Raw genomic sequence first — 72089 nt, 5'->3', positions numbered from 1 at the left:
AACTTCGTGTCAAACTACAAAACCAAATGTTAGCTTAATTTTGTGTTAGTTTTAGGTCTTCAATGGCTGGGTAATTCTTAGCTTAATTTTTAAAATCCATGTTTAAATTTATATTTGTAACTATTGCTTATAGTTAACGATTATATATTTATGTTTTGTTTACTGAATTTTGTTTATGCAGATCTAATTTAATTAGAGAATTAAATTGGAGCAAAAATGATTGAAAAATCAAAATACGAGTTTCTCGCTCGCCTAATTGACATGCTTACCTTTCGCAAACAAGATAGGTTAATAAGTTTGGATATGGTCCTATTGAATGATGAGGTATTACATATTTATAAATTGTTTACATTTATTAATTTTACCTTTTTAGTTTTTATTAATTAATTTTATGATTAAAAAAAAAATTTTGAGATTGAGGTAGCTTAATTAAGTCATTCAATTAACATTTTTAATTTTTAATTACAGGGTGATTACTATACATTCATGCCTCGATTAAAGCCAACTCTGTTCAACACTTTCATCCAAAATTTATTAAACGAAAAGTTTACTCCTTAAAAAAACTTTCAATACATAGATTTGATTTTGTACAATTACAATTTTTAGATCAATTTTGCAACAATATAATTTTTCACTTCTGGGTAAATATATTGATTTATTTTATAAAATTGTAAAGATTAATTGTATATCAATTTTATTTTTGCTAACATTTCTTCGTTCAATTTATCCACTTTTATTAGATGGAGTAGGTATGGTTGTGAATGAAATTGGTGATTCAATCAAAATAGAAGATAAATAATGGAATACATATTTTTATTATTTTTTAATAATGATTCTTATCTATATTTATGTGTATCTAATATTTTTTGTTATTTTTTTAATGTTCTTATCAAAATATTTATTATGGGGAATAAATTACATAAATTAATAAAAAAAAATTATCCTTAACAAACAATAGCAAATTAATCAAAATGTTATGAGTATGATCTAATTACAATTTTTTTTTTGTGTGATTTTAATATTTTATGTATAAAAAATTATGTCGTCACCTAGATAAAAGTAACGAATTAGATTTGATATATCTAAAATTTTAATGTCACGTAGATTATAATCCACGAATTAAAGTATTTTAATGAAAAAAATAAAGTAAAAATATAGGAAAAGATAAATTTATTAATTCAATACTACGAGTATAAGAAATCCAAAAACAAAAAAATACTAAGAAATATTTAAATGATAAACGCTTATAATAAAGTTTGATACCTATCATTATAAAATATATTTTGAGATATTATTTATGATAAGAAATACAAATTGTTCTTTAATTATAATTAAATTAAAATTTGTGATACCTACCATTATAAATTGACACATCATACGACGACACAAACAAAATTTCGTATCAATATAAAATCCCTATCAAGGGAATATTGTGTTAGTAATTATGTGTTAATTTTTGGTCTTCAATGGACGGGTAATTTTTAGCTTAATTTTTAAAATCCTATGTTTAAATTAGTAATTCTAATTATTACTTACATTGTATTAATTTGGGACACTCAACGATTATATGTTTATGTTTTATTTACTAAATGTTTTTTTACATGCAGATCTAACACATCATAAGACACAAATAAAAACTTCGTATCAAACCCCATCAAGCGAATTTTGTGTTAGTTTTAGGTCATCAATGTCCGGGTAATTTTTAAAATCTTATGTTAAATTTATATTTGTAATTATTAGTTACATTGTATTTATTTAGGATACTTAACGATTATTTGTTTATGTAATGGCGTACGATTAGATGTTGTATAATTAATATATGGATGGCTTTGGTTATTTTTAATTTGGAGATGATGAAAAAATTTCAATGCATAGATTTGATTTTATATCGCAACAATTTTTCATTTATTCTCGCAAAATTATTTCATTTATTGGTAAATATATTGATTTATTTTATATAAATGTAAAGATTTAATTTATATCAATTTCAATTTACGGCTAACATTTCACGGTTCAATTTATCCATTGATATAGTAGGTTGGTTGTGGACGAGGTTGGTGATTCTATCGAAATAAAAGATATGTTAAAACAATTAATAATGATTTAGAATTTAAATTATTAAAAATTTATCATTTCACATTAAAGATTTTATATAACGGAAAAAATATCATATTTACAATTTATTTATATTTAATAAATTCATTATAAATTATAGTAAAAAAAATATATATTAAACTTTTGTAATTTTGTCTGAAATTATTAAATACAATAAATCAAATAATTAAAAATCTTAGATGAAAAAACCGTGCATCGCACGGGCTTCCATCTAGTAAATAAATAAATTGGAGCTAAATGCAAAAGGCCCATGCATGTGATTTATACTATCTAATCATTAAAATATGATCACGTATTAAATATTTATGTATCTTAATTATTTAATCGAAAAAAATAAGAAATAGTTGTCATATGTTCATGTCTAAATATAAATATCTAATAGTAGGTTTTTTTTTTTTTTTTTAATTTTTTATTCACATGATTTTGTAGGGTGATACATTCTTGTTAGAGATTGTGATTAATCTGATTACTAATGTAAAATTTTGTGTTCTTTTAATTTTCCATTTTTCTTGTTTATTTTTTTTTTTAAAAAAACTGATTTTTTTTTTCCAATCAAAGTATTATTCATTTTTTTAATTGATTGCTTGAATATTAATTAGAATTTTTTTTTCTTTTCAATTTTCCTAATGTAACTTGATCGAAATCTTTAATAGAAATATGACATAAATTAACAATATTTAATTTAATGGCAATTTAGGTAGTTTAAAATTAAGACACTAACTTTAATTTTCACACTCTCCCCCTTAACTTACATAACAGAGATTGTAATTTGTAATGGTGTAATTATTATACTTCAATTCTCCGTTTTATTTATGATGCATCATTATCTGAATAAGAAAGTTTCAAATTATATGCATCATTTTTCAATTTTGTTAATGAATAATTTCTATCTTTCACATATCACATATGTTTTCTTTCTTTCAATCTCTCTTATCTCCAAAATTAGTCAGCTAGCTTAGATAGCATCCGTGTTTTTAAAAATGATGTATCTAAAGCAAAATGGATTATATAACTAAAAATATACCATGTACTCTCTATATCTATCTTCTATATATACTAAAACAAGGTACACTAGCTCCAAAGCTGACACGCGTCCCTGTTTAGTGGTTTTTTTTTTTTTTGGTAAAATGTATAATTATCAATGATCCTATTATTAAGTATACTCCAAGATTTATAATATCCTTGACTTGCTTAATATTATTTCTCAATCAATATTATTCTTGGATATTCCGCATATATTTAGTCAAATCATTTGACTTTAAATTGCTTAATCAAGGAGAGTATATTCTCTTATTTTGTATAGTATATTTTTCATGTACATCTATTGCATATGCTCTAGACTTATAATTTAAATGGATGTGATTCTTTATGAATGATACAATCAATCTTAACTCTTTCAAAAGATAAACTATATATAATTCAATTTTTGCTTTTTGTTACAAAACTCCTAAACCTAAAATCTCTGAAATATTATAACAAGTTTTTAAACTTTTGCTGCACCTATAATCAAACCATTTATTCAAAAACTAAAGTCACAAATTAATTTCACAACACACTCATGCATTCATAAAATATATATATATATACAAGTATATTAGATGTGGGTATTGTTTGTAAGCTCGTTAGTTCATTGAGTGAAGGGATACTATTAGTATTTATACTACATATTTATTATGAATTTATGAGTGATGAGTGTGCATAAGAATTAATTTATTTATTTACCTTTTACAAATTTGCATGATATATATAATATGACTAGGGGCATGTATGTGAACCACCCTATAAGATAAACTATAATTCCTTCTCATTTTTAAATACAGAGTTCGTCACTAAATTTTATTCCATTCGTCCCATTATAAATGACACATAGACTTTTTTTCACCCTACCTTTAAGACTTTTTGGCAGTATGGGAAGGAGCTCGTTATGTCAGAGCTTGTCTTGCAACTTCTTTGTATACTGGATAAAAGTGGCTTCCTATACTGGACCAAAGCTCCAATAATAGTGTTATGTTTTGGGTTCAATTTTTTTGTTTTTGACATGCTCATAAGCAAATTGATTTTTGAGATAAATGTTTTACTTAATCAATTGTTTTGGAATGGGTTTGGTTTAAGCATATATATGGTCAAACAGTTTTTAGGCTATGTTATCCTTGTTATGTATTTGTTTAATAATGATTGTACTCAATTTTGTGGTTAGGAAATTCCCAAGTGATTCTCTCTCATATTCAATCTTATTTTTCTTTCATAATTTTTAGATTCTGAAAGCTCTCAACTTTCTCTTTTGGGTTTTTTTCCCCTTCATAGGTATTGGGTTTTAGTTTATTAGGGTATGAAGTATGGTGATGTTTCAAAAGTAGCTAATTGGGTACACTCTTTGATCATTAAATTGTTGATCCTATTAATACAACTTTGTGAATTAGGCGGTGTTTTGTTCTCCTTTGCGGTTTAAATTTCTCTTTCTACAACTGAATAAGGGTTAATTTTGCTAATTAATAGGTTAGTTCCGTTCTATACACGGTAATTTTTAATAATCATTATAATTAGTTATTTAAAACCAATAAAAATTATAAAAATATAGCTTACAATTTTTATTTATTTATTTTTTTTAATCAAAAGAAAGGGTTGCGATAGACAGTTTAGATATACAATGATGTAGTAAATGATCAAAATATTTATTTTATAGCTATATAAATATTTGTGTTAATTAAAGATATGTCAATTTTTTTTTAGTAATTATATTGTATAAGGTTAAGGAATTATTTTTGTATATAAGATTTGTTTCTTTAATAGAATTTTATTCACCAAAAAAAAACACTAAGAATACACTAGGAGATGACACGCGTCATTGTTGGTGTGTCTTTTAGTATATAGTTATTATTGATTTATTCTGAAGACACCCGCAAAACTATCTTAGTATTATTTCACGAATTTATGACTTGCTATTGTCGAAGATATGTGAAGTTCAGGTGCTCTACAATGCATTATATAGTTACAAACTTACAATTTTCCTTGGTCAAATGGTTTGAAAATCTCAGGTAATGTCACACAAAGGTTATGCAGGAACTACTTTGTTGTTTCTTAGGCGGTATGAATTCCTTGATACTGTATACTTCAGATATTGAATACGAGATTTGAAGTATGGAAGAAAGACATCTAAAATCCATCTACATTGTATATGTTATTTAAAATAATTTCTAGACACCAAACAAATTACTTTAAAATGAAAGAGGGAATAGATAAGACTTTTACACTATTTTCAATCTTTTAAAAATGGGAGTTTGTTGTGCTTATGACTAGAGATTTTTTGCTTTCCAACTTGATTAAATAGTGATATACTTCGTAGATGTAAACTGAAAAAAAATTGATATAATATTCACATTCATGCAAAATTATTGTATCACATACATATATTGCCAACACAAATTAGAATTAAACTTATCTAATTATAATCAAGCTACTTAAATTAAATCAACTTTATCATATTTTTTTTACAAAACTTTATCATTAATTGAATAATTGCAATAAAGAAATTACGATAATTTAGGATAGCGCGCGCGCAACTAGTATTATTTAAATATATGTAAATAATATGTATTTTGCAGAAAAACTATCAAATTAATTAATATATACTTCCCCCGTTCTTTTTTTATTGCACCATAGGGGTTTTGGAGGCAAAATTTGGTAGTGGGAAAAACTAAGAGAGAGAAATGTAAAAATACAAAATTGTCCATGTAATGTAAAGATAAAATAAAAAGTAAGTGTGTAAAAGTAAGGGTATGTTGGTATTTGCAGCGTGAACATATATATTTTTTTGTCTTAAAATGAAAATGATGCAATATTTGTGAAACTTTTCTAAAAGTCAAGTGACGCGATATTAAAAGAACGGAGGAAGTATAATTAAATACTATGTAGCTTCTTCTATCTCATTATAAAGGAAAAGTGTTTAAAGGATGAAAGACAACTACTAATGGTTTATTATTAAAATGATAATCATATATAAATTGTGACTTGATCAAATGAATATAGTAAAAAAGAACAAGAAATTTAAAGTCAAAGCAATCAAAGTATTAATCGGATTGGCATCATTCTTGGCTTTCTAGCAACATACATAAAATGTCAACACAATAAAATGGTAGTCTTATTTAAATGTATATACTATAATATACTTAATTTGCTGAAAAACTATCAAATTAACATATATAATTAAATACTTATATACTAATAACACACATTAACACACAGTGGCGACATAGTAGAACTTATCGTTGAATAAAATACATAAACAAACTAATAGAAAGCTCCTATAAATAGCACGAAACATAACTAGGAAACTCACAAATAAAAGAAACCTTCCATTGTATACTACTAGAGTACATCACAAAAAATAGTTGTGAAAAGTAAAGTTACAAAAATACCAAAAATGGAAAACAAGGCTTCCTCCAAAAGAATCATGCTAGCTACCTTGGCCGTTTTTGCATTAGGTTTGTTTTGAAATCCTGCATTCTATACTTTTACTGTTGTTTTCAATAATCATGCATGTTTTTGAATCAACCATTATATATAATTGTGTTTAGACATAGATAAATATGCATGACTACTAATTCAAGTCTTCCATTTTATGTTATAGTGATGATGCTGCAAATCCACATTGGAGAAAGCGCGTGTCCGGCAGCATATGATGATCCATGTACCACTCCTAACACATTATGCTGCCCTACTGATCCAACCTTGCATTGCGTTGAAGTTGCGGACATGGTGTACAAATGTAAAGATGATCCCATATGTGAGGATCACGCAGGACATGAGTGTTATCCTGGTTATTTCGATTGTTGCCCTGGCCTAACTTGCGCAACTAACCAGGGTGGTGGTCTCACTTGCCAGTAGTGAATGCAATCACAATATAATGTCTATAAACTCTATCTAAAGTGCACGCGACGCCGGCTATGGAGCTCATACTTGTTGTGTGCTATGTGTACTGCATGTGTAGCTTTTGTTACACATTCTATTTCAATTTCCTTGTGTTTGTTGTTTGAGATCCACTTTATTTTGCTTTGTCTTCTCTCCTTTCTTGCTTGTATTTTCTATATATGATATGGCTTGGATTGTATTTTTCAACTTTAAACGATGGAGTCTTGCCTCAATTGGTTTGTTGTGTTTTTTCTCTTTTTGAACTATAACTATATTATCTATAGCTTGGACTTCACTTTCCCAAAATACAGGAGACAACGCACATAATATTTCTTTGGAAAAATGGAAACTAATTTAATAATCCCACTTTTGCTATTTCTTCTCAAAGCAATCCCACCTTTTCGAAATCTGGAAATATATAATCCCATCACTAGTAGAAAAAATGAAATAGGCACCCCCCCCCTTTAGCACCGGTTTTTGATAACCGGTGCCAAAAAAAATGGGCGGGATTGAAAATCAATATATAATCCCATCTTTGCGCCCCATCTACTCAAAACAATCCATTTACCGGATTATTAAGTTGGTAACCTATTAGAGAAGGCTACTTGCCATGTGTCTTTTTATGATTGGTTTTTTTTTTTTTTCCAAAAAATCAGTGGGTTCAATGAACCCACTTGAACCCAACGTGGATCTGTCACTAGTTGTCATGGTGGGTTTGCCATGGAAGAAGATGGTGAGGTGGGAAGAGAATAAAGAATAAAATTATTAAAAAATAAAAATTTACCGGTTCAATAGGTTTTAGGTAAAAAGGCTTGTTTTGAGAAGATGGAATTAAAAGATGGAATTGTTTTCAGATTTCGAAAAAGTTGGATTGTTTTGTGCAGGAATGGTAAAGGTGGGATTATTAGTTTCCATTTTTCCTATTTCCTTTTATTTTTAGTAAGTTTTTTTAGGACAATTTTGCAATAGCAATGGTGACAATTATTTTGTTCTCACTTTAACTTTATAATCCTGACCATGCATATATTTTTAATAGGAAATTTATACGTAGTCATATCAGCTTGTTAAATTCGTTTCAACGTATATAAATTACGAGACACTTGAATTTAAAATCTCAAACCTTATATGTTGATTTTGCTTATGTGGTGATTCATTTTATTTGTTCAAAAATAAATTACAAATTTCATTTTTCATTGGATAAAAATAATTAGCTTCCTAAGTAAATTCTAAAAATCTCTGGGAAAAATATCTCTCTCTTTATCTATCTATCTATCTATCTATCTATCTATCTATCTATCTATCTATCTATCTATCTATCTATCTATATATATATATATATATATATATATATATATATATAGAACTGAGATCATGTGAGAACTTAGGTGAATAATGAGAACTAGGAACCAATCTCAGCCTTTAATCTTGCTCTATCTGACATCTCACGTTTCACCCGCTTTCATTAATGGCATTTTCGTAATTTCGTAGCTTTTCAAATTTTTCCCAGTTTTTTTTTTTTTTTTTTTTTTTTTTTTTTTTTTTTTTTTTTTTTACTTTTAAGGCAATTTCATTTACTTTATGACTGATTTCATTTACTTTTACTAACTTTTCATTTACTATTTAGAAATGAAACTGAAAATTACTTTATAAAGTTGAAATATTACGAAAATGCCATTAATGACACGGGAAGCATGTGGTCCATGTGATCCATCCGATAACACTGTCTAAGGGCCTAGATTAGTGTCTAGTTCTTATTATAGCCTGAGTTCTTATATATATATATATATATATATATATATATATATATATATATATATATATATACACAGAGAGAGAGAGAGAGAGAGAGAGAGAGAGAGAGAGAGAGAGAGAGAGAGAGAGAGAGGAAGGCTCATATAAGAACCCTCCTCTACGTAAGAATTTAATCTTATATAAGAACCTATCTCAGTCGTTTATTAGTTTTGATCTAACTGTCCAAAATGATGCTCTCCTAATGGTATTTTTGTAACTTGGAGGAGTTTATTCAAATTTCTTTTCCACTTTCTTCATCTCGTTATTTTATGTTTCTCAATTCTCGGCTTTCTCTCTCTAAAATTCTTAGCTTTCTCTCTCTCCTAGTTCAACAGATTGGCGAAAGTTCATCAAATTCATCACTATATTTTCACAGATTTTGGATTAATTATTGTAAGTTTATTAATTGTATAATCAGATTTGTTTTAAATTTAATGATTTTTCATGTGATTTTGCTGCGATTAATTTCATGCGGTTTTGGTGAAATTTTACGATTACAACTACGATTGTGGATTATTATTGCCCTTTAGATGAAAATTTTCGATTATTTCTGCATGTTCTTATCCATTTCTTTAATGGCTTTTTGCGACAACTTCAATTGAAGAATTTTCGATTATATTTGTTGAATATCTATCCTAAGTTTGATTATTTTCGATATTTAAATTTTTGCTTGCTTTTTGTTTTTTTTTTTTTTTTTTTTTTTTTTGTGTCATTTTACAAGTTTTTTCGTTAATTTTTGGATTTTGTACGTCATTTTTGCAGTTTTTTTTATTTATTTTTCAATTATTTCGCTACCTCGGTGTTCGAGTATTTTTTTTTTTTTTTTGAATAATCTGTGTTCGATTATATGCTAACCTTTTTTGCTTCTAAATGAATAAAAATGACTTATGTGAATTGTAAATTAGTTTAACATGTTCTAAATTATAATTTTGTAGTTATAATTAACACATGTTCTAAAGTCTTTTTAAGCATGTTCTAAATTAGTGAAACCCACTTGTTGTGTTCTTAATTGTTAGTGATTGTTTCTTTGTTTTCGTGGATCTATTGGGTGGATGGTTGGTGCTACTCCTGATTATACTCAAGCTGTTCCCAATAAGAGGGTCCTTAATTGCTTTCATAGGTGATGGGAGTTTCCAATTATTTTGATAAATGAAGTTTTTCCTTGTGTGTTATCCTAGCTAAATTTGGTGGTGAAGCAGAATATATATGTATGATATTTTTGAAATATAATTGATCATGTTCTAAATATTTGTGCACATTCTCGTATGCTATGAAGTCTAAACTATGATGTGTATCTTCTAGATGATGTTTACATCGCTGTAGACACATATTAGTTCAGATATATTCAAGTTCAATTCTGTCAAATGATTATATGATGAAATTATTATTCTTAATAAGAGTTGGCTTTTAGATTGTGTTATATATACATGCTCTAACTTGGTAAAGCTGTTATTGATTTTGACTGTATGCATTTGAGTATCTTGCTTCAGAAGAACTTATTAATGTTCGCATGAGTGTGTATGGGGAGCTCTCAAAGACAAAATTGTGCTGCTTTTAACCCATCAAGTTGACATCTTGTACAATGCAGATCATATATTTGTAAGCTTTATGCACGGTTATAGTGCTTTCAGATAAGTTCTCATGTTGTATTTGTAAGATGTATGCATTATCATTATATTTATATGCATGGCTATAGTGTAAATGTTTCCCATGCTTCATGAAAGCTTAGTAACCACTAATTGCATGGATTATTTTAGAAGTATTGCAACACCTTTTGTTTTATTTACTCACACATTAGCCAAACTCTTATAGCCTTATATGCATAATACAAATCGCAGTGTTACTTTTACTTTAGCTTGATAATTCTCCTTCACAAAATCAACACCGGTTTTAAACAGGTGCCCATTTACACTTTTCTACTAGTGAAAGTTATCCTTTTATGTATTAAAGTTTTTCTATATGTTCTAAATTTTACTCTTTATGCTCTAAAGTTTACCTTATATTTTATAAAGTTTCCCTTTATGTTCTAAAGTTTAGCATATATGTTCTAAAGTTTATCCTTTTAAGTTTTAATGTTTTCTTTTATGTTCTAAAGTTTTCTCTTTATGTTCTAAAGTTTATTCTATATATTCTAAAGTTTATTCTATGTTTTATATGTTTTAAAGTTTAAGCCAAGCTTTCTCGGAAAAGTAGTGTAAACCGCCTTATATCTAAGAGAAAAAATTAAAGGGGCCCTTATGTTTGTAGCCATTGGCATAGAATCACTATTATCATATCCACTTAGAACTTATTACTTTGATGTTGCTGGTTGTAACTTGTAAGTTGATATGATGGATAAGAACATTATACTTCAAGAGAGTAGTGCACATGGAAATTGGTTGGTTTGATTAGGCAAAGTATAATTCAAGTGGTGCTATAATAATTAGTGATTAGGTTCTATGTAACTAGGGATTGAGGCGAATGTAATTTTGAATAAGTTTTATTCTTCAATTGTGTTGATGAGGTAGTTTAGTGTAGTGTAAGTAAAGGTTTGGGTTCAAATGTTTATTTACATTAGCCTACTAGTTCAATGGGTAGAGCATTGTGCAAAAGCACAAAAGATGTGGGTTTGAATCCCACGTAGGTTCATTTGTAGAACTAAGAAAGATTTAGAACGTAGGAAAAAAATTTAGAAAATAAGCAGAAAAAATTTAGAACATAGAGAATAATTTAGAACATAAGCAGAAAAAATTTAGAACATAAGATGAAAAAACATTTAGAACATAGAGAATAATTTAGAACATAAGTAGACTAATTTTAGAACATAAGATGAAAAAAAAATTTAGAACATAGTTAATAATTCAGACAATCATTATAAAAATTTAAGAACATAAGCAAAAAAATTTACAACATAAGATGGAAAAAAATTTAGAACATAGGGAATAATTTAGGACATAAGTAAAAACAAATTAGATCATAAGCACGAAAAATTAGAACATTAGGAAAAAATTTAGAACATAAACATAAAAGAATTTAAAACATAGGAAAAAAAACTTAGAACATAGAGTGTTCTTACATAAAAAGTGTTCTCACGTAAAGAAGTATTCTTTCCTAAGTTCTAAATCTATGTTCAAAGCCTATGTTCTAATTTTTCTCCATATATTCTACAATTATTTTCTATGTTCTAAATTATTACATTATTTTCTAAATCAGTCTATAATGAGAAATAATTAGGTTTATTTTTGAAGTTTTTTTTAGTTATTTATAAAGATAGCCTATGTAGGATTTGAACCTACAAGCTCTATGCATTTGCATAGTGCTCTACCACTTGAGCTAATAGGCTTTAGCCGTTTGTTATTGGTCACCACCCCTCCCATACGAAAGAAAACAATCACATGTAGAAACTCTAATGCCCCCATTACTACTACAACACATAACTCTCGAATACCCAAAACATTATACATGCTCACAAATTAGTGAAATTACCCAACACAACAACTACTAAGAAGTATGCACGAGTAGTACATGATTACATCAGTCAAAAGGAGGAAAATATAGTTGGCTGTTTATCCATTCCTATAAACTAAGATGCAAATTTATCTAATACAAAAGTTCTAACCTAATTTCTTACCATTATACTCTTATTTTTACATGAACGGACCTAAATGGCTAAATTTGCAAAACTGACAGTAAATTCTTCCATATTATTTGCAATCTTATATGAACTCTAACAACGAAATATCCAAACCAAACATTCCATTATATTTTTCAAAGGTAAATTAATAAGAATATAATGAAAAAATCAAAAATTCCTCAGAAAGTTACACTACAAAATCGAAGAAAATTGCTGTACAAAATCAAATAACATTGCAAGGCAAAAATGCTTGAAATTCGGAAAAAAAAAAACAGACAAATTGAAGTTGAAAATTTGAACTACAAATTCGAAAAAAATACTAAAAAAATCAGTCAAAATACGAGCCCTAAAATAGATGAAATTAAACTGTTGATGCAATTTCGAACAATCAAACATAATTAATGCGATTTCGTAACAAATTCCTTAAAATTTCGGAAAATAAAAATATCTAAAGCGCTGAAAATGAATTGCTTGAACAAGCATTCCTTAATTTACCGAATTGCGAGAGAATTGACTGAAATCGCTGAAAAGTCTTTCAAATTGCTATAATAATGGAGGATTTTGAGAGTTTGAGGAGAGATAAAATGATGATAAAGAAAATAACGATAACTTTTTATTGTGAGAGGAGAGAGAAAATTAGGGTTTATATGGAGTATTTTCTTATTTCTTGATTCCTTTAATCTTGACCGTTTGATTCAATCTAATCCGTAATCTAATCCTACGGATCAGATTTGTTCTTATGTATACTAGTGTTCTAATATAAGGAAGGATTCTTACCGGATCCCTCCCCAGTATATATATATATATATATATATATATGTATATATATGTATATATATAATTAAATACTTATATACTAATAACACACACATTAACACACAGTGGCGACATAGTAGAACTTATCGTTGAATAAAATACATAAACAAACTAATAGAAAGCTCCTATAAATAGCACGAAACATAACTAGGAAACTCACAAATAAAAGAAACCTTCCATTGTATACTACTAGAGTACATCACAAAAAATAGTTGTGAAAAGTAAAGTTACAAAAATACCAAAAATGGAAAACAAGGCTTCCTCCAAAAGAATCATGCTAGCTACCTTGGCCGTTTTTGCATTAGGTTTGTTTTGAAATCCTGCATTCTATACTTTTACTGTTGTTTTCAATAATCATGCATGTTTTTGAATCAACCATTATATATAATTGTGTTTAGACATAGATAAATATGCATGACTACTAATTCAAGTCTTCCATTTTATGTTATAGTGATGATGCTGCAAATCCACATTGGAGAAAGCGCGTGTCCGGCAGCATATGATGATCCATGTACCACTCCTAACACATTATGCTGCCCTACTGATCCAACCTTGCATTGCGTTGAAGTTGCGGACATGGTGTACAAATGTAAAGATGATCCCATATGTGAGGATCACGCAGGACATGAGTGTTATCCTGGTTATTTCGATTGTTGCCCTGGCCTAACTTGCGCAACTAACCAGGGTGGTGGTCTCACTTGCCAGTAGTGAATGCAATCACAATATAATGTCTATAAACTCTATCTAAAGTGCACGCGACGCCGGCTATGGAGCTCATACTTGTTGTGTGCTATGTGTACTGCATGTGTAGCTTTTGTTACACATTCTATTTCAATTTCCTTGTGTTTGTTGTTTGAGATCCACTTTATTTTGCTTTGTCTTCTCTCCTTTCTTGCTTGTATTTTCTATATATGATATGGCTTGGATTGTATTTTTCAACTTTAAACGATGGTTAATAAAATTCTCAAAGTCTTGCCTCAATTGGTTTGTTGTGTTTTTTCTCTTTTTGAACTATAACTATATTATCTATAGCTTGGACTTCACTTTCCCCAAAATATAGGAGACAACGTACATAATATTTCTTTGGAAAAATGGATACTAATTTAATAATCCCACTTTTGCTATTTCTTCTCAAAGCAATCCCACCTTTTCGAAATCTGGAAATAATCCCATCTTTGTGCCCCATCTGCTCAAAACAATCCATTTACCGGATTATTAAGTTGGTAACCTATTAGAGAAGGTTACTTGCCATGTGTCTTTTTATGATTGGTTTTTCTTTTATAAAAAAAATAACAATCTCCTTCCTCGATCCCCACCAAAACAGCAGTCAGCAGCAGCATCCTCCCCAGCCAAGCGACCCCCTTCAATTCCCCGCCGTCCACTGAACATTTGTCCCTATTCCCTTTCCCACAAATTATATGCACGGTGGAGGTGGGTTTCTCCTTCAAGGAAGTGTGTCTACTCTTACCTTAATCAGATTCTATTTCAATTTCCTTGTTTTTGTTGTTTGAGATCCACTTTTTTTGGCTTTGTCTTCTTCCTTTCTTACTTGCTTGTATGATATGAGATCCACCATATGATATGGCTTGGAGTGTATTTTTCAACTTTAAACGATGGTGCGTTAATAAAATTCTCAATGCCTTGCCTTAATTGGTTAGTGTTTGTTGTGAGGATCACCACGACCATGAGTGTTATACGGAGATTTTTGATTTAAATCTAAAAACACGGATTTCACAGAACACCCCCCCTAATTCTCTTTCCTTTCCTATTCTCTCTCCACGCCACTCTTCTTCTTCTCTTTCCTCTCACCTCTATCTTCTCTTCTTTCTCTTTCTTTCCCTCTGCTCTGCATGTCCGCCTGTTCTTCTTCTTCTTTCCCTTTAATTTCTTAGCTCTCCTTCTTCTCTTCTCATCCCTCCTTTTTCCCCCTTTCTCTTTCTTCTGATCTCCTTATCACTCCTCTTTGCAACACCACCACCACTGCAACAACCACCGTTCGTAACAACCACCAAGAAGAACACCACCGCAACAACCACCGGCTACATCAAGGCCGTGCAAGAACACCACCACCGCAACAACCTTCGACAACACCAACACCGAATTCAGATCTACATTTAATTTTGGTTATAATTAGATCTTGGTTTATTTTGTTCAAATTTTCAATGTATAACTTTTTGTTTTTGAAATAATTGTATATTTAAGCTAAATTTCAAATTGTTAAATTTCAATGTATATTTTTGTTAAATTTCGAATTGTGTTGATTTTAGATCTATTTATTTAATTTTTAATTTCTGTTTTTTATTTTATGTTATGAATTTTGTTTCATTTTTGTTTCACGGGTTAGGGGTTTTTTTGGTGGGTGGTGAGGTGGGTTCGGGTTGGTGGGTTACGGTGGGGTAAGCCGGGTTATTTGCGGTGGTGGATTAAGGGTGTGGTTAGACGTGGGTGGTTAGGGTGTGGTTAGGCGTGGTGGTTAGGCGGTGATGGGTTAAGGGTGTGGTTAGACATGGTGGTTAAGGCGGTGGTGGGTTAAGGGTGTGGTTAGGCGTGGTGGGTTAGGGTTTGGGTTAGAAGGTTTTGGTGGGTAAAGGTGTGGTGGGTTACGATTATGGGTTAAGGTGGTGGATCGGGTGGGTTAGGGTTAGGTGGGTTAAGGTGGTGGTTTACGGTGGTGGGCCTGGTGGGTGAGGGTGGTAGGTTTTTTCCTTCTTCATTTTTATTTTTATTCTGGCAGGTCTCGACGGAAAATCCGTCGGAAGTTTTTCGACGGACTATTCCATCGGAAGGTAAAGTATAACAACGGAAACAGTTATGTCGGAACTTTGCGACGGAATTCCCAATTAAGTCAAACTTGACTCCGACAACCATAAATCCGTCGGAATGGACCCTTCCGACGGAATTTCCCTCAAAATATAGCGAAATTCCTACAAAATGTAATGCGACGGTGCTTTCCGACGGAATTTCAGGATATTCCGAGGGATTATTTCCGTCGTTGATTAGGTGTTTTCTAGAAGTGTGGGGTAAGTTGGTTTAGAATTTTTGGGTAGTGATTAGGCCATGGTTATAGAGGGGTATGTATGATGGTCACACACACACACTATATATATATATATATATATATGTATTTATATATATATGTATATATGTATGTATGTATAACTGAGATCATGTGAGAACTACCTTATGGCAATTGTAAACACCATAGCTCTTACAACAACACTTCTATTTAATTATGTTTTTTCAAATTTGACTTTTAATTACCCTCTTAATATATTACTCTCACTCCAAGCATGCCATAAGAGTGTCTTTTATACTATTGGAAGTATACTACCGGGATTGTATTTTTCATCATTAATGAATCCAAATATATGAAAACAATCTGTTTCTTGGAGCAGGACTATTCTTTGCATCGAAAAAATCAACGTCTATCTTCTTGCAATATCATACCCTAATCTATTTAAAAGTAAAAAAATAAAAAATAAAAAAAATTGTTTTCCACAAAGGGGTCAATATCTTGATGAGTCAATGTAGTATAGCCAAGCGAGACATAGGAAGCATATAATTTGTTGCTTGTTTTCCTTCATGATAGATATGTCGGGATGTAAAAGTCATAAAAGTCTCTGAAATTGTCTTCATATATATGATAAAAGCAGATGCAAGTTCCAAGCTAAAAAAAATAGCTAAAAAAAATATGCACGTTTTGAACACAAAATATGCACACTTAGTTAAAAATATATGTAGATTTAGCTAAAAATATGATTATTGCACATTTGTTTTAAATAATATGCGCATTTAGTTGAAAATTTATGCACTTTTACTTGAAAATTTATGCACATGTAGCTTTAAATTATGCAAATTTTATTTATGTTTCCCCCTCGTTATAATATAGATCTTTCGTAATAAAAACATAGGAGATCGGTTGTCAGTTTCACCAATCTCATAAGTTATACGAATAAGACATCTATTAACACTCTGTCTAGTTTATAAAATCAAAGTTAGTAAGGTGGAAGGTAAATGAAAGGTGGAAGGTAAAAATAAAATAATAAAAGTAAATGGAAAAAAAAATGTAATATATATAAATAAAGTAGGCATTTTATAAGAGCATTCGGAGCGCCGCATAAGTAATCTAATTATTTCGACCAATGGTAAAAGAGATTTATATTTTATTTTTGAATTAAAAAAATATATCGCCACCTAGGTAAAAGTAACGAATTAAATTTGATATATATCTAAAATTTTAGTGCCACGTAGATTAAAAACCAAGAATAAAATTATTTTATAAATTAGTGGTAAAAAAAATGTAGGAATATAACAAATCATTACTACGAGTATAACAAATCCAAAAAAAATATATAAAAAGATAAAGCTCAAAAAAGATATTTATTAATTAACTAAAATCATATCAGAAATAATATTAGATTTTAAAGATAAAAGACTACAATAAAGTTTGATACCTATCATTATAAGATAAATTTTGATAGTGTTTATGATAATAAAGTAAAATTTGTTCCTTAATTATAATGAAATTAAAATTTGTGTTACTGCCATTATAAATTGACGCATCATATGACACCAACAAAACTTCGTGTCAAACTACAAAACCAAATGTTAGCTTAATTTTGTGTTAGTAATTTTGTGTTAGTTTTAGGTCTTCAATGGCTGGGTAATTCTTAGCTTAATTTTTAAAATCCATGTTTAAATTTATATTTGTAACTATTGCTTATAGTTAACGATTATATATTTATGTTTTGTTTACTGAATTTTGTTTATGCAGATCTAATTTAATTAGAGAATTAAATTGGAGCAAAAATGATTGAAAAATCAAAATACGAGTTTCTCGCTCGCCTATTTGACATGCTTACCTTTCGCAAACAAGATAGGTTAATAAGTTTGGATATGGTCCTATTGAATGATGAGGTATTACATATTTATAAATTGTTTACATTTATTAATTTTACCTTTTTAGTTTTTATTAATTAATTTTATGATTAAAAAAAAAAATTTGAGATTGAGGTAGCTTAATTAAGTCATTCAATTAACATTTTTAATTTTTAATTACAGGGTGATTACTATACATTCATGCCTCGATTAAAGCCAACTCTGTTCAACACTTTCGTCCAAAATTTATTAAACGAAAAGTTTACTCCTTAAAAAAACTTTCAATACATAGATTTGATTTTGTACAATTACAATTTTTAGATCAATTTTGCAACAATATAATTTTTCACTTCTGGGTAAATATATTGATTTATTTTATAAAATTGTAAAGATTAATTGTATATCAATTTTATTTTTGCTAACATTTCTTCGTTCAATTTATCCACTTTTATCAGATGGAGTAGGTATGGTTGTGAATGAAATTGGTGATTCAATCAAAATAGAAGATAAATAATGGAATACATATTTTTATTATTTTTTAATAATGATTCTTATCTATATTTATGTGTATCTAATATTTTTTGTTATTTTTTTTAATGTTTTAATCAAAATATTTATTATGGGGAATAAATTACATAAATTAATAAAAAAAAAATTATCCTTAACAAACAATAGCAAATTAATCAAAATGTTATGAGTATGATCTAATTACAATTTTTTTTTGTGTGATTTTAATATTTTATGTATAAAAAATTATGTCGTCACCTAGATAAAAGTAACAAATTAGATTTGATATATCTAAAATTTTAATGTCACGTAGATTATAATCCACGAATTAAATTATTTTAATGAAAAAAATAAAGTAAAAATATAGGAAAAGATAAATTTATTAATTCAATACTACGAGTATAAGAAATCCAAAAACAAAAAAATACTAAGAAATATTTAAATGATAAACGCTTATAATAAAGTTTGATACCTATCATTATAAGATAAATTTTGAGATAGTATTTATGATAAGAAATACAAATTGTTCTTTAATTATAATTAAATTAAAATTTGTGATACCTACCATTATAAATTGACACATCATACGACGACACAAACGAAATTTCGTATCAATATAAAATCCCTATCAAGGGAATATTGTGTTAGTAATTATGTGTTAATTTTTGGTCTTCAATGGACGGGTAATTTTTAGCTTAATTTTTAAAATCCTATGTTTAAATTAGTAATTCTAATTATTACTTACATTGTATTAATTTGGGACACTTAACGATTATATGTTTATGTTTTATTTACTAAATGTTTTTTTACATGCAGATCTAACACATCATAAGACACAAATAAAAACTTTGTATCAAACCCCATCAAGCGAATTTTGTGTTAGTTTTAGGTCATCAATGTCCGGGTAATTTTTAAAATCTTATGTTAAATTTATATTTGTAATTATTAGTTACATTGTATTTATTTAGGATACTTAACGATTATTTGTTTATGTAATGGCGTACGATTAGATGTTGTATAATTAATATATGGATGGCTTTGGTTATTTTTAATTTGGAGATGATGAAAAAATTTCAATGCATAGATTTGATTTTATATCGCAACAATTTTTCATTTATTCTCGCAAATTTTTTTCATTTATTGGTAAATATATTGATTTATTTTACATAAATGTAAAGATTTAATTTATATCAATTTCAATTTGGCTAACATTTCACGGTTCAATTTATCCATTGATGTAGTAGGTTGGTTGTGGACGAGGTTGGTGATTCTATCGAAATAAAAGATATGTTAAAACAATGAATAATGATTTAGGATTTAAATTATTAAAAATTTATCATTTCACATTAAAGATTTTATATAACGGAAAAAATATCATATTTACAATTTATTTATATTTAATAAATTCATTATAAATTATAGTAAAAAAATATATATTAAACTTTTGTAATTTTGTCTGAAATTATTAAATACAATAAATCAAATAATTAAAAATCTTAGATGAAAAAACCGTGCATCGCACGGGCTTCCATCTAGTAAATAAATAAATTGGAGCTAAATGCAAAAGGTCCATGCATGTGATTTATACTATCTAATCATTAAAAGATGATCACGTATTAAATATTTATGTATCTTAATTATTTAATCGAAAAAATAAGAAATAGTTGTCATATGTTCATGTCTAAATATAAATATCTAATAGTAGGTTTTTTTTTTTTTCACATGATTTTGTAGGGTGATACATTCTTGTTAGAGATTGGGATTAATCTGATTACTAATGTAAAATTTTGTGTTCTTTTAATTTTCCATTTTTCTTGTTTATTTTTTTTAAAAAAAAAAAACTGAATTTTTTTTTCCAATCAAAGTATTATTCATTTTTTTAATTGATTGATTGAATATTAATTAGAATTTTTTTTTCTTTTCAATTTTCCTAATGTAACTTGATCGAAATCTTTAATAGAAATATGACATTAATTAACAATATTTAACTTTAATGGCAATTTAGGTAGTTTAAAATTAAGACACTAACTTTAATTTTCACACTCTCCCCCTTAACTTACATAACAGAGATTGTAATTTGTAATGGTGTAATTATTATACTTCAATTCTCCGTTTTATTTATGATGCATCATTATCTGAATAAGAAAGTTTCATATTATATGCATCATTTTTCAATTTTGTTAATGAATAATTTCTATCTTTCACATATCACATATGTTTTCTTTCTTTCAATCTCTCTTATCTCCAAAATTAGTCAGCTAGCTTAGATAGCATCCGTGTTTTTAAAAATGATGTATCTAAAGCAAAATGGATTATATAACTAAAAATATACCATGTACTCTCTATATCTATCTTCTATATATACCAAAACAAGGTACACTAGCTCCAAAGCTGACACGCGTCCCTGTTTAGTGGTTTTTTTTTTTTTTGGTAAAATGTATAATTATCAATGATCCTATTATTAAGTATACTCCAAGATTTATAATATCCTTGACTTGCTTAATATTATTTCTCAATCAATATTATTCTTGGATATTCAGCATAGATAAATGTTTTACTTACTCAATTGTTTTGGAATGGGTTTGGTTTAAGCATATATATGGTCAAACAGTTTTTAGGCTATGTTATCCTTGTTATGTATTTGTTTAATAATGATTGTACTCAATTTTGTGGTTAGGAAATTCCCAGGTGATTCTCTCTCATATTCAATATTATTTTTCTTTCATAATTTTTAGATTCTGAAAGCTCTCAACTTTCTCTTTTGGGTTTTTTTTTCCCCTTCATAGGTATTGGGTTTTAGTTTATTAGGGTATGAAGTATGGTGATCTTTCAAAAGTAGCTAATTGGGTACACTCTTTGATCATTAAATTGTTGATCCTATTAATACAACTTTGTGAATTAGGCGGTGTTTTGTTCTCCTTTGCGGCTTAAGTTTCTCTTTCTACAACTGAATAAGGGTTAATTTTGATAATTAATAGGTTAGTTCCGTTCCATACACGGTAATTTTTAATAATCATTATAATTAGTTATTTAAAACCAATAAAAATTATAAAAATATAGCTTACAATTTTTATTTATTTATTTATTTTAATCAAAAGAAAGGGTTGCGATAGACAGTTTAGATATACAATGATGTAGTAAATGATCAAAATATTTATTTTATAGCTATATAAATATTTGTGTTAATTAAAGATATGTCAATTTTTTTTTTAGTAATTATTGTATAAGGTTAAGGAATTATTTTTGTATATAAGATTTGTTTCTTTAATAGAATTTTATTCACAAAAAAAAAACACTAAGAATACAATAGGAGATGACACGCGTCATTGTTGGTGTGTCTTTTAGTATATAGTTATTATTGATTTATTCTGAAGACACCCGCAAAACTTTCTTAGTATTATTTCACGAATGTATGACTTGCTATTGTCGAAGATATGTGAAGTTCAGGTACTCTACAATGCATTATATAGTTACAAACTTACAATTTTCCTTGGTCAAATGGTTTGAAAATCTCAGGTAATGTCACACAAAGGTTATGCAGGAACTACTTTGTTGTTTCTTAGGCGGTATGAATTCCTTGATACTGTATACTTCAGATATTGAATACGAGATTTGAAGTATGGAAGAAAGACATCTAAAATCCATCTACATTGTATATGTTATTTAAAATAATTTCTAGACACCAAACAAATTACTTTAAAATGAAAGAAGGAATAGATAAGACTTTTACACTATTTTCAATCTTTCAAAAATGGGAGTTTGTTGTGCTTATGACTAGAGATTTTTTGCTTTCCAACTTGATTAAATAGTGATATACTTCGTAGATGTAAACTGAAAAAAAATTGATACAAATATTCACATTCATGCAAAATTATTGTATCACATACATATATTGCCAACACAAATTAGAATTAAACTTATCTAATTATAATCAAGCTACTTAAATTAAATCAACTTTATCATTTTTTTTTTTACAAAACTTTATCATTAATTGAATAATTGCAATAAAGAAATTAATATAATTTAGGATAGCGCGCGCGCAACTGGTATTATTTAAATATATGTAAATAATATGTATTTTGCAGAAAAACTATCAAATTAATTAATATATACTTCCCCCGTTCTTTTTTTATTGCACCATAGGGGTTTTGGAGGCAAAATTTGGTAGTGGGAAAACTAAGAGAGAGAAATGTAAAAATACAAAATTGTCCATGTAATGTAAAGATAAAATAAAAATTAAGTGTGTAAAAGTAAGGGTATGTTTGGTATTTGCAGTGTGAACATATATAGTTTTTTGTCTTAAAATGAAAGTGATGCAATATTTGTGAAACTTCCCTAAAAGTCAAGTGACGCGATATTAAAAAAACGGAGAAAGTATAATTAAATACTACGTAGCTTCTTCTATCTCATTATAAAGGAAAAGTGTTTAAAGGATGAAAGACAACTACTAATGGTTTATTATTAAAATGATAATCATATATAAATTGTGACTTGATCAAATGAATATAGTAAAAAAGAACAAGAAATTTAAAGTCAAAGCAATCAAAGTATTAATCGGATTGGCATCATTCTTGGCTTTCTAGCAACATACATAAAATGTCAACACAATAAAATGGTAGTCTTATTTAAATGTATATACTATAATATACTTAATTTGCTGAAAAACTATCAAATTAACATATATAATTAAATACTTATATACTAATAACACACACATTAACACACCGTGGCGACATAGTAGAACTTATCGTTGAATAAAATACATAAACAAACTAATAGAAAGCTCCTATAAATAGCAGGAAACATAACTAGGAAACTCACAAATAAAAGAAACCTTCCATTGTATACTACTAGAGTACATCACAAAAAATAGTTGTGAAAAGTAAAGTTACAAAAATACCAAAAATGGAAAACAAGGCTTCCTCCAAAAGAATCATGCTAGCTACCTTGGTCGTTTTTGCATTAGGTTTGTTTTGAAATCCTGCATTCTATACTTTTACTGTTGTTTTCAATAATCATGCATGTTTTTGAATCAACCATTATATATAATTGTGTTTAGACATAGATAAATATGCATGACTACTAATTCAAGTCTTCCATTTTATGTTATAGTGATGATGCTGCAAATCCACATTGGAGAAAGCGCGTGTCCGGCAGCATATGATGATCTATGTACCACTCCTAACACATTATGCTGCCCTACTGATCCAACCTTGCATTGCGTTGAAGTTGCGGACATGGTGTACAAATGTAAAGATGATCCCATATGTGAGGATCACGCAGGACATGAGTGTTATCCTGGTTATTTCGATTGTTGCCCTGGCCTAACTTGCGCAACTAGCCAGGGTGGTGGTCTCACTTGCCAGTAGTGAATGCAATCACAATATAATGTCTATAAACTCGATCTAAAGTGCACGCGACGCCGGCTATGGAGCTCATACTTGTTGTGTGCTATGTGTACTGCATGTGTAGCTTTTGTTACACATTCTATTTCAATTTCCTTGTGTTTGTTGTTTGAGATCCACTTTATTTTGCTTTGTCTTCTCTCCTTTCTTGCTTGTATTTTCTATATATGATATGGCTTGGATTGTATTTTTCAACTTTAACCGATGGTTAATAAAATTCTCAAAGTCTTGCCTCAATTGGTTTGTTGTGTTATTTCTCTTTTTGAACTATAACTATATTATCTATAGCTTGGACTTCACTTTCCCAAAATACAGGAGACAACGCACATAATATTTCTTTGGAAAAATGGAAACTAATTTTATAATCCCACTTTTGCTATTTCTTCTCAAAGCAATCCCACCTTTTCAAAATCTGGAAATATATAATCCCATCACTAGTAGAAAAAATGAAATAGGCACCCCCCCCCCTAGCACCGGTTCTTTATAACCGGTGCCAAAAAATAATGGGCGGGATTGAAAATTCGGTTTTGGCACCGGTTCGCCTTAAACCGGTGCCAACTATGGTAATTAGCACCAGTTCAAATTGGTGCCAATTAAAAAAGGAAAAAAAAAATCGAGGTATGCGTTACTCTGCTTCTTCATTCTCTTTCCTGTTCTTTTTCCATTTCCATTCTCTCTCTTCTCTCTCTTCATATGCTCTCCTCTCTCACCTCAACCATACCTTCAGCCGCAACCGCAACCACCATGCACCGCTCACAGATTCTCTCTCCCCTTTTCTTTTCGTGCTCTCTCCTCTAGCCTCCTTTTACCCTATCAATCGTTTTCTAGGGTTTATCGCCCTTGTTATACCTCTAAATCTCAATCTCATATCCAATCACCTCTCTCTAATTTCTAGGGTTTCGAATTACACTAATGTTGCAATAATTGGAGGCTGGAGTTGGTGGTGATTAAATTGATGTTGTTGAACACAAAGAGGCAAACTAATATCAGCAGGCTACACTTCTTCTTTCTCGAGGTTTCTTCATCTTGCTCGATCTTTCACTCTATGTTACTCTCCTAATTAAAGTACTTATCGATTTTTTAATTTCTGTAATTTCGATCAACTTCTGTCGTTTTTTAAGATATTAGGGTTTATTACTCTTATCTGGGTTTTCATTTCATTTTTTATCGGCCAATTTCTGAAGCATGCATATCATTTTATTTGTTATTCATATCATTTTTGATAATCTTGAAGCTGATTGATGGAAATGATTGATCTGGGTGTTTGTAATTCTTGTTAATTTTGTGTTTTTCTAGTGTTACTTTGATAATTATGAAGATCTGTCGTGATCATTTTTGTGGGTTTTTTTTTATTGAATTAGTTTTGTGACCGATTTGAATTAGAGATCTATTCAATTAGTTATTTTATTTAAGTTCATTGATTACTGGGGCTCTTTGTTTGTGCTTATGAATTAGAGAATTACTAAATTAATTTTGTGGGGTTGTTGAATTTGATAATTTACTGATAAATTTAGGTGTATTAATTTGATGCTTTATCAGGTTAAAGTTAGAATTTAATTTGCTGAAATTATTACAGTTGAGGCAGTGTTTTTATGCTTATTGTGTTACCTTGAATTTACAGATTAAAAGTTGTTGCTGCATTTTAGTTAGATTTGTAGATTTGAGGGATTGAAGTGGGTTATCAAAGAGGTTGAGCATTGGATGAATGGGTTGGAAGATACATATTGATGAACTGCCCAGGTGTAAAGATCTGGGCTGAAGTTTCCTTTGTTTTCGTGTTCGTTTTTCTGCTGCATTTTGCCTATGGGTCAACAAATCCCAGTGATGGTAAGTGTTATCCTAGCAATTTAGTTCATCTATCAATTTCAATGGTTTTCTTAAAGTTGATAGAGGATGTGCAAAATACTTCTAAACAATCTGTCTTGTGGATAGCTTATTAGGGGATAAGTTGCAGCTCTGTGTTATTGTTTTTGCATTCAGGTTGCTTAAAGTCTTAAGTTCTATCTGTTGTTAGGTGACTAATTGGTGCTTTAGACTTCTAGAGTATACTTAATGTGTACTCAAGTGATGCATCCCTGACTTGTTGCTGTTTTACTTATGGTTAATTTGTAACACAATTCCTTATTTGGATTTATTTAATTGATGGCTTAGATTGGTCTGTGTTGTTTAGTTAATCCGATTGATTAGCTTTGTAGTTTTCGAATCTTTTTGATACACACATAACATATTAGCTTCATGATGTTTGCTTAGATCAAACAGGAGCTTTATAATTGGACCGTTTTACCTCTCTTACCCATGTCAATATTTATTGTGAATTATGACGAGTTTCACTGGCTGATTAATTTGTGTCTGTAGGACATTTGATGAGTCATGTGTAGTAAGATTGTTGAATTTTGATGCTTGTAGTTCTCTTACCCGATTATGGAAGATGGATCGATTATTCTAACTGGATTTACTTAGTATTTTTATAGTTTTTGCTTTTTCCTTCTATCTTTAGGGTTAGGATGAAGTTAGCCAGCAACATCTTATATTAATTTACTTGGTAGCCCATACTTGTAGCCTTGTAGGTGTTGGATCTGTTTTATAATAGTGTCATTGCTGGACAATTGGACATTGTTCATTGTTCTCTTTTTTCCTTGGAGTTTAGAGGAATTACATGTCGTCATTTGATGCATCTCTTGGTGCATTTAGTGACGGAATCTTAGTGCTTGTCATTTTCTTTTCTTCATTTTTTTCTTGATTTGGTTGTGTAAGTCAAGCAGGGACCTTATTTGAAATTAACTTTGTGGAAAGAGTGTACTTACAAATAGTTATAATTCGTATGTTTTCTTTTTCCCCGATAAACAGCTGATAAAATTATACTTCGTATTTATTCCCAATTACAAACAAGAGCCCAGAATCACTTCCATGCCCATTTCCTGCCAACAAAATATCACTGTGAGGTGTGCTGTTGTTGAAGTAAGTGAGATGATGGGTTAAGGTGAGTGACTGAGTTTGACTAGAGACTACATGATGGAGTTTTAGTACAACAAAGGGAGCCACACATCATACAGGCTATAAGCCTATGATTATACGATGTAATCATACAAGAATGATAATCACTTTGTCCCCTTTCTTAAAGTATTTCATTCTTTTAATTTTTATTATCTCTAGGGCAAGATAGAGTATTTCATTCTTTTAATTTTTATTATTTATGTGTAAAGGCTCTATGAGAAGTTGCCACTCCTGGTGAAGGGTTATGTTAGAATTAGGAACCAATGGCCTAATGTTTAATGATTTGTGATGCTACATTAGCATACTAAAACCATTAGGAGTGAAATTGATAACTAGTACTCCGTCTGAACTCAAACTCCATTACTTTATTATTGCAATATCTAAAGGGTGTGTGGAGTTTAAGGAACTCACCTGATGAGGAGAGATAGAAAGAAATAAAAGGAGGGACCCATGTGACAGGAAAGAGATAGTGAGAAATCATATGCAAATAAAGAAAAGTTGCATCAATAAGATGCTTCCATAAAAAACAGTGTTGCAATGGAATGAGTATTTGCGACATAGAGGTATGGCTCAAATTAATAAGGAGAACTTTGAGAGTTTAATAAACTAACTTAAGGGGCAGTATGGGTAGTCTAGTATCATCAGGTTATTAGTCTTAGTTTTAGTGTAAATAGAGAGGGATGGGAAAGGAAAAGGTAGGCAGATTTTGGGAGCGAATCCTTCACTATTTGAAGAGTTGTGAGCTAAATACTCTGTGGAGCTTGATAGGCTAAACCTATCGATTGTGTAAATTGTTGTTCTATTAATTAAAGCCTCAATTTTTCTTCTCTATTTTACTGTTCTATTGCATTTCTCTGTTTTTGTCCATGCTTGGCTTGAATCTATTACAGTGAGGTAAAGAGAGATAATGAGGATATGGAAAGGTCCATGTGATGGAAAGAGAGAATGATAGAAATCTTTATCATTTAATCATTAACTATGTATGCATAGATTTTTCCTATGAATTGATGAAAAAGGGTTGGAAGGAGAGTGTTGAGCTGAGCACATTCGATAGCTGATCATTTTGATTGGGTTTTAGACAACTCAGCAGTCAGCAGGGCTGTGACCTGTTCTTTTATTGATGTATATATGTTTCAGCCCTTTCAGGAGTGGATGGACGATGAAGGGATGAGGTTTTATGTTCTTTTATTCCCTGTGAATTTATGTGTTTCATCTGATCTTGCTTTCAGGATGGAAAGATTCGTGATGTGCTTTTTGAAATTCTTGAGAATGAAGACGATGTTGTTAAAAAGCATGGTGCACAGTCTAGAGAGAGTTGACGTGCAGCTACACAAGGAATGCACACATCAAGATTCTGCTTGCATCCTGCTGGCAATACTCCATCCGCTTGTCGTCTCTTTGATGCCATTGTAAGCCTGTGCATTCCAGTTATAATCAGTGACCATATTGAATTGCCTTTTGAAGATGTCATAGACTACAAGAAAATCGCAATATTTGTAGATACCAACTCATCAGTGAAGCATGGCTTTCTAGTCAAATTACTCCGGACTGTTACTGAACCTAAAATTTTGGAATACCAGCAGGAGATGAAGAAGGTATTTAACAGATACCCAGCCAGCCTGAACAGGACAGAGGCACAGCAGCACAGCAAACAGCAGAGCAGCAGGTCAGCCTGAACATACAACAACACATCAGCCAGCAGAGCAGCCACCAGCACAAGACAGCCTGAACGGAAGCAAAACCAATCACCCAGCCAGCTTGAACAGAGCAGAAACACAGCCACAGAAGCAGAACAGCCACAACCATCAGAGCAGAAACATAGCCACATCCATCAGAGCAAAAACACAGAGATAAATCTGGATTATTTAATGAGATGCAAGAAAGGTACTCAGAGATAAGTCTGGATTATTTAATTTTTTTTGGACGAAAATTGTAATATTACAGCCTTTTTTAATGAAAATATGTAACTTTATATATATATGTTAATGTTTCTATATCAGTTGAAGTGAAAAAAATGCAAAAAAAAAAATATTTTTTATTTTTTTGGGGTATTTTTGGCACCGGTTTGGACCAGAACCGGTGTCAAAAGTTTTTTAAATTTTTTTATTGAGACTTTTGGCTCCGGTTCAAAGCAAGAACCGGTGCCTAAAGTTGGGTTTTTCGCACCGGTTCTTGCTTTGAATCGGTGCAAATAGTATTGAAAAAAAAATAAAAAAATTGCACCATGGTAGTTGGCACCGGTTAGCCGGTGCCAAATCATGTAGTTAGCAACGGTTTTGAACCAGTGCCAAATTTTCATGGATTTGGCATCCCTCAAATCCCTAACGGTTCAAAACCGGTGCCAAAGGAGGGGTTTGAACCGGTGCCTTTTTACCTTTTTCATCTAGTGCATCTTTGCGCCCCATCTACTCAAAACAATCCATTTACCGGATTATTCAGTTGGTAATCTATTGGAGAAGGTTACTTTCCACGTGTCTTTTTATGATTGGTTTTTTTTTTTATAAAAAAAATAACAATCTTATTCCCCGATCTCCACCAAAACAGCAGTCAGCAGCAGCACCCTCCCTAGCCAAGCAACTCCCTTCATTCCCCGTCGTCCTCTGAACATCAGTCCCTATTCCCTTTCTCGCAAATTATATGCACGGTGGAGGTGGGTTTCTCCTTCAAGGAAGTGTGTCTACTATTACCTTAATCAGATAGATTATGCAGTTTTAGTTGTTACCCAGATGAAATCCCCAAATGTTTATTTATTAATGTATAATTCATTGATAAGAGGTGTAATTGATTGGGAAAACTGGTAAATAAGGGTCTGAGTTGTATCCACAAATCAAGAGAGAAAGTTCACTTTACAAGAACAAAGGAGGTTCCATCCCAAAACCATATGGCAATAGGAGCTTTGTTAAGTCTGCACACATTCTATCAATATGGTATGATGTCATTTTTTTGACATAAAATGTTGCTATAATGAGGATAACACCATCAAATAGATTGCTTTGACTTTCTATTTTTTATAAATTCCTTTATCCAAGCTGCAACAGATGAGGACAATATACAGATGGACGTATAATAATACCTTAGCTTTTTTCTTTGTGTGTATACCTTTTCTTTTCTTTGGCCGGAATGTAGGTTAACGCCGGAGTTTGGTCAAAGGACCCTTCTCACAACTCAATTGCCATAAAAGAATCTTTTGTGGTACTTTTTCATAAAAAGGACCTTCCTCACAAGATCAATCACTTAAAAGGACCTTCCTCGCAATTTTTCCTAAAATTACATATTATCTTCCCTCATTTGCATTAAAAGTTAGATCATCTTCCTTAGCGAGACGAGATACTCTGTTTTTAAATGCAGTTCGTAGAACTTGTAATTTCTACTTTAGGACTATTTACTAATTTAGTTTATGGTTTTGTCTTTATATATGAGGAAGATGATGGTTCATTTACTAGTTTTGATGAGAAAATAGTAGATCATAAATATTCCTATGTTAATTATTAATAACACAACAATCAACATTCAGACTTATGACTGCGTAGTGCATACTAGTTTCTTCAATTTCAAGGCTTAAACTTCAAAAACAATGGAGATTCGATTGTAACAAGCAGGTTTATTTTTTTATTATTATTATTTTTTTAATATAACTCCAAACAGTTTTTTTTTCCTTGTTTATCTTATACGAGTATTTAAATAATTTTCAAAGTCAATTGAATGGATGGACAATATTAGTCTTTACAAATAAAGGGTCTAAATTGAAATTAATTACAATTGAAAAGTCTTCCCTATTCTATGTATCTTTCCATCTTCAATTTCCTATCAAATTTTATCTTTATTTAAATCCTCAAATTATTTCAAGTTTGTTTCTATCTGTTGGATTTCAGGAAAACACCACAATGTGGAGTGTGTATCATTGATCAATGTATGTAGAATGTTACAAGACTCATAATCCTAGTACGATAAGGATACAGAATAAAAACAAATATTTTCTTTAATCTGCGACAAATATTAACATAACTATAATATCTATCACACACCCGCAGTCATAGCAGGAGGAGGTCGTACGCTAAGACTGGATCTAAAATCCAAAAATAAGTCTTGTGGTAGGCCTTTTGTGAAAATGTCCGCAAACTGACATCTAGAAGGAACATATAGAACCAGAACTTGTCCCATGACAACCTTTTCTCGAACAAATTAAAATGAATATCCATCTCGACATGCTTGGTGTGTTGGTGTTGTACCGGGTTGCCAGAAAGGTAGATAGCACTAACATTATCACAATATACATTAGTAGCCTGTCGAAGAGGACAATGTAGCTCAAGTAAAGATTGCGAAGCCAATTCAATTAACATGCCTCAGAGACAAAATTTGCGACGCCTCGATGTTCTTTTTCTGCGTGCACTCGATTTAGATATAGTATGTTGACGCTTAGATGATCAAGAAACGAGGTTATCCCTAAGAAAGCAGGAATAACCCGATGTGGAACGACTGGTATCGAGACAACCTCCCCAGTCAGCGTCAGTGTAAGTAATCAAACGATGAGAAGCAGATGTATATAAATGTAAGCTATGATCAATGGTACCCTAAACATAACGCAAAATGCTTTTCAATGCATCATTAATGAGACTCTCAAGGATCATGCATAAAAAGACACAACCTGTTGTACCACATAGGCAATATCAGGCTAAGTGAAAGTGAGATACCGAAGAGCACCTGCTAAACTGCGATACAAAGTAGGATCCCGAAAAGGTGGACTTGCATCTGCACTAAGTTTAGACTTAGTGTCAATTGGAGTAGCTGCAGGTTTACAAGGGCCCAAACCTGCACGCTCTAAGACCTCCCGTGCATACTTCTCCTGTGAAACTAGCAAATAAGAAGGAGTATGGGTCACCGTAATCCCTAAAAAGTAGCTCAGATGACCCAAATTGGTCATAGGGAACTTAGTTTGCAATTGAGATATGATCCCTGCACGCAACTTGTGAGATGAGGTAGCTAATATAATATCATCAACATATAGGAGCAAATATGCCATATCATCACCTTGCCGGAAAGTAATTAAAAAGAGAGTTGTCACTTTTAGCAATGACAAAGCCCAATCCGACCAAATAATTCGCAAAGCGCTGGTACCAAGCTCGAGGAGCTTGCTTCAACCCATAGAGAGCCTTACGAAATCGACAAACATAGGAGGGTGCTCTCTAATCAACACTACTAGAAAATAGGCCATTTCCGACGGGAAAATTCCGTCGGAAACACCCTGAAATCCGTCGGAAAACCCGTTTTCGACGGAAATTCCGTCGGAACAGGTTGTCGTAAAACAATTTGTAGGAAAAATTTGTCGTAAAACAGGTTTTTGTCGGAAGAGGAGCTCCGGCCACTTGAAAAGTCCGTCGAAAATTTTCGACGGGGTAAAAATCCGCCAGAAACTTCCGACGGAAATTCCGTCGGAAACAGCATAAAAAAAATTAAAAAAAAAATCCAGCACCACCACCTACAGCCACCCAAAAACCCTTTTCAACACCACCATCCCAAACCACCTTAACTCGCTACCACCACGTCCAACCCCTTTTCTCACCAAACCCCTTTTCCAACCATACCCCCTGCCCCCACCCAGCACCCTCACCCTAACCCGAAAAACCCACCCACCACCCTAATTATAACCCGAAAAACCCAACCACCACCCTAACCCTAACCAAATTCGTAGAAAAAATCAAACAAAAAAATCAACCAAAAAAAGGGGCGAGGAAGGAGAATTAGTACAAAAAATCGACAAAAAAATCAACCTAAATTCGTACAAAAAATCAACAAAAAAATCAAACCAAATTCGTACAAAAAATCAAACAAAAAAAAATTAATAACACAAAAACGTACCTTAAAACCCGAATTGAACTCGAATTTGGTTTATTAAGGCCAAATTTGACCATGCAAAATTCTAGTTCTAGACTTTTTCATGGTAAAATTTAACCAAAAAACCCATTCATACCGTCACACCACTCACCGTCACACCATCCGCCAGAAAACGCCGTCACAAAATACTTTATAGAGGAAGGTGAAGGGGCGTGTAGAGGAAGGAGAAAGGGGCGACAAAGGAGAAAGGGCGAGGAAGGAGAAAGAGAAGGAAGGAGAAGAGAGATAAAGGGGCGAGGAAGGAGAAAGAGAAGGAAGGAGAAGAGAGAGAAAAGGGCGAGGAAGGAGAAGGGGCGAGGAAGGAGAAAGAGAAGAGAGGCGGAGAGGAGAGGAGAGAGAAAATAGAAATGTTAAGGGAGGGGAAACCGGGTTTTCTAGGGTTTTTAGGTTTGTTTTTTTTATTATTATTTAATTATATTCCGACGGAATATTCCGACGTAATATTCTGACGGAATATTCTGTCGGAAATTTCCGACGGATATTTTTTCCGTCGGAAACATAACGTTTCGACGGATTTCATTTCCGTCAGAAGATTAAGTTTCCGACGGAATATTCCGTCGGAAAGCCCATAAATTCCAACGGATTTGTATTCCGTAGGAAATCTGTCGTAAATTTCCGACCGAATTAAAATCCGTCGGATTTGAATTTACGACGGAAAAACATGTCCGTCGGAACTGGTCCGTCTTAAATCGGCCTATTTCTAGTAGTGCAACAAAGCCCGGAGGTTGATGCATATATACAGTTTCCTGCAAATCACCATGTAGAAAGGCATTTTTGGCATCTAATTGATGAATCGACCACTTTTTAGCCAAAGCTAAGCTGAGAATAATACAAATAGTGGCCGGTTTAACTACCGGACTGAAAGTCTCATCACAATCTACACCAACTTCTTGTGACCAGCCATCACAAACAAGACGAGCTTTGTGCAATTCCCTTGTTGTTTGTGGTTGGGGAAGCTAATGCATTAGGTTTGACAGCAAACAAATTGTTCTTTCTTCGGCGTATAAGTACTGATGATGCATGTACACATAATCTTTAGACATAATCAGCTAATTCAAATGTTAATTAAGTTGTTGATCATTACGTCATTTGTCATTGAAATTAATAATTCTTAGTTTTACAACATAATTAATGGTACATGTCCAACATGATCATAAGAAGGCTTAGGAGGAGGATTTTGAAGACAGGGTGTCGATATTATGACCACAAAAGTAAAATAAATTAAACTCGTTCTTCTAATGGTGTTTAGGCTTACATTTTCCAATTTCCGAGAAATCTTCTTTAACTTCACATTTAAGTCCCTTGCAACATTTAACACCCGTGAAGTCACCACAAAGTTGGTCCTTTTTCTTACACAATTTTCCTGTCTTACAAACTCCACCAGCATGCGGAAAATCACCTAGCAGTATGCAATGTATTCCTTTGCAACACTTGTTTCCGGCAAGGCCTCCACAAAACTCGCTCTTCTTCAATTCTTACACTTTGGGTTTTTTGGTATACATTTTCCAATCGCGTTTTTGAAATTATCTGTACGAACAAACTTCAATTTTCTGCAACATTTTGCTTCTGTAATGCCTCCTCAAAAGTCGTACGCCTTCTTACATTTTGTACTTTTCGATATACATTTTCCAATTTCATCCGGAGAACATCTTTAGTAATGCACTTGAGTCCTTTGCAACATTTTTTCCCGGTATCACCTCCACATAAGTCGTATGCTTGCTTACATTTCTTTAATTTAGCGGCAACTATAAGAGTTAAGTTGAATAAGAAAGAGATTGAACTAGTCAAACATAAAGTTTGTGAAATATTAATCACTTGAAAAAACTATGTTTAAATATCAAATTTCTACATTAGATAATGAAAGGTCAAATGATAATGCAATTCATTTGAAATATGAAGCAAAATCCTTATTGATGTACAACATGAATAAGAGTATTAATTTTTAAAAATATTGGACAACAGAGAATAATTATTTCAAGAAAGAAACATACTACCTGTGTAATTTTTTGTTCTATTCACTTTTAAGTTAATACATAGATAAATATGTATGACTACTAATTTGAAAGGAAATATACTCAAAATTATTACTCTGTATATATCAGACATTTTTAGATGGAGGGGTTGTTCATTTAATGAATGTTATATAGCTGTTTATGCTTTGGGGCTTTTGATGAATATTGGGTTTTGTCTATGATGTGGCTTTGAACCAATTCTTTGTTCTGAGTTTCAAAGTTGACTTAACTTGAAAACGTTATTGCCCACATACATAATTTTTCGATATTCACTCAATTGATGATAGTTACATAATCCCATGTCGATTGAAAACGTTATTGACTACTACATAATTTTTCAATATTCACTCAATTGAAAACGTTATTGACTACTACCCGTTTTATACCAATTTGGTCAATTGGACACCTAGATCCTTATACGAACTACACACAAAGAAAGAAGACGTTATATGTCCAATAAGTGCTCATTATCCTTCTTATTTATTGCAACTTGGATTAAATAATGAATTAAAAAAAAAAAGCCAAAGCAATTACCAATTTATTTATTTGTGGCATTATATATCATTATTGTAGCAACATTTTATGTCAACAAAATCAAACGACACACATTTATACATTGATATAATATAATAATAGATCAGAGTATATCCATAAATGTAAAATATATATCCTATAGAAATAAGTAAATGAAATAAAGTAAAGAAATATGAATAACACATAGTGGCGGCATAGTATGAACTTTTCGTGGAGTATGAGCAAAAAAAAAAATGAATGAATAATAATAGAAAGTTCCTATATATATAAATAGCAGGAAACATATCTCGGAAACTCACAAAACAAGAATTCTCTCCTTAGCTTGTATAGTATTGGAGTACATCACAAAAAACAGTTTTGATAATATAATCAAAGTTACTTACCAAAAATGGAGAACAAGGCTTCCTCGAAAACAATCATGCTAGTTACCCTTGCCACTTTCGCATTAGGTATTTCTTCACTTCATTCATTCAATACGTTATGTACTTGTACTATTATGTAGTAATTGTGTTTGTTAGAAAATTTTGTATGACGACTACTAATTCATACATGTCTATCATTTTTATGCTATTAGTGTTGATGTTGCAAATTCATACGGGAGAAGGCGCGTGTCCGGCAGCATATGATGATCCATGTACCATTCCTAACACATTATGCTGCCCTACTGATCCAACCTTGCATTGCGTTGAAGTTGCGGACATGGTGTACAAATGTAAAGATGATCCCATATGTGAGGATCACGCAGGACATGAGTGTTATCCTGGTTATTTCGATTGTTGCCCTGGCCTAACTTGCGCAACTAACCAGGGTGGTGGTCTCACTTGTCAGTAGTGAATGCAATCACAATATAATGTCTATAAACTCGATCTAAAGTGCACGCGACGCCGGCTATGGAGCTCATACTTGTTGTGTGCTATGTGTACTGCATGTGTAGCTTTTGTTACACATTCTATTTCAATTTCCTTGTGTTTGTTGTTTGAGATCCACTTTATTTTGCTTTGTCTTCTCTCCTTTCTTGCTTGTATTTTCTATATATGATATGGCTTGGATTGTATTTTTCAACTTTAAACGACGGTTAATAAAATTCTCAAAGTCTTGCCTCGATTGGTTTGTTGTGTTTTTTCTCTTTTTGAACTATAACTATGTTATATATAGCTTGGACTTCACTTTCCCAAAATACAGGAGACAACGTACATAATATTTCTTTGGAAAAATGGAAACTAATTTAATGATCCCACTTTTGCTATTTCTTCTCAAAGCAATCCCACCTTTTCGAAATATGAAAATAATCCCATCTTTGCGCCCCATCTGCTCAAAACAATCCATTTACCGGATTATTAAGTTGGTAACCATTAGAGAAGGTTACTTGCCACGTGTCTTTTTATGATTGGTTTTTTTTGTGATTAAAAAAAATAACAATCTCCTTCGATTGTTATTCCCCGATCCCCACCAAAATAGCAGTCAGCAGCAACACCCTCCCCAGCCAAGCAACCCCCTTCAATTCCCCGTCGTCCACCGAACATCAGTCTCTATTCCCTTTCCCGCAAATTATATGCACGGTGGAGGTGGGTTTCTCCTTCGAGGAAGTGTGTCTATTCTTACCTTAATCATATAGATTATGTAATTTTAGCTGTTACCCAGATGATATCCCCAGATTTTTTTTTTTTTTTTTTTTTTTTTTTGTTTTTATGTATAATTCATTGCTTAGAGGTGTAATTGATTGGGAAAACTATTAAATACTGGTCAAGGCCGTACCCCCAAACCAAGAGATAAAGTCAACTACACAAGACCAAAGGAGCTGGAGGTTCCATCCCTAAACCATATGGCAATAGGAGGAGTAGCCCCTTAGCCTTATAAATTGATTAACTCTCTGTTTTTCAACCAATGTGGGATACTTACATGTGCTGATACTTGAGAGGTCTATTTTTCAACACTCCCCTCACATGTAAGGCCCCTTTAATTCAAGGATCACTTGATTATTATTGAACATTATTATTATTGATTATTTTGATTATTAACCTAAGCGACTGATACCATGATTAACCAAGAGAGAATAGAATGGCTTATGATTATCATTGATCATCAATAGGCTATTTATATAATAGCAACATAACATTCGTAAATACTCTAAACCCTAAAATTCCTGATAAGATAATATTTCAATATCAATACTTAACCTAATTCTATATTAAAATATCACAAAGGTATATTACTTTCTCCTAAACAATATCATAATATCATAAAATATGTGGAATATATATCACAATAATATATTTTCCTATATTCCTAACACCCTCCCACAATCTCAACGGTATTAACACGAACGTTGCGGTTGGAAATTCGCACTTTGTTGAAGCCGAGATGCACTTCTGTGGTGATTTCGCCTTCATTTTTTTTCTGTAATTATGAGAACATTCATCTTTTCCGAACTCATCAGTCATCAATCAAGCAGGAACGTCATTCTTTTCATACCTGCAAATATAACAGTTTTGGTTTTTCCCAAGCAAAACTGAGCTCCAATCAAATATTGGTTTTTCAGAGCAAATTATACTCAAATCTCTTATTGGTTTTACTTTAGAGCAAAACCAAACTCATATACAAAGGAGCAAAATCATGCTCGAATCAAATCACAAACCCTGTATCACGGCACAAGGAGAACCACACACATGAATCTTATCTCACGGCACAAGGAAAATCCATATATATTGTCTCACGACATAAGAGAGCTGAAAAAAATCTCTTTTTGTTTTTTTTTTTTTTTTAACAAAAAGCCTAGATTGATGCCACATTATTACCACCTATCTTCTTCTTTGAGGATAAACACCTACGTACATGAAGGTATATTTTGTGAAATATATAACAAGATCCACTTGATTATATAAGTTTTTTCCAACTTATGAACCATAAAAAACGATCAAAAGAGTGTGTGTAAATATCGTAAAATTACAAACGTTGCAGTTAAAAAAAAACGTAGGAAGTATAAATTATAAGTTTGATGCATACTATACGTTCGAATTTCGGATTACAATGGATAACATAATTTAATACAATTAAATACAGTTAGAAAAAAGGGATCTACAAACAAAATTTAGATTTTCATATACTTTGGAAAAAAAAAATAATTAGAAAGAGAAAGTAGTTAGGGTAGAGGGATTGATATTTTGAGTTTAGGGGTTTAGTAAAGTAGTTGAAGCAAAAGGGGAAAAAAATTAAAAAGGATTTTGGGCTTTAGTAAAGTAATTGAAGCAAAAGGGAAAAGAAATAAGAGTATTGGGTGTAAAAAGGATATTCGGGTTTAGTAGAGTAATAGACAAAAAAAAAGTAAGTGAACCAAAAGCAAAAAGAATAAAAAGGCTAAAAAATTGAGTTACACCTGACCATTGAGCCCAAGCGAACTATGCCAGCGCTGCCTTACCAGCGAGCTACGGTGAGTTTCCTATCTCATATTCACACACAAATTGTATTCTATCCTTTTCTTAATTACTTTTTTTTTTCCAAAAAGTTTGTGGGTTCAATGAACCCACTTGAACCCACCGTGGATCTGTCACTGGTGGTCATGGTTGGTTGGCCATGGAAGAAGATGGTGAGGTAGGAAGAGAATAAAGAATAAAATTATTAAAAAAAAAATTTACCGGTTCAATAGGTTTTAGGTAAAAAGGCTTGTTTTGAGAAGATGTTATTGAAAGATGGAATTGTTTTCAGATTTCGAAAAAGTTTGATTATTTTGTGCAAGCCGGAATGGTAAAGGTGAGATTATTAGTTTCCATTTTTCCTATTTCCTTTTATTTTTAGTTAGTTTTTTTTAGGACAATTTTCAAAAGCAATGGTGACAATTATTTTGTTGTCACTTTAACTTTATAATCATGACCATGCAGACATTTTTAATAGAAAATTTATATATGTAGTCATATGAGTTTGTTAAATTCGTTTCAACGTATATAAATTATAGGACACTTGAATTTAAAATCTCAAACCTTATACGTTGATTTTGCTTATGTGGTGAATCGTTTTATTAGTTCAAATATAAATTACAAATTTCTTTTTTCATTGGATAAAAATAATTAGCTTCCTAAGTAGAATTCTAAAATCTTTGAGAAAAATATATCTCTCTCTCTATCTATCTATCTATCTATCTATCTATCTTTCTATCTTTATATAATATAGAACTGAGATCATGTGAGAAATTTGGTGAATAATGAGAACTAGGAACCGATCTTAGCTTTTAATCTCGCTCAATCTGACAGCTCACTTTTCACCTGCTTTCATTAATGACATTTTCGTAATTTCGCAGCTTTTCAAATTTTTCCCAGTGTTTTTTTAACTTTTAAGGCAATTTCATTTACCTTATGACTGATTTCATTTACTTTTACTAACTTTTCATTTACTGTTTAGAAATGAAACTGAAAATTATTTTATAAAGTTGAAATATTACGAAAATGCCATTAATGACATGGGAAGCATGTGGTCCTAGTGGACCGTCCGAGTAACATGATCTAAGGGCCTAGATTAGTTTCTAGTTCTTATTATAGCCTTGGTTCTCATTATATATTTTAAAAATATATTTCGTGATGAATCTAACAAAATCCTAACTGACAATATTTTTCATTACGTATAAATCACAAAGAAAAGTATCAATAGTGCTAATGTAAAAATACGTCAAATAAAAAAAAGGAGGAAGTATATTCACCCTTTGTTTATGTATTTTATTTTTTAATTTACTCATTTTCCTTTTTTTTAGATGTTTTTATGTTTACTCACTTTTAACTTACTGTTTTTATAAAAAGTTGACATTCTGAAATGTAACGTGACGTATCTAACAAGATCTCAGATGACTATATTTTTCATTGCATATAAATCACAAAGGAAAGCAAGAATAGTTCTAAAATAAAAACATGTCAAATAATAAAAACAGAGGAAGTATATTCACCATTCGTTTATTTTATATATTTACGTAATTTACTTATTTTCCTCATTAGATATTTTAATTTTCACAAAGTTTCATTTGTGGTTGGCCATACTGTGTGCCTAGGGTTACTCGGTAAAGGGTTACTCGATCGGTCAGGGATTACTTGGTTATCGGTTACCCAGTCGGTCATTTCCAAATTCTGTTTTTTGAAATGGGACCAACAAATTTTAACTACCAGAAATCAGTCAATTTCCGCCGGATAGGTTCTGACGGACACATAATTCTGCTGGAAAAACTAAATTTTCTAACAGATTTACTTCCTGTCGGATATTTTTCCGACGAATTTAATAAATCCGTCGAAAATTGATGACGGGTAAAATCTTCCGTCGATACTGGTGGTGGAGTATCTTTTTTTTTTGGCAAGATTCTACCGGAAAATTATATCTTTCATGATGTCGAGTTTTTATAAATTTTACAACAATATAAATTAAAATACTTAGTTGTAGAATCTGCATTGAAAAGCGTGAAATCATCAATGTTTGCAATTAAAAAAAAAACGAAAAACCTATATCTTATTAATGATTCCGAACCCACACTTTTGAAATCCTGGATACCCCACTGTCTACAACCACCAGTCGGCACCACCTGCTCTTCTCCACCACCTGGCCAATTGCTTACACCATTCTCTTACTCGCCCTCACTCTCTCCTTCGCTGCCTATTTCCTCCTTAATGCCTCCGTCAACCACCGAAAATAGCCCCTATTTGTTTGCCACCAAACACTGCATCCTATTAAACTGTTAGATTATGTAATTAATCTAGTGTATATTATTAGTTGTATTTTACTAATGTATCCTTAGTCCTAATCCTAGTATACTCTTGTATAAATACTAATGTTCAATCAATGAGAAAGACACGGCAAATAGTATGATATTCTCTCATAAACCACCTGCGTTAATCACCGGCGTGATGCTGTTCCTTTCACCTAAAATTGACCAAGCCTCCTCCCTTTTACTCCATTATTATTGCACTCTTCTCTTGTTTTCTCTTTCCCAGTTGCCTCTAATTCTCTTTCCTCTTTATTCAAAATTAATGTAGTAGCAACAGTCAATGATCATCAACCTCCAAGACACCCCTGTCAGCTGTACGTCAGCATACAACAAGGCATCGCCATCCTCTGTTTTGCCACCCCTCGACCAAAACCAGCAGGCCTTCTACCCCCACACTAACATAAAGTTGGCTAGCGTTTTGTTTTCTTTGGAAAATTTAGGTTGATTTTTTTGATAAAAATTATTAGCTAATCACAACATGCCACGTGGCTCAAGTAACGTTCTAAAACGGCTAACACAGGTCACAGATCATATTTAGAAGACATCCTCCATAGTTCGGATTATTCCACAGTAACCCATACTTGGGATTATTGTGGGAAGACCACCAATAATTGAGATTATTCATGTGAATTTTTCCTATACTATAATATATTTTGTTGAAAAACTATTAATTTTTAAAAAATAAGTAAATACTCCATAGCAAAATATATTATACTTCGTAAGGTTTATAAGTTTCAACACATTAACGAACACATAGTGGTGACATAGTTGAAAAAAATACATAAGCAAACTATTAGAAAGCTATAAATATATTATTTAAATACATGTATAATAATACATATTTTGCAAAAAAACTATCAGATTAATTAATATATATAATTAAATACTCCGTAGCTTCTTCTATCTCATTATAAAGAAAAACCGTTTAAAGGCTGAAAGACGACTACTAATGGTTTATTATTAAAATATTAATCATATATAAATTGTGACTTGTTCAAAGGAATAAAATAAAAAGAAAAAGAAATTTAAAGTCAAACCAATTAAAGTATTAATCGGATTGGCATCATTCTAGCAACATACATAAAATGTCACACAATAAAATGGTACTGTCTTATTTAAATGTATAAAGTATAATACACTTATTTTGCTGAAAAACTATCAAATTAATACTCCCTCCATTTTTAAATACTTGTTTCATTTCTCCATGCGCGGAGTTTAACGAGAAATTGGAGAAAGTAATAAAATATAGGGGTAGTGGGCTAGGTGGAAAAATAAAAAATTGTAAAAAGCAAAAGTAGTTGAGAGAATTGGAGGAAAGAGAATGTGAAATTAATAAAATATGATTTATGTTGGGTCCACTAGTTGAGAGAAATGAATAAAATATTGTAAAAGATTTCCAAATAAGGAAATGAAGCAAGTATCTAAAAACGGCCGGAAATAAAAAGTGCAACAAGTATTTTAAAACGGAGGAAGTATATATATATATAATTAAATACTTATATACTAATAACACACACATTAACACACGGTGGCGACATAGTAGAACTTATCGTTGAATAAAATACATAAACAAACTAATAGAAAGCTCCTATAAATAGCACGAAACATAACTAGGAAACTCACAAATAAAAGAAACCTTCCATTGTATACTACTAGAGTACATCACAAAAAATAGTTGTGAAAAGTAAAGTTACAAAAATACCAAAAATGGAAAACAAGGCTTCCTCCAAAAGAATCATGCTAGCTACCTTGGCCGTTTTTGCATTAGGTTTGTTTTGAAATCCTGCATTCTATACTTTTACTGTTGTTTTCAATAATCATGCATGTTTTTGAATCAACCATTATATATAATTGTGTTTAGACATAGATAAATATGCATGACTACTAATTCAAGTCTTCCATTTTATGTTATAGTGATGATGCTGCAAATCCACATTGGAGAAAGCGCGTGTCCGGCAGCATATGATGATCCATGTACCACTCCTAACACATTATGCTGCCCTACTGATCCAACCTTGCATTGCGTTGAAGTTGCGGACATGGTGTACAAATGTAAAGATGATCCCATATGTGAGGATCACGCAGGACATGAGTGTTATCCTGGTTATTTCGATTGTTGCCCTGGCCTAACTTGCGCAACTAACCAGGGTGGTGGTCTCACTTGCCAGTAGTGAATGCAATCACTATATAATGTCTATAAACTCTATCTAAAGTGCACGCGACGCCGGCTATGGAGCTCATACTTGTTGTGTGCTATGTGTATTGCATGTGTAGCTTTTGTTACACATTCTATTTCAATTTCCTTGTGTTTGTTGTTTGAGATCCACTTTATTTTGCTTTGTCTTCTCTCCTTTCTTGCTTGTATTTTCTATATGTGATATGGCTTGGATTGTATTTTTCAACTTTAAACGATGGTTAATAAAATTCTCAAAGTCTTGCCTCAATTGGTTTGTTGTGTTTTTTCTCTTTTTGAACTATAACTATATTATCTATAGCTTGGACTTCACTTTCCCAAAATACAGGAGACAACGTACATAAAATTTCTTTGGAAAAATGGAAACTAATTTAATAATCCCACTTTTGCTATTTCTTCTCAAAGCAATCCCACCTTTTCGAAATCTGGAAATATATAATCCCATCACTAGTAGAAAAAATGAAATAGGCACCCCCCCCCCTTAGCACCGGTTCTTGATAACCGGTGCCAAAAAAAATGGGCGGGATTGAAAATTCGGTTTTGGCACCGGTTCGCCTTAAACCGGTGCCAACTATGGTAATTAGCACCAGTTCAAATCGGTGCCAATTAAAAAAGGAAAAAAAAAATTGAGGTATGCGTTACTCTGCTTCTTCATTCTCTTTCCTGTTCTTTTTCCATTTCCATTCTCTCTCTTCTCTCTCTTCATATGCTCTCCTCTCTCACCTCAACCATACCTTCAACCGCAACCGCAACCACCATGCACCGCTCATAGATTCTCTCTCCCCTTTTCTTTTCGTGCTCTCTCCTCTAGCCTCCTTTTACCCTATCAATCGTTTTCTAGGGTTTATCGCCCTTGTTATACCTCTAAATCTCAATCTCATATCCAATCACCTCTCTCTAATTTCTAGGGTTTCGAATTACACTAATGTTGCAATAATTGGAGGCTGGAGTTGGTGGTGATTAAATTGATGTTGTTGAACACAAAGAGGCAAACTAATATCAGCAGGCTACACTTCTTCTTTCTCGAGGTTTCTTCATCTTGCTCGATCTTTCACTCTATGTTACTCTCCTAATTAAAGTACTTATCGATTTTTTAATTTCTGTAATTTCGATCAACTTCTGTCGTTTTTTAAGATATTAGGGTTTATTACTCTTATCTGGGTTTTCATTTCATTTTTTATCGGCCAATTTCTGAAGCATGCATATCATTTTATTTGTTATTCATATCATTTTTGATAATCTTGAAGCTGATTGATGGAAATGATTGATCTGGGTGTTTGTAATTCTTGTTAATTTTGTGTTTTTCTAGTGTTACTTTGATAATTATGAAGATCTGTCGTGATAATTTTTGTGGGTTTTTTTTTTATTGAATTAGTTTTGTGACCGATTTGAATTAGAGATCTATTCAATTAGTTATTTTATTTAAGTTCATTGATTACTGGGGCTCTTTGTTTGTGCTTATGAATTAGAGAATTACTAAATTAATTTTGTGGGGTTGTTGAATATGATAATTTACTGATAAATTTAGGTGTATTAATTTGATGCTTTATCAGGTTAAAGTTAGAATTTAATTTGCTGAAATTATTACAGTTGAGGCAGTGTTTTTATGCTTATTGTGTTACCTTGAATTTACAGATTAAAAGTTGTTGCTGCATTTTAGTTAGATTTGTAGATTTGAGGGATTGAAGTGGGTTATCAAAGAGGTTGAGCATTGGATGAATGGGTTGGAAGATACATATTGATGAACTGCCCAGGTGTAAAGATCTGGGCTGAAGTTTCCTTTGTTTTCGTGTTCGTTTTTCTGCTGCATTTGCCTATGGGTCAACAAATCCCAGTGATGGTAAGTGTTATCCTAGCAATTTAGTTCATCTATCAATTTCAATGGTTTTCTTAAAGTTGATAGAGGATGTGCAAAATACTTCTAAACAATCTGTCTTGTGGATAGCTTATTAGGGGATAAGTTGCAGCTCTGTGTTATTGTTTTTGCATTCAGGTTGCTTAAAGGCTTAAGTTCTATCTGTTGTTAGGTGACTAATTGGTGCTTTAGACTTCTAGAGTATACTTAATGTGTACTCAAGTGATGCATCCCTGACTTGTTGCTGTTTTACTTATGGTTAATTTGTAACACAATTCCTTATTTGGATTTATTTAATTGATGGCTTAGATTGGTCTGTGTTGTTTAGTTAATCCGATTGATTAGCTTTGTAGTTTTCGAATCTTTTTGATACACACATAACATATTAGCTTCATGATGTTTGCTTAGATCAAACAGGAGCTTTATAATTGGACCGTTTTACCTCTCTTACCCATGTCAATATTTATTGTGAATTATGACGAGTTTCACTGGCTGATTAATTTGTGTCTGTAGGACATTTGATGAGTCATGTATAGTAAGCTTGTTGAATTTTGATGCTTGTAGTTCTCTTACCCGATTATGGAAGATTGATCGATTATTCTAACTGGATTTACTTAGTATTTTTTATAGTTTTTGCTTTTTCCTTCTATCTTTAGGGTTAGGATGAAGTTAGCCAGCAACATCTTATATTAATTTACTTGGTAGCCCATACTTGTAGCCTTGTAGGTGTTGGATCTGTTTTATAATAGTGTCATTGCTGGACAATTGGACATTGTTCATTGTTCTCTTTTTTCCTTGGAGTTTAGAGGAATTACATGTCGTCATTTGATGCATCTCTTGGTGCATTTAGTGACGGAATCTTAGTGCTTGTCATTTTCTTTTCTTCATTTTTTTCTTGATTTGGTTGTGTAAGTCAAGCAGGGACCTTATTTGAAATTAACTTTGTGGAAAGAGTGTACTTACAAATAGTTATAATTCGTATGTTTTCTTTTTCCCCGATAAACAGCTGATAAAATTATACTTCGTATTTATTCCCAATTACAAACAAGAGCCCAGAATCACTTCCATGCCCATTTCCTGCCAACAAAATATCACTGTGAGGTGTGCTGTTGTTGAAGTAAGTGAGATGATGGGTTAAGGTGAGTGACTGAGTTTGACTAGAGACTACATGATGGAGTTTTAGTACAACAAAGGGAGCCACACATCATACAGGCTATAAGCCTATGATTATACGATGTAATCATACAAGAATGATAATCACTTTGTCCCCTTTCTTAAAGTATTTCATTCTTTTAATTTTTATTATCTCTAGGGCAAGATAGAGTATTTCATTCTTTTAATTTTTATTATTTATGTGTAAAGGCTCTATGAGAAGTTGCCACTCCTGGTGAAGGGTTATGTTAGAATTAGGAACCAATGGCCTAATGTTTAATGATTTGTGATGCTACATTAGCATACTAAAACCATTAGGAGTGAAATTGATAACTAGTACTCCGTCTGAACTCAAACTCCATTACTTTATTATTGCAATATCTAAAGGGTGTGTGGAGTTTAAGGAACTCACCTGATGAGGAGAGATAGAAAGAAATAAAAGGAGGGACCCATGTGACAGGAAAGAGATAGTGAGAAATCATATGCAAATAAAGAAAAGTTGCATCAATAAGATGCTTCCATAAAAAACAGTGTTGCAATGGAATGAGTATTTGCGACATAGAGGTATGGCTCAAATTAATAAGGAGAACTTTGAGAGTTTAATAAACTAACTTAAGGGGCAGTATGGGTAGTCTAGTATCATCAGGTTATTAGTCTTAGTTTTAGTGTAAATAGAGAGGGATGGGAAAGGAAAAGGTAGGCAGATTTTGGGAGCGAATCCTTCACTATTTGAAGAGTTGTGAGCTAAATACTCTGTGGAGCTTGATAGGCTAAACCTATCGATTGTGTAAATTGTTGTTCTATTAATTAAAGCCTCAATTTTTCTTCTCTATTTTACTGTTCTATTGCATTTCTCTGTTTTTGTCCATGCTTGGCTTGAATCTATTACAGTGAGGTAAAGAGAGATAATGAGGATATGGAAAGGTCCATGTGATGGAAAGAGAGAATGATAGAAATCTTTATCATTTAATCATTAACTATGTATGCATAGATTTTTCCTATGAATTGATGAAAAAGGGTTGGAAGGAGAGTGTTGAGCTGAGCACATTCGATAGCTGATCATTTTGATTGGGTTTTAGACAACTCAGCAGTCAGCAGGGCTGTGACCTGTTCTTTTATTGATGTATATATGTTTCAGCCCTTTCAGGAGTGGATGGACGATGAAGGGATGAGGTTTTATGTTCTTTTATTCCCTGTGAATTTATGTGTTTCATCTGATCTTGCTTTCAGGATGGAAAGATTCGTGATGTGCTTTTTGAAATTCTTGAGAATGAAGACGATGTTGTTAAAAAGCATGGTGCACAGTCTAGAGAGAGTTGACGTGCAGCTACACAAGGAATGCACACATCAAGATTCTGCTTGCATCCTGCTGGCAATACTCCATCCGCTTGTCGTCTCTTTGATGCCATTGTAAGCCTGTGCATTCCAGTTATAATCAGTGACCATATTGAATTGCCTTTTGAAGATGTCATAGACTACAAGAAAATCGCAATATTTGTAGATACCAACTCATCAGTGAAGCATGGCTTTCTAGTCAAATTACTCCGGACTGTTACTGAACCTAAAATTTTGGAATACCAGCAGGAGATGAAGAAGGTATTTAACAGATACCCAGCCAGCCTGAACAGGACAGAGGCACAGCAGCACAGCAAACAGCAGAGCAGCAGGTCAGCCTGAACATACAACAACACATCAGCCAGCAGAGCAGCCACCAGCACAAGACAGCCTGAACGGAAGCAAAACCAATCACCCAGCCAGCTTGAACAGAGCAGAAACACAGCCACAGAAGCAGAACAGCCACAACCATCAGAGCAGAAACATAGCCACATCCATCAGAGCAAAAACACAGAGATAAATCTGGATTATTTAATGAGATGCAAGAAAGGTACTCAGAGATAAGTCTGGATTATTTAATTTTTTTTGGACGAAAATTGTAATATTACAGCCTTTTTTAATGAAAATATGTAACTTTATATATATATGTTAATGTTTCTATATCAGTTGAAGTGAAAAAAATGCAAAAAAAAAAATATTTTTTATTTTTTTGGGGTATTTTTGGCACCGGTTTGGACCAGAACCGGTGTCAAAAGTTTTTTAAATTTTTTTATTGAGACTTTTGGCTCCGGTTCAAAGCAAGAACCGGTGCCTAAAGTTGGGTTTTTCGCACCGGTTCTTGCTTTGAATCGGTGCAAATAGTATTGAAAAAAAAATAAAAAAATTGCACCATGGTAGTTGGCACCGGTTAGCCGGTGCCAAATCATGTAGTTAGCAACGGTTTTGAACCAGTGCCAAATTTTCATGGATTTGGCATCCCTCAAATCCCTAACGGTTCAAAACCGGTGCCAAAGGAGGGGTTTGAACCGGTGCCTTTTTACCTTTTTCATCTAGTGCATCTTTGCGCCCCATCTACTCAAAACAATCCATTTACCGGATTATTCAGTTGGTAATCTATTGGAGAAGGTTACTTTCCACGTGTCTTTTTATGATTGGTTTTTTTTTTTATAAAAAAAATAACAATCTTATTCCCCGATCTCCACCAAAACAGCAGTCAGCAGCAGCACCCTCCCTAGCCAAGCAACTCCCTTCATTCCCCGTCGTCCTCTGAACATCAGTCCCTATTCCCTTTCTCGCAAATTATATGCACGGTGGAGGTGGGTTTCTCCTTCAAGGAAGTGTGTCTACTATTACCTTAATCAGATAGATTATGCAGTTTTAGTTGTTACCCAGATGAAATCCCCAAATGTTTATTTATTAATGTATAATTCATTGATAAGAGGTGTAATTGATTGGGAAAACTGGTAAATAAGGGTCTGAGTTGTATCCACAAATCAAGAGAGAAAGTTCACTTTACAAGAACAAAGGAGGTTCCATCCCAAAACCATATGGCAATAGGAGCTTTGTTAAGTCTGCACACATTCTATCAATATGGTATGATGTCATTTTTTTGACATAAAATGTTGCTATAATGAGGATAACACCATCAAATAGATTGCTTTGACTTTCTATTTTTTATAAATTCCTTTATCCAAGCTGCAACAGATGAGGACAATATACAGATGGACGTATAATAATACCTTAGCTTTTTTCTTTGTGTGTATACCTTTTCTTTTCTTTGGCCGGAATGTAGGTTAACGCCGGAGTTTGGTCAAAGGACCCTTCTCACAACTCAATTGCCATAAAAGAATCTTTTGTGGTACTTTTTCATAAAAAGGACCTTCCTCACAAGATCAATCACTTAAAAGGACCTTCCTCGCAATTTTTCCTAAAATTACAGATTATCTTCCCTCATTTGCATTAAAAGTTAGATCATCTTCCTTGGCGAGACGAGATACTCTGTTTTTAAATGCAGTTCGTAGAACTTGTAATTTCTACTTTAGGACTATTTACTAATTTAGTTTATGGTTTTGTCTTTATATATGAGGAAGATGATGGTTCATTTACTAGTTTTGATGAGAAAATAGTAGATCATAAATATTCCTATGTTAATTATTAATAACACAACAATCAACATTCAGACTTATGACTGCGTAGTGCATACTAGTTTCTTCAATTTCAAGGCTTAAACTTCAAAAACAATGGAGATTCGATTGTAACAAGCAGGTTTATTTTTTTATTATTATTATTTTTTTAATATAACTCCAAACAGTTTTTTTTTCCTTGTTTATCTTATACGAGTATTTAAATAATTTTCAAAGTCAATTGAATGGATGGACAATATTAGTCTTTACAAATAAAGGGTCTAAATTGAAATTAATTACAATTGAAAAGTCTTCCCTATTCTATGTATCTTTCCATCTTCAATTTCCTATCAAATTTTATCTTTATTTAAATCCTCAAATTATTTCAAGTTTGTTTCTATCTGTTGGATTTCAGGAAAACACCACAATGTGGAGTGTGTATCATTGATCAATGTATGTAGAATGTTACAAGACTCATAATCCTAGTACGATAAGGATACAGAATAAAAACAAATATTTTCTTTAATCTGCGACAAATATTAACATAACTATAATATCTATCACACACCCGCAGTCATAGCAGGAGGAGGTCGTACGCTAAGACTGGATCTAAAATCCAAAAATAAGTCTTGTGGTAGGCCTTTTGTGAAAATGTCCGCAAACTGACATCTAGAAGGAACATATAGAACCAGAACTTGTCCCATGACAACCTTTTCTCGAACAAATTAAAATGAATATCCATCTCGACATGCTTGGTGTGTTGGTGTTGTACCGGGTTGCCAGAAAGGTAGATAGCACTAACATTATCACAATATACATTAGTAGCCTGTCGAAGAGGACAATGTAGCTCAAGTAAAGATTGCGAAGCCAATTCAATTAACATGCCTCAGAGACAAAATTTGCGACGCCTCGATGTTCTTTTTCTGCGTGCACTCGATTTAGATATAGTATGTTGACGCTTAGATGATCAAGAAACGAGGTTATCCCTAAGAAAGCAGGAATAACCCGATGTGGAACGACTGGTATCGAGACAACCTCCCCAGTCAGCGTCAGTGTAAGTAATCAAACGATGAGAAGCAGATGTATATAAATGTAAGCTATGATCAATGGTACCCTAAACATAACGCAAAATGCTTTTCAATGCATCATTAATGAGACTCTCAAGGATCATGCATAAAAAGACACAACCTGTTGTACCACATAGGCAATATCAGGCTAAGTGAAAGTGAGATACCGAAGAGCACCTGCTAAACTGCGATACAAAGTAGGATCCCGAAAAGGTGGACTTGCATCTGCACTAAGTTTAGACTTAGTGTCAATTGGAGTAGCTGCAGGTTTACAAGGGCCCAAACCTGCACGCTCTAAGACCTCCCGTGCATACTTCTCCTGTGAAACTAGCAAATAAGAAGGAGTATGGGTCACCGTAATCCCTAAAAAGTAGCTCAGATGACCCAAATTGGTCATAGGGAACTTAGTTTGCAATTGAGATATGATCCCTGCACGCAACTTGTGAGATGAGGTAGCTAATATAATATCATCAACATATAGGAGCAAATATGCCATATCATCACCTTGCCGGAAAGTAATTAAAAAGAGAGTTGTCACTTTTAGCAATGACAAAGCCCAATCCGACCAAATAATTCGCAAAGCGCTGGTACCAAGCTCGAGGAGCTTGCTTCAACCCATAGAGAGCCTTACAAAATCGACAAACATAGGAGGGTGCTCTCTAATCAACACTACTAGAAAATAGGCCATTTCCGACGGGAAAATTCCGTCGGAAACACCCTGAAATCCGTCGGAAAACCCGTTTTCGACGGAAATTCCGTCGGAACAGGTTGTCGTAAAACAATTTGTAGGAAAAATTTGTCGTAAAACAGGTTTTTGTCGGAAGAGGAGCTCCGGCCACTTGAAAAGTCCGTCGAAAATTTTCGACGGGGTAAAAATCCGCCAGAAACTTCCGACGGAAATTCCGTCGGAAACAGCATAAAAAAAATTAAAAAAAAATCCAGCACCACCACCTACAGCCACCCAAAAACCCTTTTCAACACCACCATCCCAAACCACCTTAACTCGCTACCACCACGTCCAACCCCTTTTCTCACCAAACCCCTTTTCCAACCATACCCCCTGCCCCCACCCAGCACCCTCACCCTAACCCGAAAAACCCACCCACCACCCTAATTATAACCCGAAAAACCCAACCACCACCCTAACCCTAACCAAATTCGTAGAAAAAATCAAACAAAAAAATCAACCAAAAAAAGGGGCGAGGAAGGAGAATTAGTACAAAAAATCGACAAAAAAATCAACCTAAATTCGTACAAAAAATCAACAAAAAAATCAAACCAAATTCGTACAAAAAATCAAACAAAAAAAAATTAATAACACAAAAACGTACCTTAAAACCCGAATTGAACTCGAATTTGGTTTATTAAGGCCAAATTTGACCATGCAAAATTCTAGTTCTAGACTTTTTCATGGTAAAATTTAACCAAAAAACCCATTCATACCGTCACACCACTCACCGTCACACCATCCGCCAGAAAACGCCGTCACAAAATACTTTATAGAGGAAGGTGAAGGGGCGTGTAGAGGAAGGAGAAAGGGGCGACAAAGGAGAAAGGGCGAGGAAGGAGAAAGAGAAGGAAGGAGAAGAGAGATAAAGGGGCGAGGAAGGAGAAAGAGAAGGAAGGAGAAGAGAGAGAAAAGGGCGAGGAAGGAGAAGGGGCGAGGAAGGAGAAAGAGAAGAGAGGCGGAGAGGAGAGGAGAGAGAAAATAGAAATGTTAAGGGAGGGGAAACCGGGTTTTCTAGGGTTTTTAGGTTTGTTTTTTTTATTATTATTTAATTATATTCCGACGGAATATTCCGACGTAATATTCTGACGGAATATTCTGTCGGAAATTTCCGACGGATATTTTTTCCGTCGGAAACATAACGTTTCGACGGATTTCATTTCCGTCAGAAGATTAAGTTTCCGACGGAATATTCCGTCGGAAAGCCCATAAATTCCAACGGATTTGTATTCCGTAGGAAATCTGTCGTAAATTTCCGACCGAATTAAAATCCGTCGGATTTGAATTTACGACGGAAAAACATGTCCGTCGGAACTGGTCCGTCTTAAATCGGCCTATTTCTAGTAGTGCAACAAAGCCCGGAGGTTGATGCATATATACAGTTTCCTGCAAATCACCATGTAGAAAGGCATTTTTGGCATCTAATTGATGAATCGACCACTTTTTAGCCAAAGCTAAGCTGAGAATAATACAAATAGTGGCCGGTTTAACTACCGGACTGAAAGTCTCATCACAATCTACACCAACTTCTTGTGACCAGCCATCACAAACAAGACGAGCTTTGTGCAATTCCCTTGTTGTTTGTGGTTGGGGAAGCTAATGCATTAGGTTTGACAGCAAACAAATTGTTCTTTCTTCGGCGTATAAGTACTGATGATGCATGTACACATAATCTTTAGACATAATCAGCTAATTCAAATGTTAATTAAGTTGTTGATCATTACGTCATTTGTCATTGAAATTAATAATTCTTAGTTTTACAACATAATTAATGGTACATGTCCAACATGATCATAAGAAGGCTTAGGAGGAGGATTTTGAAGACAGGGTGTCGATATTATGACCACAAAAGTAAAATAAATTAAACTCGTTCTTCTAATGGTGTTTAGGCTTACATTTTCCAATTTCCGAGAAATCTTCTTTAACTTCACATTTAAGTCCCTTGCAACATTTAACACCCGTGAAGTCACCACAAAGTTGGTCCTTTTTCTTACACAATTTTCCTGTCTTACAAACTCCACCAGCATGCGGAAAATCACCTAGCAGTATGCAATGTATTCCTTTGCAACACTTGTTTCCGGCAAGGCCTCCACAAAACTCGCTCTTCTTCAATTCTTACACTTTGGGTTTTTTGGTATACATTTTCCAATCGCGTTTTTGAAATTATCTGTACGAACAAACTTCAATTTTCTGCAACATTTTGCTTCTGTAATGCCTCCTCAAAAGTCGTACGCCTTCTTACATTTTGTACTTTTCGATATACATTTTCCAATTTCATCCGGAGAACATCTTTAGTAATGCACTTGAGTCCTTTGCAACATTTTTTCCCGGTATCACCTCCACATAAGTCGTATGCTTGCTTACATTTCTTTAATTTAGCGGCAACTATAAGAGTTAAGTTGAATAAGAAAGAGATTGAACTAGTCAAACATAAAGTTTGTGAAATATTAATCACTTGAAAAAACTATGTTTAAATATCAAATTTCTACATTAGATAATGAAAGGTCAAATGATAATGCAATTCATTTGAAATATGAAGCAAAATCCTTATTGATGTACAACATGAATAAGAGTATTAATTTTTAAAAATATTGGACAACAGAGAATAATTATTTCAAGAAAGAAACATACTACCTGTGTAATATTTTGTTCTATTCACTTTTAAGTTAATACATAGATAAATATGTATGACTACTAATTTGAAAGGAAATATGCTCAAAATTATTACTCTGTATATATCAGACATTTTTAGATGGAGGGGTTGTTCATTTAATGAATGTTATATAGCTGTTTATGCTTTGGGGCTTTTGATGAATATTGGGTTTTGTCTATGATGTGGCTTTGAACCAATTCTTTGTTCTGAGTTTCAAAGTTGACTTAACTTGAAAACGTTATTGCCCACATACATAATTTTTCGATATTCACTCAATTGATGATAGTTACATAATCCCATGTCGATTGAAAACGTTATTGACTACTACATAATTTTTCAATATTCACTCAATTGAAAACGTTATTGACTACTACCCGTTTTATACCAATTTGGTCAATTGGACACCTAGATCCTTATACGAACTACACACAAAGAAAGAAGACGTTATATGTCCAATAAGTGCTCATTATCCTTCTTATTTATTGCAACTTGGATTAAATAATGAATTAAAAAAAAAAAGCCAAAGCAATTACCAATTTATTTATTTGTGGCATTATATATCATCATTGTAGCAACATTTTATGTCAACAAAATCAAACGACACACATTTATACATTGATATAATATAATAATAGATCAGAGTATATCCATAAATGTAAAATATATATCCTATAGAAATAAGTAAATGAAATAAAAGAAAGAAATATGAATAACACATAGTGGCGGCATAGTATGAACTTTTCGTGGAGTATGAGCAAAAAAAAAATGAATGAATAATAATAGAAAGTTCCTATATATATAAATAGCAGGAAACATATCTCGGAAACTCACAAAACAAGAATTCTCTCCTTAGCTTGTATAGTATTGGAGTACATCACAAAAAAACAGTTTTGATAATATAATCAAAGTTACTTACCAAAAATGGAGAACAAGGCTTCCTCGAAAACAATCATGCTAGTTACCCTTGCCACTTTCGCATTAGGTATTTCTTCACTTCATTCATTCAATACGTTATGTACTTGTACTATTATGTAGTAATTGTGTTTGTTAGAAAATTTTGTATGACGACTACTAATTCATACATGTCTATCATTTTTATGCTATTAGTGTTGATGTTGCAAATTCATACGGGAGAAGGCGCGTGTCCGGCAGCATATGATGATCCATGTACCACTCCTAACACATTATGCTGCCCTACTGATCCAACCTTGCAATGCGTTGAAGTTGCGGACATGGTGTACAAATGTAAAGATGATCCCATATGTGAGGATCACGCAGGACATGAGTGTTATCCTGGTTATTTCGATTGTTGCCCTGGCCTAACTTGCGCAACTAACCAGGGTGGTGGTCTCACTTGTCAGTAGTGAATGCAATCACAATATAATGTCTATAAACTCGATCTAAAGTGCACGCGACGCCGGCTATGGAGCTCATACTTGTTGTGTGCTATGTGTACTGCATGTGTAGCTTTTGTTACACATTCTATTTCAATTTCCTTGTGTTTGTTGTTTGAGATCCACTTTATTTTGCTTTGTCTTCTCTCCTTTCTTGCTTGTATTTTCTATATATGATATGGCTTGGATTGTATTTTTCAACTTTAAACGACGGTTAATAAAATTCTCAAAGTCTTGCCTCGATTGGTTTGTTGTGTTTTTTCTCTTTTTGAACTATAACTATATTATATATAGCTTGGACTTCACTTTCCCAAAATACAGGAGACAACGTACATAATATTTCTTTGGAAAAATGGAAACTAATTTAATGATCCCACTTTTTCTATTTCTTCTCAAAGCAATCCCACCTTTTCGAAATATGAAAACAATCCCATCTTTGCGCCCCATCTGCTCAAAACAATCCATTTACCGGATTATTAAGTTGGTAACCATTAGAGAAGGTTACTTGCCACGTGTCTTTTTATGATTGGTTTTTTTTGTGATTAAAAAAAATAACAATCTCCTTCGATTGTTATTCCCCGATCCCCACCAAAATAGCAGTCAGCAGCAACACCCTCCCCAGCCAAGCAACCCCCTTCAATTCCCCGTCGTCCACCGAACATCAGTCTCTATTCCCTTTCCCGCAAATTATATGCACGGTGGAGGTGGGTTTCTCCTTCGAGGAAGTGTGTCTATTCTTACCTTAATCATATAGATTATGTAATTTTAGCTGTTACCCAGATGATATCCCCAGAATTTTTTTTTTTTTTTTTTTTTTTTTGTTTTTATGTATAATTCATTGCTTAGAGGTGTAATTGATTGGGAAAACTATTAAATACTGGTCAAGGCCGTACCCCCAAACCAAGAGATAAAGTCAACTACACAAGACCAAAGGAGCTGGAGGTTCCATCCCTAAACCATATGGCAATAGGAGGAGTAGCCCTTTAGCCTTATAAATTGATTAACTCTCTGTTTTTCAACCAATGTGGGATACTTACATGTGCTGATACTTGAGAGGTCTATTTTTCAACACTCCCCCTCACATGTAAGGCCCCTTTAATTCAAGGATCACTTGATTATTATTGAACATTATTATTATTGATTATTTTGATTATTAACCTAAGCGACTGATACCATGATTAACCAAGAGAGAATAGAATGGCTTATGATTATCATTGATCATCAATAGGCTATTTATATAATAGCAACATAACATTCGTAAATACTCTAAACCCTAAAATTCCTGATAAGATAATATTTCAATATCAATACTTAACCTAATTCTATATTAAAATATCACAAAGGTATATTACTTTCTCCTAAACAATATCATAATATCATAAAATATGTGGAATATATATCACAATAATATATTTTCCTATATTCCTAACACCCTCCCACAATCTCAACGGTATTAACACGAACGTTGCGGTTGGAAATTCGCACTTTGTTGAAGCCGAGATGCACTTCTGTGGTGATTTCGCCTTCATTTTTTTTCTGTAATTATGAGAACATTCATCTTTTCCGAACTCATCAGTCATCAATCAAGCAGGAACGTCATTCTTTTCATACCTGCAAATATAACAATTTTGGTTTTTCCCAAGCAAAACTGAGCTCCAATAAATATTGGTTTTTCAGAGCAAATTATACTCAAATCTCTTATTGGTTTTACTTTAGAGCAAAACCAAACTCATATACAAAGGAGCAAAATCATGCTCGAATCAAATCACAAACCCTGTATCACGGCACAAGGAGAACCACACACATGAATCTTATCTCACGGCACAAGGAAAACCCATATATATTGTCTCACGACATAAGAGAGCTGAAAAAAATCTCTTTTTGTTTTTTTTTTTTTTTTTAACAAAAAGCCTAGATTGATGCCACATTATTACCACCTATCTTCTTCTTTGAGGATAAACACCTACGTACATGAAGGTATATTTTGTGAAATATATAACAAGATCCACTTGATTATATAAGTTTTTTCCAACTTATGAACCATAAAAAACGATCAAAAGAGTGTGTGTAAATATCGTAAAATTACAAACGTTGCAGTTAAAAAAAAAAACGTAGGAAGTATAAATTATAAGTTTGATGCATACTATACGTTCGAATTTCGGATTACAATGGATAACATAATTTAATACAATTAAATACAGTTAGAAAAAAGGGATCTACAAACAAAATTTAGATTTTCATATACTTTGGAAAAAAAAATAATTAGAAAGAGAAAGTAGTTAGGGTAGAGGGATTGATATTTTGAGTTTAGGGGTTTAGTAAAGTAGTTGAAGCAAAAGGGGAAAAAAATTAAAAAGGATTTTGGGCTTTAGTAAAGTAATTGAAGCAAAAGGGAAAAGAAATAAGAGTATTGGGTGTAAAAAGGATATTCGGGTTTAGTAGAGTAATAGACAAAAAAAAAGTAAGTGAACCAAAAGCAAAAAGAATAAAAAGGCTAAAAAATTGAGTTACACCTGACCATTGAGCCCAAGCGAACTATGCCAGCGCTGCCTTACCAGCGAGCTACGGTGAGTTTCCTATCTCATATTCACACACAAATTGTATTCTATCCTTTTCTTAATTACTTTTTTTTTTCCAAAAAGTTTGTGGGTTCAATGAAACCACTTGAACCCACCGTGGATCTGTCACTGGTGGTCATGGTTGGTTGGCCATGGAAGAAGATGGTGAGGTGGGAAGAGAAAAAAGAATAAAATTATTAAAAAAAAAAATTTACCGGTTCAATAGGTTTTAGGTAAAAAAGCTTGTTTTGAGAAGATGTTATTGAAAGATGGAATTGTTTTCAGATTTCGAAAAAGTTTGATTATTTTGTGCAAGCCGGAATGGTAAAGGTGAGATTATTAGTTTCCATTTTTCCTATTTCCTTTTATTTTTAGTTAGTTTTTTTTAGGACAATTTTCAAAAGCAATGGTGACAATTATTTTGTTGTCACTTTAACTTTATAATCATGACCATGCAGACATTTTTAATAGAAAATTTATATATGTAGTCATATGAGTTTGTTAAATTCGTTTCAACGTATATAAATTATAGGACACTTGAATTTAAAATCTCAAACCTTATACGTTGATTTTGCTTATTTGGTGAATCGTTTTATTAGTTCAAATATAAATTACAAATTTCTTTTTTCATTGGATAAAAATAATTAGCTTCCTAAGTAGAATTCTAAAATCTTTGAGAAAAATATATCTCTCTCTCTATCTATCTATCTATCTATCTATCTATCTATCTATCTTTATATAATATAGAACTGAGATCATGTGAGAAATTTGGTGAATAATGAGAACTAGGAACCGATCTTAGCTTTTAATCTCGCTCAATCTGACAGCTCACTTTTCACCTGCTTTCATTAATGACATTTTCGTAATTTCGCAGCTTTTCAAATTTTTCCCAGTGTTTTTTTAACTTTTAAGGCAATTTCATTTACCTTATGACTGATTTCATTTACTTTTACTAACTTTTCATTTACTGTTTAGAAATGAAACTGAAAATTATTTTATAAAGTTGAAATATTATGAAAATGCCATTAATGACATGGGAAGCATGTGGTCCTAGTGGACCGTCCGAGTAACATGATCTAAGGGCCTAGATTAGTTTCTAGTTCTTATTATAGCCTTGGTTCTCATTATATATTTTAAAAATATATTTCGTGATGAATCTAACAAAATCCTAACTGACAATATTTTTCATTACGTATAAATCACAAAGAAAAGTATCAATAGTGCTAATGTAAAAATACGTCAAATAAAAAAAAGGAGGAAGTATATTCACCCTTTGTTTATGTATTTTATTTTTTAATTTACTCATTTTCCTTTTTTTTAGATGTTTTTATGTTTACTCACTTTTAACTTACTGTTTTTATAAAAAGTTGACATTCTGAAATGTAACGTGACGTATCTAACAAGATCTCAGATGACTATATTTTTCATTGCATATAAATCACAAAGGAAAGCAAGAATAGTTCTAAAATAAAAACATGTCAAATAATAAAAACAGAGGAAGTATATTCACCATTCGTTTATTTTATATATTTATGTAATTTACTTATTTTCCTCATTAGATATTTTAATATTCACAAAGTTTCATTTGTGGCTGGCCATACTGTGTGCCTAGGGTTACTCGGTAAAGGGTTACTCGATCGGTCAGGGATTACTTGGTTATCGGTTACCCAGTCGGTCATTTCCAAATTCTGTTTTTTGAAATGGGACCAACAAATTTTAACTACCAGAAATCAGTCAATTTCCGCCGGATAGGTTCTGACGGACACATAATTCTGCTGGAAAAACTAAATTTTCTAACGGATTTACTTCCTGTCGGATATTTTTCCGACGAATTTACTAAATCCGTCGAAAATTGATGACGGGTAAAATCTTCCGTCGATACTGGTGGTGGAGTATCTTTATTTTTTGGCAAGATTCTACCGGAAAATTATATCTTTCATGATGTCGAGTTTTTATAAATTTTACAACAATATAAATTAAAATACTTAGTTGTAGAATCTGCATTGAAAAGCGTGAAATCACCAATGTTTGCAATTAAAAAAAAAACGAAAAACCTATATCTTATTAATGATTCCGAACCCACACTTTTGAAATCCTGGATACCCCACTGTCTACAACCACCAGTCGGCACCACCTGCTCTTCTCCACCACCTGGCCAATTGCTTACACCATTCTCTTACTCGCCCTCACTCTCTCCTTCGCTGCCTATTTCCTCCTTAATGCCTCCGTCAACCACCGAAAATAGCCCCTATTTGTTTGCCACCAAACACTGCATCCTATTAAACTGTTAGATTATGTAATTAATCTAGTGTATATTATTAGTTGTATTTTACTAATGTATCCTTAGTCCTAATCCTAGTATACTCTTGTATAAATACTAATGTTCAATCAATGAGAAAGACACGGCAAATAGTATGATATTCTCTCATAAACCACCTGCGTTAATCACCGGCGTGATGCTGTTCCTTTCACCTAAAATTGACCAAGCCTCCTCCCTTTTACTCCATTATTGCACTCTTCTCTTGTTTTCTCTTTCCCAGTTGCCTCTAATTCTCTTTCCTCTTTATTCAAAATTAATGTAGTAGCAACAGTCAATGATCATCAACCTCCAAGACACCCCTGTCAGATGTACGTCAGCATACAACAAGGCATCGCCATCCTCTGTTTTGCCACCCCTCGACCAAAACCAGCAGGCCTTCTACCCCCACACTAACATAAAGTTGGCTAGCGTTTTGTTTTCTTTGGAAAATTTAGGTTGATTTTTTTGATAAAAATTATTAGCTAATCACAACATGCCACGTGGCTCAAGTAACCTTCTAAAACGGCTAACACAGGTCACGGATCATATTTAGAAGACATCCTCCATAGTTCGGATTATTCCATAATAACCCATACTTGGGATTATTGTGGGAAGACCACCAATAATTGAGATTATTCATGTGAATTTTTCCTATACTACAATATATTTTGTTGAAAAACTATCAATTTTTAAAAAATAAGTAAATACTCCATAGCAAAATATATTATACTTCGTAAGATTTATAAGTTTTAACACATTAACGAACACATAGTGGTGACATAGTTGAAAAAAATACATAAGCAAACTATTAGAAAGCTATAAATATATTATTTAAATACATGTATAATAATACATATTTTGCAAATAACTATCAGATTAATTAATATATATAATTAAATACTCCGTAGCTTCTTCTATCTCATTATAAAGAAAAACCGTTTAAAGACTGAAAGACGACTACTAATGGTTTATTATTAAAATTTTTATCATATATAAATTGTGACTTGTTCAAAGGAATAAAATAAAAAGAAAAAGAAATTTGAAGTCAAACCAATTAAAGTATTAATCAGATTGGCATCATTCTAGCAACATACATAAAATGTCACACAATAAAATGGTACTGTCTTATTTAAATGTATAAATTATAATACACTTATTTTGCTGAAAAACTATCAAATTAATACTCCCTCCATTTTTAAATACTTGTTTCATTTCTCCATGCGCGGAGGTTTAACGAGAAATTGGAGAAAGTAATAAAATATAGGGGTAATGGGCTAGGTGGAAAAATAAAAAATTGTAAAAAGCAAAAGTAGTTGAGAGAATTGGAGGAAAGAGAATGTGAAATTAATAAAATATGATTTATGTTGGGTCCACTAGTTAAGAGAAATGAATAAAATATTAAGATTTCCAAATAAGGAAATGGAGCAAGTATCTAAAAACGACCGGAAATAAAAAGTACAGCAAGTATGTTTGGTATTTGCAGCGTGAACATATATATTTTTTGTCTTAAAATGAAAATGATGCAATATTTGTGAAACTTTCCTAAAAGTCAAGTGACGCGATATTAAAAGAACGGAGGAAGTATAATTAAATACTATGTAGCTTCTTCTATCTCATTATAAAGGAAAAGTGTTTAAAGGATGAAAGACAACTACTAATGGTTTATTATTAAAATGATAATCATATATAAATTGTGACTTGATCAAATGAATATAGTAAAAAAGAACAAGAAATTTAAAGTCAAAGCAATCAAAGTATTAATCGGATTGGCATCATTCTTGGCTTTCTAGCAACATACATAAAATGTCAACACAATAAAATGGTAGTCTTATTTAAATGTATATACTATAATATACTTAATTTGCTGAAAAACTATCAAATTAACATATATAATTAAATACTTATATACTAATAACACACACATTAACACACAGTGGCGACATAGTAGAACTTATCGTTGAATAAAATACATAAACAAACTAATAGAAAGCTCCTATAAATAGCACGAAACATAACTAGGAAACTCACAAATAAAAGAAACCTTCCATTGTATACTACTAGAGTACATCACAAAAAATAGTTGTGAAAAGTAAAGTTACAAAAATACCAAAAATGGAAAACAAGGCTTCCTCCAAAAGAATCATGCTAGCTACCTTGGCCGTTTTTGCATTAGGTTTGTTTTGAAATCCTGCATTCTATACTTTTACTGTTGTTTTCAATAATCATGCATGTTTTTGAATCAACCATTATATATAATTGTGTTTAGACATAGATAAATATGCATGACTACTAATTCAAGTCTTCCATTTTATGTTATAGTGATGATGCTGCAAATCCACATTGGAGAAAGCGCGTGTCCGGCAGCATATGATGATCCATGTACCACTCCTAACACATTATGCTGCCCTACTGATCCAACCTTGCATTGCGTTGAAGTTGCGGACATGGTGTACAAATGTAAAGATGATCCCATATGTGAGGATCACGCAGGACATGAGTGTTATCCTGGTTATTTCGATTGTTGCCCTGGCCTAACTTGCGCAACTAACCAGGGTGGTGGTCTCACTTGCCAGTAGTGAATGCAATCACAATATAATGTCTATAAACTCTATCTAAAGTGCACGCGACGCTGGCTATGGAGCTCATACTTGTTGTGTGCTATGTGTACTGCATGTGTAGCTTTTGTTACACATTCTATTTCAATTTCCTTGTGTTTGTTGTTTGAGATCCACTTCATTTTGCTTTGTCTTCTCTCCTTTCTTGCTTGTATTTTCTATATATGATATGGCTTGGATTGTATTTTTCAACTTTAAACGATGGTTAATAAAATTCTCAAAGTCTTGCCTCAATTGGTTTGTTGTGTTTTTTCTCTTTTTGAACTGTAACTATATTATCTATAGCTTGGACTTCACTTTCCCATATATGTTGTTTAATAACATACGGTTGTTTAATAAAATACCCGGGAAAGCAAAAAGAACATACGGTTGTTTAATAAAAAACATGTTTATGTTTGACAAAGAACATACCCATATATGTTTGATAATATGTTTTTTTTATACTTATGTTCTTTAACATATGTTGATTAAACATGTTTTTTAGGTTTCAATAATACAAAGTATGTTCTTTGAGGTAACGAGTGACACACAAATTCTTTTTTGAATTATCATATATAATTTTTTTTATTATCGTATGTTCTTTGAGTTTGATCAGTGTGTTCTTCGGGTATAAATTATATGTTCTTTACATTATAACTTATGTTCTTTTAACGTATGTTATTTTGAATTTTGAAATTCAATTTGAAAATGAAATCTTGATTTTTTTTTTTTTTTTTGTTAAAAATATTTTAGAGAGAGAAAACTAAAATTATTTTGGAAAGTTGAATTTTTGAAGAGAGAAAAAACTATTTTTGAGGAAATGATATCTTTGGTAAAGATTTTTTCCGTTAATGTGTAATTTTTCATAAAATTTTAATAAATTTTATATCACATTTTTTTTTGGTAATGTATTTATGTTCTTTAATAATGCATGTTCTTTGTTAAACACAAACATGTTCTTTTCAAACACCTAAATGTTCTTTCCACCTAAATGTTTCATGGTGCACCTGGGTGCACAGATCATGCATTAAATTTAAGTGGTCACGTCGCACGTGACTTTATTTAGCCGGAAAAAAAAGTCAATGTCGGGAAATTAAATGGTCAAAGGACCCTCGCTACAGCCCAAACGTGATAAAAGGACCTTTTGTGCTACTTTTTTATTTTTTTTTTTGTTTTTTTTTTCTTTTTTTTATAAAAATCCATTTCAAACAAAAAGGACTACATAAAAGGACCTTTCTGACAAATTCTCCTATAAATTATGATTTTCATTAAAAAAAAACAAAGCCGAAATCTGATAATAAAATGGCAAATTGTATTTCAATTACAGTGTCTTCAGTGATCTATCATGGATAAAACTGTCAAAACGGTTCGACAGTTCGGTTTCGATTCGGTTTGAAACCGGTTCGGTTTCAAAACGGGTCGGTTTAAAATCGGTTCAAGTGTCTTACGGGTCGATTTCAGTTCGGTTCAAATTATTATCAGTTCGGTTTATTCTTAAGCAGTTTTAATTTGGTTAAGGTTGTAAACACTACTAGAAATAGGCCATTTTCCGACAGAATCGTTCCGACAGACCTACAATTCCGTCGGAAATTTCAAAATTTCCGACAAATTTGGATCCATCAGAATATTTCGTCGGAAAATGGCGTTTCCGACGGAAATTCCCTCGGAATTCCGACGAAAAATAATTTTGTCGGAATTAAAAGCTTCCAACGAAATATTCCCTCGGAAAATATCTTCCGACGGAAAATTCCGTCGGAAGGTATAAATTCCAACGGAATTGATTTCCGTCGGAACATGTTCAGCATAGAATAACGAAATTTCCTCTTCTTTTTATCTTTCCTCTTCTCTTTTCCCGGAGCCCCATCTTTCCTCTTTTTCTCTTTCCTCCTCTTTCCTCCTCCTCTACCCGTATTCTTTCCTTCTCTTTCCTCCTCCTCCTCTTCTTTTTCTCTTTCCTCCTCCTTTTCTTTTTCTCTTTCCTCCTCCTTCTCTTTTTCTCTTTCCTCCTCTTCCCGTATTCTTTCCTTCTCTTTCCTCCTCCTCTTCTTTTTCTCTTTCCTCCTCCTCTTCTCTTCCTCTTCCTTCCTTCATTTTTGTTCACACTCTACGCATGAAACACCAAAGAACTAAATAAGGTTTTTCATGTCAAATTCGACCATGAAAACCCTAGATCTAGAGTTTTCATGGTTGAATTTGACCTTTGAAACCCAAATTCAAGCCAATTTAGGGGTTTTGATGGAATTCAAGGTAAGTGGTCGAATTACTTCGTTTTTTTTTTTTACATTTTTGTTTCGAAATTTTTGGGTTTTGTGTTGAAAATTTTGGGTTTTTTCAGGGTTTTTTTCGAATTACTTCGTTTTTTGTTTCGAATTATTTTTGTTTTTTTTTTTGAAATTTTTGTTTTGAAATTTCTTGTTTTTGCGAGATCTATTTCTGGATTTTTTTGTTTCGAATTATTTCTGGGTTTTTTTGTTTCGAATTATTACTGGGTTTTTTGTTTTGAATTATTACTGGGTTAGGGTGGTCGTGGTGGGTTAGGGGTTGCGGTGGTGAAGTGGGGTTACGGTGGTGGGGTTAAGGGTGTGGGGTGGGGTTACGGTGGTACGGTTTTGGTGGGTGGGGGTGGCAGTGGGGTGGTGAGCAGAGGTGGATCTGGGTGGGATAAGGGGTCTGGTCTGGGTTGGGGTTGGTGGTGCTGTGGGTCAGAAAAGGGGGTTTTGGTGGGTTGGGATGCGGGTTACATGGGTTAGGGTGGGTCTGGGTTAGGTGGGTTTAGGGTAAGGGTGGTGGTGGTTGGTGTTTTGAGGTGGTGACACGCCATGCCGATGGTGGCAGGGCGTGTTTTTTTTTTTGCAGCAGCAGCAGCAGATTTCGACGGAAATTCCGTCGGAATATTCCGGCGAATTTGTATTCCGTAGAAAAATTTTCGATGGAATTTCCGGTGGCCGGAATACCAACTCCGACGAAAAAATTCCGTCGAAAATCCGTCGGAAAACACTGTTCCGACGAAATTTCCGTCGGAAAAAGTAGTTTTTCCTACAAAAGTGTATACGACCACCGGTCTCGACGGAATTTCCGTCGGAACAGTGTTTTTCGATGGATTTAAGCTAAGGGTTGCTTCGGTGCAAATGGGCTGTGGTTTGTTAACGGTTCGGTGTGGACGATTTTTATCCCGATTCAAATGGTTTTGGGTTAGAAACGGTTCGATTCTTTTTCGGTTCTGTATTTTTCAATTCAGTTCCTTAACGAGTTCGATTCTTATACAGTTTAACATTATTCGGAATGGTTCGGTTCCGGGTTTACTAAAATATGGTTCGAGTCAGATTTCAATTTCAAAAAATCGGTTTTTACTTGGTTCAGTTCTCATTTGGGACGGTTGGTTTCAAGTTAGAATTTTTCAAGTTTCTTTTTCAATTGATGAATTGATTAATCATATTCTATATTATAATTTTTGTATTGACTTTAACTTGTTTTTGAAATTTCAAAGGGTGCAATCATCTATTCTAAAAATTTTGAGAATTACAATAATAGGCGTACATCACAAGAATTTGATTAGGCCAGCTTTGGTATAATATAATTCTGAGCACAATATATATGTAGCACTTTGATAATGTTGTTTAATGAGAAGACAAAGATTATTTTTGCTTAATCCATAATTACATAAAAAAAGTCAGTGAAAACAATTATGTACTTCATATCTGTAGTAAACATGTGTGCATAATTAGATTTCATATAAAATTCATTTTAACATGATTTAATCTTCCTTTATAGTAAGCGGTTTGTTAACGGTTTGATTTATAAACGGTTCGGTTCATAGTGGTTCGGTTTGAAACCGATTCGGTTTCAAAACGGGTCGGTTTAAAATCGGTTCAAGTGCCTTACGGGTCGGTTTCGATTCGGTTCGAATTATTATCAGTTCGGTTTGGTTTCGGTTTATTCTTATAAAGTAGTTTTAATTTAGTTAAGGTTGTAAACGGGACGGTGCAGATGGGTTGTGGTTTGTTAACGGTTCGGTGTGGAGGATTTTATCCCGGTTCAAACGGTTTTGGGTTAGAAACGGTTCAATTCTTTTTCGGTTCGGTATTTTTCAATTCAGTTCGTTAACGAGTTCGGTTCTTATACAGTTTAACATTATTCGGATTGGTTCGATTCTGGGTTTACTAAAATATGGTTCGAGTCAGATTTCAATTTCAAAAAATCAGTTTTTACTCGGTTCGGTTCTCATTTGAGTCGGTTGGTTTCAAGCTAGAACTTTTCGAGTTTCTTTTTCAATTGATGAATTGATTAATCATATTCTTTATTATTATTTTTGTATTGACTTTAACTTGTTTTGAAATATCAAAGGGTGCAATCATCTATTCTAAAAACTTTGAGAATTACAATAATAGGCGTACATCATAAGGATTTGATTAGGCCAGCTTTGGTCTAATATAATTCTGAGCACAATATATATGTATCACTTTGATAATGTTGTTTAATGAGAAGACAAAAACTATTTTTTCTTAATCCATAATTACATAAAAAAAGTCAGTGAAAACAATTATGTACTTCGTATCTGTAGTAAACATGTGTGCATAATTAGATTTCATATAAAATTCATTTTAATGTGATTTAATCTTCCTTTATAGTAAGCGGTTTGTAAACGGTTTGATTTATAAATGGTTCGGTTCATAAATGGTTCGGTTTGAAACCGGTTCGGTGCAAACGGGTTGCGGTTTGTTAATGGTTCGGTGTAAACGGTTTTTATCGCGGTTCAAACGGTTTTGGGTTGGAACGGTTTTGGGTTAGAAATAGTTCAGTTCTTTTTTGGTTCGGTTCGGTTCCTTAACGGGTTCGGTTCTTATACGGTTTAACATTATTCGGATCGGTTCGGTTTCGGGTTTACTGAAATACGGTTAGGATTGATTTTCGGTTTTAAAAAATCGGTTTTTAATCTGTTCAGTTCTCATTTGAATCGGTTGGTTTCGGGCAGTTAATTAGTTTCGGTTTGAAATTTGACAGTGGTAATCGTGGAGGATCCATACTATTCCATATTGACATGGAGTAGCATATATTTATATGGAGTACATAACATACTACATAACTACAATAGGCTTAGCGAGCCCACCTAATGCAATACGCAAGGCTAATAAACAGTAAAATATAACCTTTTAAATGATATTTCAGGCAAATTAACGCTGAAATCCGACGTTGAAAAAGACATCTTTTCCCTTCGATCTTGGGATGATGATTGGTGAGGAGGTAGCACTTAAATATGGACCCCCATCGATGTGCAATATTAAATCGTAGCCATTCATTTATTTGACTATACAATTCTATTAGTAATAAAATAAAATTCATAAAATTACAGATTATCTTCCCTCATTTGCATCAAAAGTTAGATCATCTTGTGATCAAAAAAAAAAAAAAAGTTAGATCATCTTCCTTAGCGAGACGAGGTACTCTGTTTTTAAATGCAGTTCGTAGAACTTATAATTTCTGCTTTAGGACTATTTACTAATTTAGTTTATGGTTTTGTCTTTATATATGAGGAAGATGATGGTTCATTTACTAATTTTGATGAGAAATAGTAGATCTTAAATATTCCTATGTTAATTGTTAATAACACAACAATCAACATTCAGACTTATGACTGCATAGTGCACACTAGTTTTTTCAATTTCAAGGCTTAAACTTCAAAAACAATGGAGATTCGATTGTAACAAGCAGGTTTTTTTTTTTTTTTTTTTTAATATAACTCCAAAACAGTTTTTTTTTTCCTTGTTTATCTTATACGAGTATTTAAATAATTTTCAAAGTCAATTGAATGGATGGACAATATTAGTCTTTACAAATAAAGGGTCTAAATTGAAAATAATTACAGTTGAAAAGTCTTCCCTATTCTACGTATCTTTCCATCTTCAATTTCCCATCAAATTTTATCTTTATTTAAATCCTCAAATTATTTCAAGTTTGTTTCTATATGTTGGATTTCAGAAAAAAACTCATCAATGTGGAGTGTGTATCATTGATCAATATATATAGAGTTTTACAAGACTCGTAATTCTAGTACAATAAGGATACAAAATAAAAACAAATATTATTCTAATATGCGACAATTATTATCATAACTATAATATCTATCACACCCCCGCAATCATAGCAGGAGGAGGTCGTACGATAAGACTGGATTTAAAATCCAAAAATAAGTCTTGTGGTAGGCCTTTTGTGAAAATGTCTACAAACTGGTATCTAGAAGGAACATCTAGAACCCAAACTTGTCCCAAAACAACCTTTTCTCGAAAAAATTAAAATGAATATCCATCTCCACATGCTTAGTGCGTTGGTGTTGTACCAGGTTGCCAGAAAGGTAGATAGCACTAATATTATCACAATAAACAATAGTAGCCTGTCGAAGAGGACAATGTAGCTCAAGTAAAGATTACGAAGCCAATTAACATGCCTCAGAGACAACATTTGCAACGCCTCGATATTCTTCTTCTGCACTCGATTTAGATAATGTATGTTGACGCTTAGATGACCAAGAAACGAGGTTGTCTCCAAGAAAGCAGCAATAACCTGATGTGGAACGACTGGTATCGGGACAACCTCCCCAGTCAGCGTTAGTGCAAGTAATCAAACGATGAGAAGCAGATGTATATAAATGTAAGCCATGATTAATGGTACCTTGAACATTATGTAGAATGCGTTTCAATGCATCATTGATGAGATTCTCGGGGATCATACATAAAAAGACACACCTCTTGTACCGCATAGGCAATATCAGGCTAAGTGAAAGTGAGATACTGAAAAGCACCTGCTAAACTGCGATACAAAGTAGGATCCCGAAAGGTGGTCCTGCATCTGCACTAAGTTTAGACTTAGTGTCAAGTGGAGTAGCTGCAGGTTTACAAGAGCCCAAACCTGCACGCTCTAAAACCTCTTGTGCATACTTTTCCTGTGAAACTAGCAAATAAGGAGTATGGGTCACCGTAATCCCTAAAAAGTAGCTCAGAGGACCCAAATCGATCATAGGGATTCAATTTGCAATTGAGATATGATCCCTGCACGCAACCTGTGAGATGAGGTAGCTAATATAATATCATCAACATATAGGAGCAAATATGTCATATCATCACCCTGCCGGAAAGTAAAAAGAGAGTTGTCACTTTTAGCAATGACAAAGCACAATCCGACCAAAAAATTCGCAAAGCACTAGTACCAAGCTCGAGGAGCTTGCTTCAACCCATAGAGAGCCTTACGAAGTCGACAAACATATATAGGAGGGTGCTACGATCTGATCAACAAAGCCCAAAGGTTGATGCATATATACAGTTTCTTGCAAATAACCATGTAGAAAGGCATTTTTGACATCTAATTGATGAATCGACCTCTTTTTAGCCAAAGCTAAGCTGAGAACAGTACGAATAGTGGCCAGTTTAACTACCGGACTTAAAGTCTCATCACAATATACACCAACTTTTTGTGACCTGCCATCACAAACAAGACGAGCTTTGTGCAATTCCCTTGTTTTTTGTGGTTGGGGAAGCTAATTACAATGCATTGGGTTTGACAACAAACAAATTGTTCTTTCTTTGGCGTATAAGTACTGATGATGCATGTACACAGAATCTTTAGACATAATCAGCTAATTCTAATGTTAATTAAGTTGTTGATCATTACTTCATTTGTCATTGAAATTAATAATTTTTAGTTTTACAAACATGATTAATGGTACATGTCCAACATGAGCATAAGAGGGTTTAGGAGGAAGATTTTGAAGACAAGGTGTCGATATTATTACCACCAGAAGTAAAACAAATTAAACTCGTGCTTCTAATGGTGTTCAGGCTTACATTTTCCAATTTCCAAGAAATCTTCTTTAACTTCACATTTAAGTCCCTTGCAATATTTAACACCCGTGAAGTCGCCACAAAGTTGGTCCTTTTTCTTACACAATTTTCCTGTCTTACAAACTCCACCAGCATGCGGAAAATCACCTAGCAGTATGCAATGTATTCCTTTGCAACACTTGTTTCCGGCAAGGCCTCCACAAAACTCGCTCTTCTTCAATTCTTACACTTTGGGTTTTTTGGTATACATTTTCCAATCGCGTTTTTGAAATCATCTGTACAAACACACTTCAATTTTCTGCAACATTTTGCTTCTGTAATGCCTCCACAAAAGTCGTACGCCTTCTTACATTTTGTACTTTTCGGTATATATTTTCCGATTCATCCGGAGAATCATCTTTAGTAATGCACTTGAGTCCTTTGCAACATTTTTTCCCGGTATCACCTCCACATAAGTCGTATGCTTGCTTACATTTCTTTGATTTAGCGGCAACTATAAGATATAAGTTGAATAAGAAAGAGCGAGATTGAACTAGTCAAACATAAAGTTTGTCAAATATTAATCACTTGAAAAATTATTATGTTTAAATATCAAATTTCTACATTAGATAATGAAAGTTCGAACGATAATGCAATCATTTGAAATATGAAGCAAAATCCTTATTGATGTACAGCATGAATACGAGTATTAATTTTTAAAAATATTGGACAACAGAGAATAATTATTTCAAGAAAGAAATATACTACCCGTGTTTTCTTTTGTTATATTCACTTAAAGTTAATTCATATTTGAAAAACTTTTTAAGTCTTTACTCCGTATAATTTTATCTTCTTATAATATTACACATTTGTCGTTCATTCTTTCTTACTTTACCTACTCTTTTCTTATATTCACTTACTTTTTCTTATACTCGTCTTTTTAAAACAAAATTTAAAGTGTGAATCTACGTATTGAGAAAACCAAAGCAAGGCATTTGATCGGAGTAACGTCGTACTGAGCATGTCACTCTGTCCTGGCTAACCTCCCAAGTGCATGTAATATATCAAGCACGCATAATGAGGGATGAGCATGGGATCGGACGGGTACCCGTACCGTTAGTACTAATG

At 32.6% G+C, this 72089-nt stretch overlaps 2 protein-coding genes and 2 long non-coding RNA genes across 6 annotated transcripts; 2 read left to right on the top strand and 2 right to left on the bottom strand.

The window, feature by feature from the left end:
* The first annotated feature begins 23963 nt into the window (after positions 1–23963).
* Positions 23964–28986, top strand: LOC110729870. 2 transcript variants are annotated; one of them, XR_002512967.1, is made up of 3 exons: positions 23964–25860; positions 28257–28436; positions 28608–28986. It is a non-coding gene; the product is annotated as an uncharacterized LOC110729870 (long non-coding RNA). The 2 variants fall into 2 exon arrangements; XR_002512968.1 differs by having other exon boundaries at positions 24312–25048; positions 25655–25860; positions 28257–28986.
* A 2058-nt stretch (positions 28987–31044) lies between these two features.
* On the bottom strand, positions 31045–32047 carry LOC110729945 (uncharacterized mitochondrial protein AtMg00810-like). The gene is made up of 2 exons (XM_021909738.1): positions 31719–32047; positions 31045–31153 (listed from the first exon to the last, which is right to left on the bottom strand). The coding sequence occupies exons 1-2, from the start codon at positions 32045–32047 to the stop codon at positions 31045–31047; spliced, it is 438 nt and encodes a 145-aa protein (XP_021765430.1).
* Positions 32048–43908: 11861 nt separating this feature from the next.
* Positions 43909–48360, top strand: LOC110729869. 2 transcript variants are annotated; one of them, XR_002512966.1, is made up of 3 exons: positions 43909–44421; positions 45029–45233; positions 47631–48360. It is a non-coding gene; the product is annotated as an uncharacterized LOC110729869 (long non-coding RNA). The 2 variants fall into 2 exon arrangements; XR_002512965.1 differs by having other exon boundaries at positions 43909–45233; positions 47631–47810; positions 47982–48360.
* A 2058-nt stretch (positions 48361–50418) lies between these two features.
* On the bottom strand, positions 50419–51421 carry LOC110729944 (uncharacterized mitochondrial protein AtMg00810-like). Its single transcript, XM_021909736.1, has 2 exons — positions 51093–51421; positions 50419–50527 (listed from the first exon to the last, which is right to left on the bottom strand). Exons 1-2 carry the CDS (start codon positions 51419–51421, stop codon positions 50419–50421), a joined length of 438 nt encoding a protein of 145 aa, XP_021765428.1.
* Positions 51422–72089: the final 20668 nt, after the last annotated feature.

Source organism: Chenopodium quinoa, unplaced genomic scaffold (assembly GCF_001683475.1).
Source record: "Chenopodium quinoa cultivar QQ74 unplaced genomic scaffold, ASM168347v1, whole genome shotgun sequence".
NCBI classification, from domain to species: domain Eukaryota; kingdom Viridiplantae; phylum Streptophyta; class Magnoliopsida; order Caryophyllales; family Amaranthaceae; genus Chenopodium; species Chenopodium quinoa.
This window is presented reverse-complemented; position numbering and strand designations above follow the sequence as displayed.

What these genes read in the sequence shown, in the direction of transcription:
- LOC110729945 (XM_021909738.1), bottom strand. Translation starts at nt 32,047, where the DNA reads ATGGCATATTTGCTCCTATATGTTGATGATATTATATTAGCTACCTCA. An exon ending in AGTTTAGCAGGTGCTCTTCG is followed by an intron (nt 31,154 to 31,718) that starts GTATCTCACTTT and finishes TGTTCCTTCTAG; the next exon opens with ATGTCAGTTTGCGGACATTT.
- LOC110729944 (XM_021909736.1), bottom strand. Translation starts at nt 51,421, where the DNA reads ATGGCATATTTGCTCCTATATGTTGATGATATTATATTAGCTACCTCA. An exon ending in AGTTTAGCAGGTGCTCTTCG is followed by an intron (nt 50,528 to 51,092) that starts GTATCTCACTTT and finishes TGTTCCTTCTAG; the next exon opens with ATGTCAGTTTGCGGACATTT.